General features: G+C 40.7%; 1 protein-coding gene across 1 annotated transcript; it reads right to left on the bottom strand.

The window, feature by feature from the left end:
* Window positions 1–2653: 2653 nt before the first annotated feature.
* C3H18orf21 (chromosome 3 C18orf21 homolog) lies at window positions 2654–8158 on the bottom strand. Its single transcript, XM_055798333.1, has 5 exons — window positions 7843–8158; window positions 7540–7562; window positions 6594–6793; window positions 3264–3472; window positions 2654–2846 (listed from the first exon to the last, which is right to left on the bottom strand). The coding sequence occupies exons 1-5, from the start codon at window positions 7920–7922 to the stop codon at window positions 2693–2695; spliced, it is 666 nt and encodes a 221-aa protein (XP_055654308.1). The 5' UTR covers window positions 7923–8158; the 3' UTR covers window positions 2654–2692.
* Window positions 8159–60948: the final 52790 nt, after the last annotated feature.

Genomic DNA, 60948 nt, shown 5'->3' with positions numbered 1-60948 from the left:
AGTGAAATTCTGGCCTCGCTGAAATCAGCTGGCTGTTTCTTCTCCGTACAGTTGTTCTTCCAGCTCTTCAAACGCAAACCAGTAATGCTGCACAGCAGAGGTTTGGCGGGGAGGCTTAGCAATAGTTCGTGTTCCATCGAGTTCAGGAATGTAATATATTCTGAAGGGAGGAGTGCATCACATGCATATATGTATGTGCATATATATATATATGGATCTGCTGTGTGTATATGTATCTATATAGCTATATGCATAATTATATATAGATATGTATATACTTGTGGGGTTTTATCTATATGTTTTTCAATATACTGATTCTGTGGAAGTCCAGTAACAGAAAAAGATTGTATTAGAGGCTTAAGAATAATGTAAAACCACTTCAGATATAAGACACCAACGGTATTTCTGCCCAGCATTTGGAAGCACAGTTGTAAAAGAAAAGAATGACACATACTTGAATGATTTTTTCCCTTTCTTCCCACAGTAGAGTCTGATAGCTTGCAATACTGATCCCTTATAACAACACACCTGAACATGTCCAGCAGCTCTGGTAGTCACAAAGATGTTGTTTGGAGCGCAACAAGACTCTGTCTACATTTAACAAATTGCACATTGTAACAGGAATACACCTGGAGCACAGGACGCCCGGAGCTCGATGCCTGCCTATACACTTTTTGGAGATGCATACTTCAGTGCGCTCTCCTGTGATCCAGTGGATGGAACGCCCATTAGCAGTCGCAGCACGCTGGTTGTGCCCTGGATCATGTCTTTTATCCATTAGCTGTAGTTTTATCCAAAAGGACGTGACTCGTACTCTGAGCTCACCGAGCATTGCATAAGAAGCACAGTAAACAGGGACAGCTGGAAGCTCTGCTTCAGAAGCATACCCTTGATTTGATCTAACACATTAATGTTGGTGCCCCTTAAAACATAGCAGACGCCTGTGCTGGTTTCATGTAAGCTTCATAGGAAGCACAGCAGGTGAATACCTAATGTGTGTACTTTAAATACAAAGATTTCTTGCTTTTTCTTGTTTTTCAAATACTTCTGTATAATGCACAACTTCCATCAACAAGATGGAAGTATTTTTCCAGAGGACTTGATCATAAATACAGCAACAACAGCTGAAGTAATGCCAAGTTCTGTACTGGAAAAGGTGAGGTCCGTATTTTGATCAAAGAATGACAGTTAATTTGATCCTACACGTAGGTAAGAAACAAATGGCAGTGAACCTTTCAAAGTTATTGTGCAAGTGTACAGGAGATATAAAAAGGTTACATGCCAGTCTTTTGAGACTGTAAGTAGAATTTGCAAGAAGCTATTCTTCCCTGCCCTGGATTGTTATAAAGTCTGCCAGCTTACTTGGTGGTTCTATTTCTTAAGCGGTGTTCAGAGTCTGAATATACTTAAAGGAAACCATTCATTAGAATACAGAAGAAAAGGGAAATACCTTTAAATCCAAGAATTTAAATGTTTTTAACCGATTCTCTTTTCAGAGGGGAAATCTGAAGCACGATTTGCAGAACTCACTGCAGCCTATATGCAGGGCAGGCTACCAACTCAGTCCTGAATGGTGACTTTCTACTGTTCTTTCTCACCTCTGTGCTGAATTGAACACATAAAATTTGACAGTGGAGACTGCTTTAACCTTTGCAATCTTCTGTTCACATCAAAACACATCGGTGCAACAAGTTCACTACTGCCCAGGGTAAACCTGGTTTTCCAGACTGAAGTCCAGGAAGGAAGGAACTCTGAAACCTTATAAAACCAAAACATTTAATAAAGAGGTTCTCTCCTTAGTAATTTCTGAACAAGACAGAAGTGACCCCTTTTGGTAGCACCCGAGCAACTGGAAATGAACCATCCCCTATTTACGACCCTGCCACTCATAGCAGTAACAAATCAGGGTGCTATTAGCAGGCAGGCATGGAGCTGTCAGTCCATATTGAGGGCATCCCACATCAGAGTACAGTTGTATAAGGTTCTGCATTATCCTCGGACCGGTATCATCTGCAGTCCAAATCACAGAGAGCATTCTTAAGAAAATGAAGCAACTTAATCTGTGATTAAACAGTGATACGCTGTTTACTCTCTCTTGGTACATGAGCACTATTACTTTGTACAAAGGTTACTTCGGAATCTTTGTAAAGGCTGTGCTTAAATTACCACACGTATCAGAAGACAGCAACACCACAGGACACTACATTAGACCCTTGAAAATACCATACCTGCAGAAACTGCTAGTGGAAATGTCTTTGTTTTACTCAAATATGCAAAGTGGGGATGAAATCTTTTAAATTCTGCTGTGATGCATTACCTTAAAAATATGGGAGAGTAAGATGGAACAAACTGTAACCTCCCCTCCCCCAAACTGCTTTCAGGGGTCCTGCGGGACCCACTGATGGATCCAGTATTGCCAGTCTCCTCAAAGGACAGAACCTGTCTTTTAATTCTTGGGCCACTAGAGACTGCAAAACATGTCACGATTCCCAAGCATATCAGACTGGCTATTTTCTCACCTCCCTCTTGTGGACAGTCGGTCCCCTTAGAAACAGAAATTCCTTCTAAAAAATATGGTCTATGCTTTCACACAGTACATGCTGTTAGCTTGAGCTTTAATCACTTTGTAGATTTACTAAAACTGAAGCAATACTTATTGCTGCAATCTTTATTACTTTGAAATAATGTGTAACTAAAGTAAAGTCAAGAAGGTTTTCAAATCTGCCTTCTGGCTTTTCTCTTTTTCTTCTAGGTTAAGCATCCGTTTTAGCTTAGAAAAGTGAAATTTGGAGTTTCGGGGAGTCTTGGAAGCAGAGTTGGTTGTCGCCTGTCCAGATGCATGTGTTCTGAAAAACAAAAGACTCAAATGTCTTAAAGGTGAGGAATAGAATTAACATGACGTAACTATGAAAGTGCACATAAATGTAATTTGAGTGAAAAATTCTAAAAGCAGTATATTTTCAGGTGAAAGTGAGCCGTCAGAAGTATAACTTTGTTATGCAAATTTTAAGCCAGCCATCTCACATTAATGACAAAAATATAATTGGGCATTCTTTGCACACAGTCGCTTTTCATTAGAATCTTTTGATTTTAAGGGTGGCAAAGTTAACACTGATCTCCTTCAGACCACTGAAGAAAAAACCTCCAGTTATCAATTTTAAGTTTATTAAGTGACTGATCCGAAATCCGTACCTGAAGCCCTTGCCCAGCAAGACATAATATACTCAGCAAAATGCCTCTTTAAATAGGACAGAAACAGGTACCTGGGAATTGATGAAGGGCTGTTCCCTTTCGATCCCCACCTACTGCAGCTTACAGGTGTTACTTTATTTGCAGACTGAATTTTTACACCTGGTGTCCTCAGGCTAGATTTAACACTTGGAGTGCCAAAACGTCGTGTCTTTGTAGCCAGAAAATTCCTGTTTTCACCATAATGTCTTGTTGTTTTGTTGCATGAGTTGCAAGTAACCAGCTATGGAGAGAAGAAAGGAAATACCGACCATTCTTTCATTCTTTTCATCCTTATGTGATAAAGCCACCATAAGAATTATCCAAATTATTCTCTAAGTGCCATGACACAAATTAAATATTTGATGAAGAGAAATACGAGATATTAAAAAGCAACATATACTTTACACCTAATATTTGCACTCAGACGTCTTAAGCCAAACACATCCTATGGGTTTCTCTAGAAATTACTCCAGTCCCCTAGAAACTAATTTCAGGAGACCTGTAACACTGAAAGTAACGTTGTACAGTGAAATACAGAAAACAACCCTGTCGAAACAGAAAGATGAAACAGCACCTGAACTGGATATATGATATTCTTGAGTATACGTTAGCAGTATTTCTATTTTGCTAAAAACCATGACATACAGTGTGATCTAAATTCATTAGCATATTCTACCCCCAATTAAGTTATATTACACGCTTTCCAGGGAGCCTTGAAATAAAATATTTAAATCACCAAGCTCTCAAAAACAGTCATCCATAACTAATAACAGCAAGTCTTAGGGAACAAAGAAAAGGCTTTCATTAGTGCGAAAACACTACAATATGAAGGAGGTTCAAAACAAAGCACATTTTCTCTTCTGTTTACTTCAAGGCTGCAGGGAACTTCCAGCAGCACAGTAAGTTGCAGAGGTGCATCAGAACAAATAACGTCAGTCACAGACACCATCAGATATTCCTAATATCCCTACTGCCATGGCAACTACGCTTATTAAGAGACAACTTTTTGAGGCACACAATTACACTGACTGGAAAACACAAGTTATATGCTGTTTCAAGTTAAAAAAACATACTCAAAGAATGTCACAAAAATGTCTAAGCAGGTTTGAAAACATTATACCAAATAATTCTTCATTTCAAAGTGTGTAAAATTACCTAAATTCAGATTGCTTAGAAGTAATTACATTTAGAAATGCCAAAATGAAATATTTTCAGTTGTTTTTACGGTTCTTGACATTATTTTGTCAGCCTAACAAACTAAAAAAGAGAAAGATCATTAACTTATACATCTCATGTATTGATGTATTTTTAGTTTACGTAAATTAAATTCAGATGGGGGAAAAAAAAACAGCATCACATGACAATTTAGCACTCCACGGAATATAAATGGGGGTGAACGCCTCACAATGCAGGAGTTAGTGGATTAATCATAGCACTGCACAGATAGTTTCCATTCCCTGAACTGCACATGCAGGGAACTCCAAAAATTTTAAAAAAGCCCTGAAACAGTTCCTATATGTCTCTTCATAGCACAAGCATTCTCAAATCAAGTTCTACTTGCTAAGAAAGGTATCAAAGGCACAATCTGTCACATTGTTCCTTGGTTTAATTTTCAACCACCCTCAGATTTTCATTTTCAGAAGTGTCTGGTACTAGATTACAGGGATCTACATTGTTAATTTTGAAAGCTGCCAGTACTTAAAATACTTAAGACCAGAAATACTTAAATCATAATCCACAGCACAAATGCAAACAGAACTGAGCGGAACACAAGTGCAGCAAACTGAAATTACATCTCAAGATTAGAATATTGCCCAGAGTTTAAACTGGACCTATTTAAAACTGACTTTTAAACTACTCGTGACTGCACAGTGCATCCTACAAACCTATCCAGCTACACAATAAATCTAAGAACCATCATAATTCTGTAAGACACTGTACCTCAGTTGTCTCAAGAGACAGTTCTTACTGTACACTGAACATTCGTGACCCCAGGAAAATAAAGATTCCAGCTTCTCAGATGCCCTTTCTGCTGCTCAACTATGACGTACAGTTTGGAAAGAGCAATAGCAAAGCCGTCTTTCTGGAGCACCTTATTTTGCCCTGACAGCTGAGAACCTCTGTGGTATTTCCTCAGGTTAACTTTGTATTATGGACTCTAATATTTGATTTCATAAATTTTACTCCCCAAAGCAGCAGACTCTCATCTGAGAAAATGCCAAGTGTGCTAGCAACTGCTGGGCCCAACAGGGTGCAGTCTCATTTATTAAAACATCCATTCACATAACCTGTTTTAATAGTAATGCATGCCTTGGCAACACTAGATTAAATGTATACTATATTCTTCAAATAACAGTAATTAGTATAAAATATAGTAATTAAATCTTACATTCCTCAGTAATTTTAGGAAAAACAACCGAAGCCCCAAGAGCAACATTAACTTGTTTAAATCACCTACGTGGTTTAGTTTTGAAAGACTTCCTATAAACAGTAATGTTCAGAGAAATGTAAAAAATCCAATTCATACAGAAGGTAACAATAATCTGATGTAGCCATGACAGTCTACTGAGAGAAATGAAGTAAAGCTTGTTCAGTTGAGCAAATATATTTTTACACAACTGATAAAACTGAAAAATCCTGACAATCTCTCAATCACTCAAGCTATTCTTCAGAGCTGAAAGGAGCACTACATGTCAAGCTACGCATACTGGCAAAATCAGCCTGACTTCAGCCAACACCACGTTTTGCTTCTTAGGTATGTTTTGCGGTATTCGTAGCAATGGATTTCCAAGGATTCTAATGCGTTTTAGGATCTACCTGGCTGTATTAAGGCTCTGCATCGAGTAGTTGCCTGGCTTTAGCCACATCCATAGGGAAAAAAGGAACAGGCAAAAATCTATCATGCCTGTCATTTTTTGCAAAGCTATGCAAATGATACAGCAGCTGACGGCGGAAATGCCAGAGCTTTGTGGCAGGAAGAACTTATTTAATTTTCAGCAAGATCTTAAGACATCTGCAGAGTCTACCCGGACTGCTGCTAAAGAGATCACAGGGAGGGCAGTGCTGTTTGTGTGGCTTCTCTGACACGTTACGTTGTTCTTTTTGGGGGAAGCTTACCGTTCTCGTCATTGCGGTTATGATCTCTCATAGCAGATTAGGATAGATTTTAAATTTAAATTTAAAAATTTTGGTTGTGAACAGAAATTATTCCAGAAGAAAGGAAAAGCTATATGCTCATGAAAAATGAAATGTGTAGGTGTGAGCTCCTCTTCCAAAAGAAAGATTTCCGTATCTTTTTTTATGCCACTGAAAGGTTTCAGGGAATTATCAGGTATTTGGCAGTTCCAAGCAAACATCCTTACCAGAACACTTCTTGACTCTCTGTACTTTTTCAAAAGCTTTGTCTGTTTCATACTAAGTTTATGGTTCTTCGCCTCCTGTTTAAGAATCTTCTCTATCTGTGGAGTCACTTTCATCTTTGGTTTGAGACGCACCCGGCAGCTATCAGGAACCAGGAACTGGAAGCAGTAAGGACATATCCTTTCTAATCCAGATTCCTTATCTACAGGTTAATAAAGGTAAAAGAGTAAAACTTAAATGAAATAATTATGTTTTATAGGCAAACATTAAAAAGATACATTTCTATTTTAACATCGTCTAGGTACATGTTTCAGACAGAACTAGAACACAAGAGGAAGCTGAGCACCAGTATGTGCTCAGCACTCAGCTGAGCACAATTCACGTTAAGTTTATGCACAGCATAAATTCACACACTATGCAATTGTAGGTTTTCCTGAAAGAATGCAATTCCTTCCTAAAAATCTTTAATGATGGAGGCCGACAATTCTGCAAGGAGCTTCGTGCAGGCACACTCTTGTGCCAGATCAGTGACACCAAATCCTTGTGAAGCTCTTTGTCCATTTTAAGTGCAAGAAAATGACAGCATGGGATGAAGAAATGCTCTGAGTTTAATTTCAGCCCTAATAAGAGAGGGATGCTCTGCAGCTGCCGTTATCACCTCCTGCAGCCAGAGCTGGGCTAGAGCATCTCAGCCCCCCGAGGAAACACCTGGACGCTGCTGCTTAGCAAGTGCGTCACCTCTGCCAGCAGCCCCCGAAGCCCACCCTGGCACTATTCTGTGGGGGCTGGGGAAAATGGAGAAAAAGGGAAAGCCTGCGTCCTTGGGGTTCTCCCCGCAGCCGCCCAGGCCGCCGCTGCGCGCTGCTCCCCGGCCGCAGGAGCCCCGCGGGGCAGCCCCCTCCTCCGCCGCTGCCTCCTGCCGCGGGCAGCGCCCGGGCCCTCACTCGCCTCGGGAGGTGCGGAGCGTCCACCTGCGCGGGAGAAGGGCACAGTGTCACGGCGCGGTGTCACGGCGCGGCTGTGGCACGGCGCGGCACGGCACGGTGTCACGGCGCGACACCCCGCACCGGCCACGCGGCGGCGCGCGGGCAGGGGGCGTGGCCACCCACGCGCGTCACCGCCTCGCTCCCTTCCCCCCCCCCCTCCTCCAGCCAGCGCGCGCCGTCCCTCGCCGCTCCGCTTCCCCCCCCCCCCATCCCCATCCCCATCCCCGCCCCGAGGGCCGCCGCCGCCCCGCCGCGGGGCGCTTACAGCAGGAACCGTGCCTGGCCCGGGCAGGCGCCCAGCAGCCCCTCCGCCGCCACCTCCAGAAACCGCCTCTGCCACCCCATGGCCCTCAACGCCCGCCCCGCCGGAAGCCGCAGCCAGCCAGGTCCGGCGGCCGGGGGCGGGGAGGGGAAGGGAGGATGTGCAGTGTTTCGCCGAGGCCCGGCGGCTCCCCGCGGTCGCAGCACGATGGTTCCGGGGTCGGACGGGCCCGCGGCGAAGGGCGCTGGCGGCGAGCGCGGAGGGAACCGGTGGCGTAGCCCTCGTGCCTGGTGGCCTTGCTGTGACCTCCGCGGGCCTGGGGTCCGCTGGGGCTGGCGCCGTTGGGGCGGCAGCAGCGGCCCTGCCCGGCGCCCGGCGCCCCGTGTCCGCCGACACCGACCGCCAGACCCCTCGGGGCGGCCCCGGTCTGGCGGTCGGTGTCGGTGGACACGGGGCGCCGGGCGCCGGGCAGGGCCGCAGGCGTGTCCCGGGGCACCGGCCGCCGTGCGAAAAGAGTGGTTCTCCAAAGCAGCACGCTCCCACCTTACGGGGAAAATGACATTTCTCGGTCGAGTTGTCACCTGGAAAATGCCACCAGCGCTCCGGCATGCCGCTTGGTGTTCGCCAGCGCGGAACTTCAGCGATCCCCCCCGCTCCATTTAGATGCCTTTTTAATGAATTTTGGCCACGACAGTTTGCTTTATTACCCTGCAAATGTGCTGCTGTTAAAAAGGAAAAGGAAAAAAAAAACCACCAACCCTCGGCTTTTCAACGTTTGATGTGTGTTTTATTAATTCCCTCGGCCCCCTTCATTTGCTAGACATTCTTCTTCTTTGATCTGTCGGTAATGGTGTTCATTTAGGAGAGGTATTCATCTGAGCAGGCTTCAATATTCTATCACAGAATTTGAATAAATATAATTATTTCTTATTTTCTAACATGGACTAGCTGAGGGGTTTAGAAGTAGAAAAGCATGAGAAAAATTGAATTTCTAGGCTTCCTTTAATAGGAGAGCTTTACAGTGCAGTCAATAAATCTGGGCTTTTTAATGAAACGTTCATAAAGCTACAATTAGAGCCTCTGCTGACTTTATTTTTGAATTAAAAATCAATTTTTCGGTGGACCTTCCAATGTTACATTTTTCGTTGCCATGTTGCTGGCTTTGTTGATGATTAATTTTTGTGTGAACTCTACCTTTCCTGAGTGGATACATAATACCTATTTAAAACACAGCCTGTGTCCATCAGTCAACAGATTTTTGGCAATGAGATATTCCCATTTTTTAGTAGCAGTGAAAAACCCCAAAAGTATTTTTTAAACACAAATAAGCAAAAATAATGCCAACACTTCTTGGGGGAGGGGGTGTGGGGGCCTGTTTTTATGATTTTTAGCCATGTTTACCCCCGAGGGGACCTGGTGGCAGAGGAGGAATGGCGCGGCCGGATAGTGCCATGTTCTCTCCCAGGCTCTGCCTAGCAAAAGGGGGGTACGCTGAGGGGTGGGGGGGTGTCTGCTGCCTGGAGCTGGGACCTGAGTCCTCCCTGTCCCTGGAGCGGTGCAGGTGGGCCAGAGCCCTTGCACTAACACCTCGGGATAATTTTTTCTTTGTGAGAACAAGTGCCTGAGTGATTTTGTTAACAAGCAGCGTACTGTACTAATTAAGCAGTGATTAATACAATGCAAAGGATTCATTTTTACTTCTCTCCCTTCCCCCCACCCTACTCTTACACTCGTCTTACCCCTGCTTTTTTTTCCCTTCTGTCTTTTCCAGTTTGTCTGAAATGCTTATACTTTCTTTTTCTTCTACTCCTGAAACTGCATTGGGCCATTCACAGTTTTAAGTTCACTGGTTTCTCTTTGCATTACAGATCTCCTTGTCCCAACAGCAATGGGGAAAGCACCTCCCAGTGCCATTCATATACAGTGTATCACGTGTCTTGTCCCAGTATCCTCCCATGAGGCAGAAACTATGTTTCTCATGTTAGGTGTGGTGCTGCATGTACTAAACAAGTCACGCTCTAGAGGCAGGGAAAATGACCAAGAAATCACGGCCTCTAGTTCACGGTTCTCTACCACCCCCTTAACTGCAGAACTCCCATCAAAAGTCAGTATTTCTGTGCATCCAGAACTGACAGGACCAGATCGTCAAAACCAGATAACCCCCAGCTCCCTGGTACGGTATTTATGGCATCAGTGGAGTGAACTCACCCACATTTCAAGGCAGAATGCATTTGTCGCTACTTTTTCCTGGATTTTGTTCACCCAAAAAAACCCCACCCCACCCACATTAGCGGGCCTATGTTACTAACTGCTTCCTGCTTCTGTTGTTTAGTGTTTCGTAGCTACCATGGCTGGCCAACAAACTGTAAATCTTGCCTGGTGTTTTTTAACAAAGGAAAAAATAGAATGATTTGTGTTGACTTCTGGTCATCGTGTATCATTATTGATTTGAGGGAGGGCAGAGAAGGAAAGCGTACTGTCTATCTGTTGCTTGCCAATCCTCCAGGAAGGCAGTGTTAGTTAGCAGTCAGTAGAGGGCAATCGAGAAATACAGTTTGTGATACCTAAAGGATTTGAAGCACTGATTATGTGTTTACAGAAAAGAAAAAGACGAGAAGAGCCAGGAGGATAGGTTGTTCAGTTTACTACTGGAGACCTGACTGTGACAGACCACCAAGAAAACAAAATTTTCAAAGAGAGCAAAGAAGACCTTCTGCAGCATCTGCGAGTCTCTCCTTTTTTCTTCAGAGTTGCATAGGATAACTTAGCCAGAACTTACTGATGACTGCATGTTCAGTGGACTCGGGAATGGGCTGGGAGATGCAGAAAGGCACTCTTTGGAAGGAACGCAAGAGGAGGCATTTCAAAGATCCTGCAGGTGACTGAGGTGAGCAAACTCAGAGTTTCTCTTTCAGGTGAGATAATAGGTGTGCAGTCAGCTGTATAAAAGTGAGCGAACTGAGTGATTGAAATTATATGAGAATTTTGCTTTTTCAGGCATGCTGGTGCAAGACTAATTTTGTTGTGGGGAAAAAAAAAAAGATAGAGATGCTACAAGGATAAGCGTTTCCAAGCATACGTTATTTTGGAGACATGCTAAAACTGGTAACTTGTTTTATGTGTAATATTTTATATTAGAACTGCTTGAAACATGCTCATTATTTCACAAGGCTTGTGTGCTATAGTTCCTAGACTGTAGTTTACAAAGAAATATATAAAGAAGATGTGACTATTGTTCCTTTTAGAGGGGATTTTGCTAAGCTTTAGGACAAATGTGACTTGCAGGTTTGGGGAAACGTATTAAGAGATTTTGGATGCGTGGTGGGAGTGCCCGCAGATTCTTCAAAGGCTTTATTATCAGAAAGATACTGAGAAGTGATAAGAAGGAATACAGCAATAACAAAAGGAGTTAAGCCACAGAAATCAAGGGGCTGACAGAGGGTTGGGAAAGCACAATTAAAACAAGAGACTAAGTTAGGAAATAAGCATATGAAACACTTTTCTGTTGCCAAGATCTCAGCTGGTGTCACCATAACACTTGGAAAATATCCTCAGGACGCTGGGAACCATTAAAGCAGTACAGATTATCAGAGGATAAACTTCCACTTCAGCTGGTACCAGAAGTGACCAATAAGAAACGTTTGGGAAATGAAAGATGAAGAATTGAAGCATTGACATTCTGGGGATATCACAGAGCAAGTGCAAGGGTATCTAGAGGTCAGTCAGACAGTACCCATCTGAAACAAGCCAAGCTGATAAATAAAAGGAATAAATCCTATATTTAAAAATGCATTCAGCTTTGAAAAGCTAATTAAAGGAAAACTTATCTAGCATTCCTCCTGACCCTGGATTTATTTTGTAAGTGGTATGATAGGTAAGGCTACGGCACAGTGATTTTTCTGTTCTTTGAGTGCCAAAATATGTAAAAGATTAATATGATAGTTGTCTGTTATAAACTGTTTAGAACACAGCTTCCTTGCAGTATGTACCTGAGTGAAGTGAAAGATAACATATATAAAGCATGTCACTATTTTCCATGAGTTGCCAACATCCGACAGGGAATCCCCCTGATCTTGAAAGCTACAAGTTCCAGTCTCTAATTTTTTCTTCTTTTCATTCCATTTCCACTGCGCTAGATCTTCTTGTATTCCTGCAAATCCATTCTCTCAAAGGATAATATGAATTAAAGATGATATTAAACAAAAGCCTCAGAGAGAAACATACTTGCAGTTTAAGGAAACACGTACTTGTGTACCAACTCTTCTTTAAGTAGTCTGTAGTCGGAATTATTAGTTCTCTATTTAAAATGTGAAGCTCTAGGGCAATAAACATTCTCTTATAGCCCACACCTATTTTCAGTGAAATTAGCGTGATTGCTTGTTGGTGTTTGCTGAAGAGTTTCCTCTCTTGGTGATGATGATGAGATGGGTCATCTCTCTACAGGTATAATCAAAGGGGTTCTTGTACTGGGCAGCCATGCAGGTCAGTGGCTGAGAGATGGGAGCTACTGCTTGTTCAAGTCCAGGCTTTGCTTTGCCTCTGTGACTTTGTGGTACATTAGGGCTTTTTATGGTCAGCTTATGAAGTGGCCAGCCTGGCATCTTGCCCACACTATAGGCTAGGCTTTGAATGGCAGGCTGCAGATATACAAAGAGGCCCTCCCTGCACAGAAGTTACGGGAAAGGCCATCATCTGGTTGCAGTGTCCTTCCTTCAATACGTAAGACAAATAATACTCCTATGCCAGTTCTGGATATGAGTCCTTGTCACTTTGAGTCACAAGAAACTATTCCTTCATTTTCACTTATGAAACAGTTGTCTAAAAGTGTTTAAATCTCAAGCTGCAGCTCCAGCTCCACCTGTGAAAAAGACACTGCTAATTAACGTGTTAATTGTCATGTAAACCTCTTTGCTTAATGAGATGTGAAATAGCCCCTACTGCTAGATATATCAGTGTGCACAGGAGTTTGTCCCAAGAGCTCAGCGTCATTTATTGCTGTGCTGCAGCACAGCAATATTTAAACCTCTTGCCAAAAAAGGAACGTTTTACTTTCTGATGAGTCATCTGGGTTTCACTCAGATCTCTTAAGGTTCTCCCACCCTGTTCTTTGCTGTATAGTTCAGGCCCTGCCCTAGAGGCCTTGCTTTCACAGCCGAAAGATGGGGTGGAACCCTTTTCAGCATCTGTCGGCTCCTTCACTTGGAAGGGACTGCTAATGAATGATACGGAACATTTTCTCAGTCACCGGAGCTGAACGTGCAGCATTCCTAGGCTTCTCTGGCCTGGAGTGTGGCAAAGCAGTGCTGGCAACTGAGCCGGAGTTTGCCACATGCTGTGCTAAACGTCACCTGCATCAAGAAAGAAAGGGAACTAGGTCAACCAAAGGAGGCAGCTGTAGATTTTTTCCACATTCATCATATTTGCTTATGAACAACACAAAAGAGCTATATGTTTCAGGAAAACATTTCTTGCCTTTTTTTTTTTTTTTTCCTGTTGCCAAATGGGCATAGGGGAAGTCTTAATCTTGTATTTTTTTTGTTTTAGATGATTTTCTTTTCCTTTTAATACCGAGCAACCTGTTCTAAGGTGGCACTGGTCTGAGCATGAGGTTGGACTAGATGACCTCCAGAGGTTTCCAACCTTACCCTGTAATTTTCAACACTATTGCTGTAATTTTGAATTCTTCCTGACTCCAAATTACCTGGGAGAGGAAAAAACCCACAACTATTTTAAGATAATTCTTTTTCCCCACTAAGTTATTATTTTATTTTATTTGAAATGGACCAGAGAGAATAAAAAACCAGGTAATTCCAATAAATAGCTGTGTCATGGAATAGTTCTTTGCAGTTGTTGGGTTTTGTGTTTTTGGATAAAACGCTTTGTCTATCATGTTCAGATAGCCTAACAGAATTGCTATTATGGAGAAATTGAGTCAGCTGAGGACTAAACTGTTTGAGGGCTGTACTCTCTGCTGCAGTCAAAAAGTGGCTTCTCATACCTGTTTATAGTATCAAAAGTTGGTCTCATGTCTGAGAAGGTGGCATCATTGCTGATTCTTCCAGTTTTATGCTTCGTGACTTAGATGGCAAGAAGAGGCGGAATATTTACTGCTAAAGTATGTGAAATAATATGAACTTGAAAGCTTCATATCAGCTTTTCAGTGATCAATTTTGGCTAAATTCATTCAAAAGTTAACTGTTTGCCCAGCTGACATCCTTAATTCATCACCCTTGCTGAGACTGAGATCTTCAAAACCGTTTACAACCGCTAAACAAACGTATCTTCCATTAGCTTTGATTATGAAGCCTGATAAAATGTGCAGAAGATCTGCATCTTTAGAGATGACAGTGATGGATATAATTTAGACTCAAGAGAGGTAACAGAATCAGACTGATGCTTAAAGTGAACTTTCAGCCAGAATTTCAAGGTCAAGTATGGGCGGGTGGTGCAGCGCTTCAAAACTGCTGTTGAGGCACAGTGGTAGCACTGCATATTGTACCTGCATAGGGAGGAGAGCACTTGAGTCTTCATTGCTGGTAATGTGGCATTGTCACCAACATTTATTCCTCTTTTAAAGGAAAAACTGAAATTGAGAGGATGTAACTACTTCGTAAGTGTGAAGCAGATACAGAGTAAAGAGAAAAAACTCTACAAGACAGTACTTTAATTAAACTACAGTATTATTGCCTTCACTAGTGGTGGAAAACAGGAAACTTCTTCAGTGAGGGTTCTATTATAGCTGCATAATTCCCTAATACTGAAAGGAGATAGTCTTTCTAAAGTTTGCCTGCACGCAAGGCCCTCTGCTTTCCTGCACTCCTCAGAGATTTTGTACAGAAAACAAAACAGCAAGGCGTAGATGATTCAACAGAATACTTTTTCTCCAAAACCCCAGAGGTCTCTCTGCTTAAGCATCCCAAGGCAGAAAAAGCTGAAAGTAGTTATATGCACATACGTTAAACAAGCATCATCAGAGTTGCTGGTAACCTGCTACTTATTTGAAGTGTGAGGAGGGGCTGGTGCCATCTCCAGACTTTTTCCAGAAGGCCCATAGCCATATGTTTTTATGTATTCTTTTCATTATTATTAGATAATGCTAACAGTAGTTAGCATCAGTCTCCTGAAAGGTTATTTTGGCCCTCAATGAGGAAAAGACTTGTTTTCCCTCTTCAGAAAAGTAATTTCCAAGTGGTCAGACTGATGGCATGGCAGACATAATGAAGTCTGTCAATTCATAATCAGTTTGTGCAAATGAAAATTATTTTTTTCCTTACTGTGTCCTTAAGCAACGTTTTCCTGATGAAAATATTCGTGGGGGGTTTTTTTGTTGTGGGGTTTGGGGTTTTTTTTGTTAATCTCACCCTTCCTCCTAAGCCAATCTGAGATCTCTGCATCCCTTAGCACTGTTTAGAAGAAAAGATTTGGTTATCATAAGAGCGTGGGTGAAAGACAGGACAGTGGAAAGCTTGAAGGAGTAAAGGTCCAGATAGAGATGTACTGGCAGTTCTATGAAGAGCTTGTCACAGTGCCTGTTGGCTCTCTACCTCTGTTTCATTTGCTCTGCTGGTTAATCATTTGCTTGAGTGCTCAAGTACCATGGTGATGGACACACTACCAGTGCCATGGACCCAGCATGCTGCGTATTCATTAAAACATTATTTTTGAAAGGAAACACAAAATAAATACAACTTTTGAAAATCCTCAGCATACCTAACATTGCTGTTTACCTTCCTTTCTAACAGTACAAATTAGTATGGTAGGATACAGTCTTCTTCCTCCCATTTTAGGTTTTCATTCTGCTGTTGATATCCACAGCTTTCTCATGAAAACATAAGTGGTTTGAAAGGCTTCAGACTTCTTCCATATGTTGAGTATAGCACGTTTGTGCATTGGCCTTTCTGTGCAGCTATTGAGATGTTTGTTCCATTGTCATCAATACTAAAATCAGGGAGAGGGCCCTGGAATATAAGCCAAATGCATCCTTGGTCTACTAAGCCCTAACATTTTGCTAGTGTGATCTTTGTGAAACTAGGGGTATTAAGTGCAACTTTGAAAATCCTGGCTAGCAACTAACTGCTGGAATGCCATCTGGCAAGCTATTCTTCCTTCTCCAAATATGAAGCCTTCTGCCTGAGTAGCTCCAATACAGCATCTCTTCTGCAGCATCACATTTTGAGGTCTGATCCTCACACAGACCTCTGTCGCCCTTTTTAATTTTTATAGTACAGTGCTATTTAAATCTCTGTCTGAACATGTATGGTGGCCGCCAATGGAAAGTTAGCACTGAGCAAGTTTCCCACAGAGGGCATTACTGTGCTAGCATCTCTCCAAGATAACTGCACAGAATGTAGGAACAAACGTTATTACCTCTTCATCATGTGTACCTTACGAGTTTGCTCCTGGTTTTGGTATCTTGGATTGCTTCACAACACTGCTCTCTGAACACCGGTGCCTGGAGCAGATTGAACTAGCATACTGGCAGTCAATGAACCCCCAGCACATGAAGTGCCCAGGAGGCAAACTAAACCACAGAGGAGGGAATCAGACAGAGCTAGATGTAAGGTATGCATCCACTGGAGCTGGGTAATTGTTCCTGAAACTCTGCTGATCATAAAAGCTTGCTTTATCTTTTGCCACAGCCCTCGGGAAAGGGAAAAGACATCCTTTCCCTCTTACATTTCCCTCACATGATAAAAAAAGTACCAAATATTTTTTTCAGGCCTATCTTACCATCTGCTCAGACAGTAATTAGCTCACCAATTGGTGTGGGCTGAGTTCCATTAATATATGGTAAAAGCATGCAGAAAAGCTCAAAGCTGAGACAGTGATGCAGGGATGCTCTTTATGTCTCCCTGGCATGAGGTAGGAAGGGCCTGTGATGCACTGCTTGCCAGAAGCTGGTGACACAAACAATGTGAAGAAAAAGCAATGCCATTTGAATCTCCCATATTACAGATATGCACCCCCACCCCCACCCCCCCACCACTAAAAAAAAAAAAAAGGTGTAGTAAAACCACTAAATATAGCAATCCTGTTAACATTACTGAGCAAAGAGTGAGTGAAATTTCTGGGACTTGTGGGTCAGGACAGTGGTCTCCTCCCTAGCCTGCTTCCTGTAAGATCTCAGCTGATGTTGTTGCAGGGGTGGGAGGAGGGAAGGCAGGACTTACCCTTTAAGGATTTAATTTGGAAGGCATTGGAAGTGGGGTCCCCTCCTCTCTATCCTTCTGCAGTATGGGCCTTTCCACCTTGGCCCCATCTGGTCCTTGAACTCTCTAGAATCCACAGATCCTTGTAAAACATACAGGTACAGCAACTCTGCTCTGCTCTGGTGTTTTGCTGGGGAGAAAGAACAGCCCTTGAGGAAAGGGGTAAATGAGTGCTGCTTGCCTCCTGTGCCTCCCCTAACTCCATGAGCCAAGGCAGGTAGAGTCATACCACTCTCCCAGGTGGAAGTCGGGCCAGACTGCAAGGGAAGGCACCAAACAAGGTGCAGGCTAGTACTGTGGGGTATCAAACCTTAACAGTCCTGGTGCCTGTAGTATAGCTGCAAAACTGGACTGTGGCACCAGAGTATGGACTGCTACTATTGACAGGGCAAACATCTACATGCGGATTCTACAAGTTGTCCCATAAAATGCTTTTGTTTCTGTGTTGTTGCCAGTCATGCAAGCAACCCCTCCTGCCAACCATTTCCCCTTTTTCATTAATCTGCAGTAATCTCTTTGGTGTTCCTTTGCATTAAATCTGAGGGGTATTCATGGGTACAGTTCAATTAACTCTCTCATCCTTCCTTTCCCAAGGGCGTTCTGTTTTTGAGAACCACCCTAGGAACACGTGCGAGTTGAGCATGGATAGAGGCATCTCCTGCCAGCAGATCTGTGGACTTGGTTTTTTCCATGGACTGTTGTCTGGACCTTGGCAAGCCTTTGGAATCTTTCCTGGATGAGCAGTTCTGGATTATTCACCAATTTTTTGTGAGCTGAAGTGAAAATAAACACGAGCTTAGGACTCTGAGCTCAAACTCAAACCCAGGCTTTCCTAATGTGAGCTCAGAACTGAGAGTTTTAAATTAGCCCTTTATGGATTATGAACCAGTGACAGAATTAGATTTTGAATCTGAATGGCATCCAAGTTCTGTGATACTCATGTAAATGTACTAGCTTAGTGCTTGCAGTACGTCTACAGCCTGCTATTCATTTCAAACTGGTGGCATTTTCCTTTTTGGATACGGTGGGAGAAGCTGTCAGGCTTTACTGTTGGTGTTGGGTTTGGTACTTCATGATGGTAACAAAATCTGCAGATGTAGAAGCATGATAAACACATATGAGGGTCAGAAATGAGCCCATTTCTAAACAATCTTAACACCTCTTGGAACAGGCAGAGGAGTCTACGTAGGTTGCACAACTGCAGCCATTGACTGTTCACTTTCAGAAAAGCAGCCTGTCCTCAATCACTTGGTAATTTTGGTTTAAAACAGTAGGCCCAAATCCAAACTGGGTTCAATTTTTCACAGGTATTGGGACACCTGGGATGAAAAGTATGCAAGGAAAGGAAAGCAATCACCTGGTCTAGTGCTGAAAGGATTAATGAGGAATTAAGGAGAGAAAAAAAAGGCTGCTAGAGTCATGTTTCATTTTTCAGTCTCTTCGCTGTCTGCCAGTCCTTCACATTAGTGCTAAAAATTTCATTTAAAAATTAAAAATATATTTTAAAGAATAATTTAAGACACTCAACATGCAGTACTAATGTTGGGAAATTGCAGCTCTGTTTTCTGACACAATCTTACGTTTGTGGCTAAGGGAAAACTTGATTATTTCAGTGGATTGCTGGAGAAGTACATGTGAATATGACTATCCATTCTCACCTTAACAGATTGACTTGGAAACCTTCAGTTTCAAAGAAGGTAAAGGTGTCAGAGTGAGTTCATATAGAATAGATGAGTTTTCTGGAAAAAGTCTCCCATTTGAAAAACTTCCATAAAAAAATCACATGACTGGCACGAGACAAAGTACTTTTGTTTTGAGTGTTTGCTGGTCCCAGTGAAGTTGATGCTACTTTGGGAACTGATTGAAGCTGTTAGGACTTTAGTTACAGACTGGTGTAAGTGTTGAAGATGAAGACACTGATCATGAAAGCTATGTCAGTTTCTCAGCAATGAATTGATCTTCTTTTTGGGTTAAGTTCAATGCTTTTGAGTGAGAACCCTTGATTTACATTAAGTGTTTCTCAACTATTGTTGTGGGGGTATTAAGCTGATGTCTTGCTACGGTTTGTGGAGCCACCAAACAAACAAGCAAAAAGAAAAGAAAAATAGAAAAACAAACAAAAGAAAACCCCACAGAAAATAATTATTTAAGTTTGGTGGCTGCTGTTGAATGCGCTTGTCCTTCCCTCTTGCAGCTGCAGAACCTACCAGCGTTGCAGGTAGATTGTCCGACAGCTCCCTTTCAGACTGTTGCCAATCCTGCTTCATGGATCAGCCAACAACTGCCTCTTCAATTGTGCTTGCACCTGTTTCCTCTTGTTCTGGAATAAACAGTTTTGTCTGAAAAGAGCATTGACAAAGGCCAAAGTTGCACACCCAGCCTGGTCCACTGATATAAAGGAAATCACATTTTCTTGATGCTTGTAGAATGAAAGTAGCAGCTGTTACCATGGAAATAGTCAATTTATGAAAGGAGAAGTTTTGAGGATGCTGAACATCACCACTAATCCAAGAGATTGCAGTCAAGACAAAAGGTTAAAGTTGGAGATGTGCTAATTAGAAGATAGCCATGTTTCTGATAATGTGAGGATGGATACAAAAGAATTCTATTTGATAAAAATGCTGTTGTCCTGGCTAATCCCTTGAACCTATTATTTTGGATACACAATACGGATTAGATTGATCCCTAGTATAAATCCACTGATTTGTGTTCTGATAGGTGTAAACTTGATGGGTATAAATAGGCACTATGTCCTGGAAAGATTCTTTCAAATACTTCCTTAAAATGTGTTTTAAGAGTTGTTTTTTCACATTCCCTTTTTTAAGATATTTTCCTGGGTTTTGTTTTATATTTTACAAGTACTGATGTCCTCTCTGTCCTTTTTCTCTCTGCTCAACACATTTTCTGTGGTGCAGAAATTACTGTGGTTCTTCAGATTTCTCCGTAAATGTGCTAAAAATGTTATCACCAAATAGAGAAAAGGCTCTGTTATTTCCACTGCACTTCCTCTGCTGATTGACTGTGCCAAGACAAAGCAAATAGTACAGTGAAGTCATCATCTGCAAACAGGAATGTTTGGGCCAGATCCTCTCTGCTCATACAAAGAGCCTGATCTTCACTGTCTTCAGGAGAGATGCCTCTCTCTCCACAAGTTCTGAAAATACAGCAACATGCTACGTCCATTAAATTTCTCAACTTTAGAGCACTGAAAACCCATCTGACAAACTTAATCTGAGTGCCTAATAATAATTTTAAAACAATTCCACATCTTACCCTGGATTATTTCACAAAAGTCTTAATTATTCTTAATTAAAGCTCATGTTGATTGTATTTGTGCGAGCCCTAGCTATTCAAATAATCTTGGGCCCTACATTCTTCTTATTTATTTTCACTTAAAAGTAGCCTGCATTATCTCAAAAGCCTTTATCTGTATAATTAGTTTTACATGGATTTTGTAATGAAGACTCTATGTGAAAAATGGAAAATAGAATGGTAAATGTTGTTGGATATGTCTTCCAAAATGACACCAGTAACATCAAAGCAGTAAAAATATCACCACCACACTATTCACGGAAGAGCTAAAGGACATTTTGTGACCAGTAGATGCAAGCAATGGGACTGGGCCATTCTAGAGGGCATTACAGTATGTGATACTTGCACTTGTATCTTGAGCTCCAACTTAAAGGCTGTAATTTTGCCCTAACTCTTCTATTAGGGAGACTGTTTGAGAAACCCATAGGCTTATTGCTAGGTCCCTTCTTTACAGCCTAGGTGAATGTGTGGCATGTATACTGCCTTCCCTCCCCTTCTCCCCCACCACTTTTTGCTCTTTAACTTGAATAACACTTTTACCACCTGGAGGTATTTTTCTCAAGGCATTTCTAGGCAGCAGTTATATCCTTACTTAGCGCTTTTATTGTTAGACTAAACAGCTCTCTTACTATCTTTGGATGGAGGATCTCCATTCCTTCACTCATTTTATAAGCCATTCTTTGTACTTTTCCCCATTGAGTTCATCTTCCTTGAATGTATATAGGACTTCGGGTGAAGCACAACCTACACTTTGGACATGATCACAGAGGACTCCCAGGTTCTACTGAAAATCTCCATCCTTATGTCCTACAGTTTCACTTGACTTTTTCATCATGTTACCCATTTTGTCATCCTGTCATTCACAACTACAGTCCTGACATGTCTCTACCTGGTCATCTCCCAGGTTATATTTGAATTTTCTGCAGATGATCTTGGTGTTTATTGCATTTCTATGGCTCCCATTTTCAAGCTGCTGTATTTGTATGGTTCCATTGTTCTTATGTATTGACAGTACAAGAGTGCACAGGTACTCTTCTACCTGAGTCACAGTGATCAAGAGCTATGAAAGGGTAGCAGAAGCCCAGGATCGATTCTGAAAACCATCACTGCTAATCTCAATTAATTTGATGCATCCCTTGTTAATGACACTTACCTGTTACTACTTCTCCTTTAGCTGTTTTTTAACCACCAAAAAGGTCTTCTCCTTAGTCCTCACATTCCTTAATACTGTATAACATGGTGTCAATTGCATTCCTAAAGTCCTGAAAGATGAGATCTATTACACTTCATCTGTTCAGACAATCACTTACCTCATCTAAGAAAACTATAAGGATAGTTTGTGTGGTGTCCTGTTGGTAAACTGCTCTTGCATGTTATCCCATTTTTCATTTATCTCTGTGTCTATATACTGCCTCCCTCAAAATGTATTTTAAGACCTTTCATACTAATGAGGTCAAATGAAATAGCTTGCAATTTCCTCTTTTCTGCTCTTTTCTTCACAGATATTTTTTTTTTATGTAGAGAAGCCGTATTTCTTAATTTTCAGTTTCACTCCTAACTTGATGGTGCTATTAAAAATATTTGTCACTGTACCAACATTACACATCAGAAATTCTTAGAAGTCAGAGACAGTTATTAACCAGACTTCAAGCTTGATGCATTTAACTTTTTGAGTTGAGCTTTTGTGTTAGCTGTGGTAGTTTCTATTTGCATATCTGAATTCTCATTATTCACCCTGTCTTTGTCTCTAAATTCAACTTAAACCTTCTGATTGAAGATTGTGGCAAAATACTTATTCAAGGACTTTCCTTGTGTTGTCTTTAGTCTCTACTCCATCCTTCCTCCAGTGGCACAGCATTTTTCCTTGTCTTTTTTTATTTATACTACCAAAGAGCCTTTTACTATTTGTTTTCATATTCTTTGCAAGATGTAACTCCGTTGGGTTCTTGGCAATTCAAACTTTATCTTTGTACTTCCTAACTTCTCAGATGTTTTTAGTTTGTTCACAGTACCTTTGGCATTGTGTGGACTCGGCTTAATTCCAGTACCTTATTTTTGACATGGTTATTCATTCAGGTTAGACCTGGGATCTCTTCTTAGAAGGTCCTGTTAGTTGCTGGCTGCAACTTTGTAAAAGCCATTAGTTCAATTTACTGTCCTTTTCCTGTGCTACAGAATAAACATCACTTGAGAGAACGCAAATGCGTTTTCAATTGTTGTTTTACAATGCTTTTCTATGCTAGTGCAACACTAAAGTTCCTGTGCTTACCTTGCTTCTCTCTTACATAAATAATCCTACTCATAATCAAAGTCATAATCAAAGCTATGAAGATAATTTGTGTGAGAAAAGGGTTGCAGATCAGGGTCTACATTCTTTCAAGTACTTTTACTAGGTGCAGCATTTGCTCAGAATAGTGGCTTTTTTAACTGAACTGTAAAAGCTGTTTAAGCGATACATGTGCAGTATCAGAAAAAAGTGCAGGATATTTTGGAAGATGAAACTGCTTGGAAACTGAAGGTTGCAGGGATTTGTCCAGGTGCCCAGTATTTCTCTAATAGCGGTTTTGCCACTTCACTCGGGTTTTATTTCTGTCTTTTTAAGTATTATTAGATTTTCTTTTGGCACCCTGGTGATTTGCAAATGTGTAAATCTTTGTACTGTCCTGAATGCCTAGGGAAAGAGTTTTTCAAAAAACTAAATTCTTGCATGAAGAAAGTTTCTTGGTAACTACTTATTACTTGGAATTTTATCAGGTCTCAAAATATATCATGGCTGTGTTGCATTAACACTGGAAAAGCATATTCAGCAGCATACTCTGCCCCAAAGAGCTTGCAATTAAAATGCATAAAACACATCCAGAGCCAAAAGAAGCAAACATTTTTTTATGGTCACTGTGAAATGTGGGAAATAAGCCAGTGTCATCCATCTAGGGCATGACCAGTAGCTGGACTCAGTCTCCTTGACTTATTAATATGCCTCTCAGTTGCAGAAAGGTTTTTCCTATTTTCATCCACTACAGACATTAATAGAAGTAGGAAATTTCAGTAGGATACTGGGAATGAAAAGAGACAAAATGTCATTTATTTTCCTACTGTTGCACTTACTGTAATAATCTGTCACTGTATGACAAAGTAGTTGGTAGAAGGAGAAAGCGTGTTCTCTTGTTCTCGACTGGTACCATTGCATTTTTTAGCCAGTCCGGTAGGTGGGTGTAGATTAGCTATTGATCTGTTGCAGGGAGAAGGCAGCGGATGGGTCAAAACCTTACTTGGCTGTTAATTCACAAATTTTGAGCAACAGTGGTGAAATGACTGAACGAAGTAGATGACAATGCGGAAAATATATTTTGGTATATAAAAGGCTTCCTTTTAGATTAAACCTATTCATAAGTAAAATTACACACAATTCTGAAAAGATATTAGTAAATCTCAGTACATTCAGATTTCCAGATTAGCTGGTGAGTTGCACAAATGTGACCTGAATATGACTCTCCCGTGTTTTCTAATTATAGATCCTTTTCCACTACAAATAAATTATGAAATACATTTAAAATAGTGAGTTAATGAAAAAAAGTGGGGTTTGGTTTTGCTTTTTAGTCTAATGAATACAGCTGCTTTGGATGGTGTCATTTTTTTGCTGTGGGAATGGAAAAAAACCCACACCTCCAAATCTCTTCTGTGTATAAATACATCCATTTACTTCAGCAGCATATCAATGAATCTAAGTTTGACCAACAAAACCTAGCTGGAATGTCACTCCTGTGTGTTCCAGAAAGATTCAGGAGCATTAGTGAGGAATCTGTATCTGATTCAGTACTTACTGCTGTGTCAGTGTTGCAGATGGAGTGATGCACTTCACTCCTAAGAAAGAAGCAACAATATAGTTTATTCCTATAAAGTAGTGAGTTAAAAAAGTTCAGTAGTAAATGTGACTGGTTTAACAAGGTTCAGTTGATAGGTACAGTTGATTATTTACTGCATAGAGGACAGGGTGAGACAGGAACTGTCAGGGAGACCCTCCCATGGAACCATGAGGTTCAGAAAGGACCCCCTTGCATTCTGAACTTCTCAGAGGGGAGCTGAGATGCAGCTGGATCCAGACATAGTCCCAGACTTGGTCAACAGTTTATGTCTAAAGGATTGTAGTGCATGGTTAATCCTTTATATCACTTAGCTAAGATTTCAAAGGTTCAGCTTGTTTATTCCTAATTCACTTACCGAGTATCTGACATAATAAGGAGTCTCTCAGCCTCAAGGAGTAACCTTGAAGGGCATCCCTACTCAAGGGGAAATCCTGTCATTCAGCCCACTGTTGTGCTGGAGCTCAACAGGCCCCCTGGGGTGTTCACTATTTAAAGAGCAAGGCGATTGACTTATAGTCTTATTTGCATACCAGCAAGACATCTGGGTCACCATTCCAGACACCTCTTGACTACCATGTTGCCATCCATCTGTCAAAGTTTAGAGTAAGCTGGATGCAGTCTTCACAACCCCCACTGGTGGTTATGGCGTAAGTCAGGGAGTGGGCACACAGCCACAGTCGGCTTCACAGCAAGGCAGGATGCTGGGTCATAGGAAAGAAGAGGAAACGGAATTCTGTTCTGAAGAGTGTCACCTCATGTATGTACAAAGCTATTACTTCTCTCTCTGGCAGTGAAACGGCATACTGTATTTACCAAAAGAACAGCAACAAATCTCAAAGAAGTGCTCACATAACTTTATATTAAGGAATTTCAAAGAAATTCTGATCAAGATGGTACTCAGGCTATGAATACCTACAGAATTGTCAGGTACCAGCAAAGTGTTGTAAAGAGCACTAAAAGAGGGTTTGGACTGGTACCAGTGTTGCATTTATTCACCCAACACATCTCGTGCTCAGTAATTAATCTCAAGAAAAAAAAAGTTCTAAGGAATTTTACCACTGGTAATGTTTTTTCCCCAGTCTCAGTTCTGAAAGAGCCAACACAAATCTTTGCTTTGTTCTTTTGTTCTGGTAGGTTTTTTTAAGGGAAGATGTAGGCTTTCAAACAATTAGAAACTTTGGCATCAAGAATGTGGAGGGAATAGGTAAACCAGGGATAATAGATAATGGTTATGGAAAGCTTCCCTTTCCAGTATATGTGCTGGCTTTCTGAACAAGATTTTCAGGGAACAGGATCTTAAGCCTTAAGATTTGAACTCCTGCATGAACTTTTCAAAAAAACAGTTCTTCTACAGCAAGGACACTCCCTCTGTTACCAGCCTATTAGTGTGATGGTGTTGATTTCAAATCCAGAGGGACAAAAATAACAAGTTTAATTTTCAGATGTGTAAAATGTACAGATCACTAGTTGAAAAAGCATATCATTTCTTTTAATGCATATTTGTTAAAAATAGTGCATATTTTTTACTTGGCTACATTGATTTTTCTTAGCTGTGGAGAAAAAGCTGCAATACAAATAATATGGCATAGGTATTTACTCAGCAGTCTGTCCAAACAAACTGACCTGATTAAGGTGAAAATTTTTCATTGCAGCAGTTTTCCATTGGTGCATTAGGAGATTTGTAGTGAAAGGCATGGGGTTTTTTGCAGGTTTATTGTATTAAAAACAAAACCACCAAAAGATCTGAATATTCACCACAAAATCATATTATTTTTAATTCCAAAAAGGCTCCATAATACCTTCTGAGTATTACAATTTAGATGTTTCTTGCTTCTGTTCTACTTGGGGGCCTGTTTTCCTGTCTGGATTTAACCTTCCGTGACGTGCCACTATCTCTGCTTCATGGCTATGGACATAGCCTATTCTCTGATGAATTGAGGGAAATACAATCTAATAATGTAGCTACACAAGGGAATGAGAATATGAGTCACTCAAACTTTAATATCTGTGAGGGCCAAAAGCTTGTATTTAAAGCTTCCTTGGAAAATTGAATTCTTCACTGCAAAGGAAAAAAACACGAATATTTTTAATTATCTCTAGACACCTAGTTCTCATTTACTATTGGATACATATGGTGACTTCAGTAAAATTAGTTCATAGGAAATGAGCTTAGAAATTGAGTTGTGCCGAAAACTAGTGTTGCATGTGAAAGGCTCAGTCTGAATTTATATACAAATGCCCTTATCTGGTAGGCAGAAGAGAGGGGTGTTCGTGAGTTAAGAGCGTGCTGGGCTATTGGTATTCTTCAGCCATACTCTATTTGTATGGAGAACGTTTTTGTCGATGCCTCTATTAATCCTTTCCCTCATTTTGTAGCAGTTGAGACAAAAAGCATTTTTTACACAAGTGTTGTGCATGTGGCGTGGCCCGCACAACTGAAATCCATCTGTGAACTATAGTGTCAAAGTGACATCAATTTCTGTCTAGAATAGGTATCTTTAAGCACTGAACAACAACGAGAACTTGTATTTCAAAGCCTTGAAACCAGCTGCCAGTCTGAAAGTTCTCTAGTTTGGATAGAATACTCTCAGCTTGGATTGCTTAATCAATGCTCTATTTTCACTTCATTGGTAAAAAATGATATAAAAGTAAAACTTCTTTATTAACAAATTGTCATTTCTAAGCTGGCTGCAGAGGTCTGTGCAGTCATGTCTACTGAGTTGCTAAATCTTTATGCCTCCTCCTCTTTAGAGAGTCATTAAGCTTAGAAGCATTAGCCTCTACAGGGCTGATCAGGATGGCTTGTTTTAAAACATGTCAAAACTGTTGGGCAGCAGCTTGTTAAAAACTTCCACATTACAGATCTTTCTGATTGACTGGGCATAAATTAGTCCCAGTTCTGTTATTATTTTTAACACGAGTTGCAAAGATACTTGCACATCTTAATTGAGCCTTTAGGCTGGCGTCAGCACAGGTATTTAGTTCATATGGTCTCTTCCAGTTTTTATAAACTCAAAATCTTTTATATGGTCTGTCTATTAATTAGAAATCTGAGTAACTGATATTCAGTGCAGCTACAAGACTGTCAAGACACTGATTTTCAGTTCATTGGCTTTAGCTCAAGTCAACAGTGTAACCGTTCCTAAAGCTTGGATTTGTACAGGGTACACCACAGCTCTGCAGTTAACCTATAGCTCTGCAAGGTACTGTTAACTACAAGCCACCTCTGCAGACCAACACTTCAGATCAAACAGGTTTGCCAGTGGTTCATGTCCACACACAGAGCAAATGGCGAGTGTGCACATGCTTATGCCCACCATGGCTTCCATCAGGTGACCTTCAGTGCATCCCATTTGCACCCTGATGTTTGATCTGCTTTAAGATAGTGACCTGTGACCTGGAGGGGGAACGGAGCTGATGCACGTTTCAGCTGACATAGCCTCTGCCAAAGGTGCAGGTCAGGGATAGCCTATTGAAAACCTCTGTGCCAGAATTCACTTGAGCTTGTCCCTTTGCTGAGTACAAGTGAGGTGGGAGATGGAGGAGAGTGGAGCAACCATCCTCCTTCCCCCTCCTTGTATTTCAGAGGGATTAGTTCCTGTCAGGGAGAAAGGAGGGAACAGTCTCTGCCCACAGGAAGAGCTTTTTGCTTTTTTTCCTTTGTATGCACCATGTGCGGGTGTGAGCTATGTCTTTCCTCTCATCCCCTCCATTATACCACAAAGACAGACTCTCCTCTTTTCCTGTAATTTGGTTTTCAGAGCTCAACAGCAAAGGTGCAGGCCCACATTCTGCCAGAATATGACTTGACATTTTGTTAGTGCCAGAAAGAATTGGACTCCAGCATGCAAAAACAGATTTTAGGTCTTTTTCTGAAGACTACGCTCCAAGTTAAATCATTTTGTTGTCTGACCAGTTCATAGGGAAGAATTACACCTCTTGTCTTGTATGCTATAAATGTAATTTGAGCATATTATATTGATTATACTTTGAACTTAAAGTATTTCCTGCAATTTTCAGGAAAACTTCCTTTAAAAAAGCAATAAGCTACTTGACCATTATGTAGAAATGATTTAGCAATTTATTTTTACTAATGGAGAAAGTCCAAAGAAAAAAAATCATGGCCTACTGGAACAATTTATAAGGAAGAAAAATTAGGAGGAAAATCATCAGATTAATTACATCACATAATTCACCCCATTCTACTTTGAGACTTTCAGATTTTGAGCATTTTTTAATTTGATTTGCAGGTCATGATCTGCTGCCAGAATAAATAAATCTTAGAAAGTGCCAAGACTGCTCAGCCATTTGCTGTGATATCACTCCCACATGAGGAACCTGTATCATCATCTTTCTTCAAGTAGCTTCTGTCTTGTGGTAAGTTTTCCAGAGATACAATCTTCTTCTGCGCCAGAAGTTTTAAGAAAAGGGAGTGAGATGAGTTCTGAGAAATCCAGCTCTGGTCCTAGATTTTGTTGGCAAAACTGGAAGCTATAGTCAGTAAACCTAGTTGTACTCATGTTGAACACACGTGAGGTTTGGTAAGGCTGTGGAGTATGGTAAATACCACAGAACTAAATTACAGGTGTTGCTAAGGGTAGTTTACATTTCCTTCATCCCCATGAATGCACAATGTATAAAATTTCTTTATTTGTCTCATTATCTGAAATTATTTTTTTAAACACTGACTGACATCTGTATTTGCAATTTATGACTTTGCCAGTACCTCTAAATAATTAAAAAAAAAGAGCCTCTCATCCAATATTAAACCAAAAAAAACCCTAAAATCCATTTATAATTCTGACAACTAACCTTTGGAATGGAGACCTAATTAGTTCTTATTGAGCTTGGTCCAAAGATCATTGAAGTAATTTGGAGTCTTTCCATTAAAGTTAATTGACTTTAAAGCAAAGTTCTTTCTCAGATACACTGGTTTAGCCATATAGGGTAGCAGTCACCCTGTCACCCCCATCAGCAACATCACCCACAGACCGGGTGTTAGGTGCCCTATTTGATATTGTGTCTGGTAAAGATGTCACCAAAGTTGATGATGCCCCTGTGGGCATGTAAAGGACGTGGAAGAAAATTTATGCCCTGAGTCCTGTTTATTTGGCAGTTACCAAAGCCTGCAGGTTTTACTCATTCCAGCTTCACTGTGGAGCTTTCATCAGAAGTGTCAACATTAACAAGATTTTAAACTGCAGGCAAATATAGAACATCATTTGATCCTGGCAAAGAACTGTTTGCCTCAGCACTTGTGGGATAATGTAGAGTAAGCAGCAAATCATTGATGAATCTGTAATGCAACACCAGTCCCAGGAGGGCTCAGGCAAAATTGCTGCAAAGAAGAAGGAAAGATACCAAAAATGATTAAACACAGCGATAGCTTCAGACTTTGGGAGACATCTAGGGAGACTCCTCTTTGACAAAGAAAGAAAAACAGAAAGGAAAAAAGAAAAAAGGGTACAGAATTATGTGCTTAACCCTTTCATTCTGTCTCAATAAAAACCATAAGGAACCCACAGATGCTAAATGTTTACTGAACTTTAATTGGCCTGGAATCATCCTTGTAGCTACTGTAGTTTATGCTTGTGGTAATGTAGACTGCTGGCCATTATCCACAAGTTTGTTGTGCAACTTTTGCACGTCCTGCCAGGCCATTAATTCTTATTACTGTTAAACACCTTATTTGCTTTTGCTGTCCATAGAGATAATTAAAAAACATAGGATAAAATTTGCATAACATTAATAGAGCAAGTTATTTAACCTTTTTTGTGTCTTTAAAACGTGGCAAATTTACTAACAATATCCAGCAGTACTCATATGGTGATTAGAAAACCTCAGTGGAATTGCATTGTCAAAATGGTACAACACATCTGTCAACACAGAGTTGGTCCTTAGACTAGTATCGCAGTGGATGCTTGCTTACTTCCCATCTCTGTTTTGTCTTGTATCTGGCTGCCATAGTTCAAATATAGATCCTGTGGAGTCAGTGCAGGTTCTTCCGTAGTGATATTTGGGACTTAAGACATTGGCACTTGGGAGACACCTGCAAAGTTTCCATCCCTGTTATGTATTTGCTCTGGGAATATAGGTGAGTTGCCCTTGGGCCAGTCATAATAGGACTGACAGAACTTTTTTCTTACACCCTGACTGCTTGGGTAGTGTGCTTTGTGACAGGGCTTTGTTTCCTACTATATTTCTGTACCAAGAAAGTAGGGGTCCTATTCCATTTGGTGCCCCAGGTTACTTAACAAATTTAATTTAGTCAGTTTCAAATAATGACATTAAGATAAAGAAAACTCCCTATCACATTAATTATCTTCAGAGTATTCCACTCCCTTTGCAAAAGTATTTTGGAGACTAAGAAAGGTTGTACTGCAGTATTAGATACAGTCATCTGTTTGGATGAAAGTAGTTGCAAAGCTTCGGCTAATACTCACATGAAGTTTAGATTGGAGTGTACATTCCACCTACTGATACCAAAAATACTGAGCTAATGTACCAAAAATAAACATTCATTTAAAGAAAACAAAGAAGCTTTTAAGTGATCATTCTGAAAATTTCAGTGGCATTTTGCAGTCATTTGCATTGCATGATTCATGCTTGAAATATTGTTTCGTACTTAATCTCTTAAGTATACTTCTCTGTTGTTTAAAATTAAGACAACTTTTACTTTGCACTGGCTGTTGGTTTTGGAAGTAGGTGGGTTGTTAGTCTTTTATTATTTGCAGCAGTGAGGATGTCACTTCAGACTGTGTTGGCCTAAGATGATGTAAGGATCTTCAGCTTCATATTTATATCCAGGCCAGTGGACATCCAAAGGAATGTTAGTCTCCAAGGTACCATCAGAAAAGTCACGGGCAGCGTAGATGGGTAGAGAAGCCCATAGTGGGCAATGAAGCCCTGCCTGTTCAGTGACAAAAGGGTCCCACAAGGCTTTTCAAGTCTGTGACAATGCACATGCTCAAGGGATTATGTAGGAACGGAGAAGAGAATCTACTCTTCTTTTTTTCTGAACTCAAAAAGTAAAGTTCTCTGTCAGGCATAACCAAGATGGAAGACAATGCCCTACTCACAGACAAACATATATTTAGCACCACGATTTGTTGGGAGTGCTTGTACTTGTTTCCTGAGAAATATATGGAGCCTCTTGATAAAGCTAGATGATAGTAATCTGCCCTCTGGGTCATATTAGCCCACATTAGGTGAAATCTCCTTTTGTTTATGTCCCTATATGGTTTGGGTTACTGTTAGAATAGTATCTTCTTAATGTCAGAAATCAATACCTTATTTATAAGTTGCAGATTTTAATAATGCAGTAACAGTAATGATTTTTTTCCTAAGTGTATGGTAAAAATAGTGTGTCACTATTTTCCTGTGGTTGAAGATACTTCAAAAGTGGTGGACTGGTCATACTGATTTTGAAATAATCTATTTTTGCTGTTGCTCCAGGTGATGTAAAATCATGGAAAATGGCCTCAGAATCTGGCTAGACAATGTTTTTGTTTGTTTGAGAGTCTATGCACTATGTTTAAGAGTCCTGCTTTATGCTCTCAGTTGAGACTGAGATGAGGTCATTTTCCTTGGAAGTTCTGTTGTTAAAGTTCCAGATCAATATAGGACTTAGTTTGCATGTATGCAAGTACACAAGTAGTCCTGAAATCAGTGAATAAAGTGCTGACTTTATTGATGTCAATGCCAAAACTTCCACTCACTTCAGTGAGGCCAGAACTAATCACGTCTTCCAGTGGAATAGTCTGGGGGCAGGGAAAGGGAGGATTGTTTTGGTTTTGACCAGTAAATGAAAGGTAGTCAATATTATAAGATTTTATAACAGATACGGTGCAGATATACATGGAGAAATGTCAGAAATAATCACTTCATTTTGTAAAAATCTTTTGGTGTAGTAATGCCAGTTCTTCATTCCGTCCTGAGTTTTACATTTTATATTAATGTTAACCATATTACTATGGTGACATGAAATGTTATCTGAAGTAGTTTAGATAACACTTAGATACAGTTGATGTAAAGCTTCTTACTAAATCAAACTAAAACCATTCAATCGTATAAAAATAAATTGTTTTGTCATTACCAAACTGCATTTGTTTTAGATCCCCAAATCTCTTTTCTTCAAGACATTTGTTTAATGGGAAAATCTGAAGTAGTGACATTCTTTCTGATTTAGAGTATAATCAGATTCTGAAAGGTCAGGATTTCCTTCAGAACAGAAATTTCAATTTTGACCATCTCTCAGTGCAGCAAATATTTAATTCACCGTGACTGTTTACTAACTCAATGACAGTGCTGTGCAAATTTGGAGCTTAGCAAGCTCTCATTCCTGATCAAAATGATATGAACATATGATCATACTGCTGGTCAAATACATTGTAGTGCCTTGATTTTTCAGAAGATAATGACTGTTGTTGTGGTTGCTCTTACTCAGACACTCCTCCCCATTTCTGGTTGACAACATTTTTTAAATAGAACTCAAGCTTTTGTAGAAAATAACGTGTTTCTTTTACTTTCCTTCTGCACTCAGAAAACAACTTCATGACCTACAGTCAGAAATAAGTCATAGTCATAAATAAGCTGTAATTTTACTATTAAAAGTTTTTTCAATAGATCGATGTGCAATATAGCCTTTTTGTTGAGCCTTGCATATGTTTCTACTTATTTTTTAATTTTTGGTAGCCTTAATTTCTTGGCAGAGTATAATACACTAAGAACAATTCTTTATCCACTTATCTGGTAACTTTACCTTCAAAACCAGTGTTGTTTTTATTTGATTGGCTGGGATTGACTCTGTCTTTACACTACTTCATACAAATATGATGCCCTCAGTTTAAGTGGAATGCATCCCAATTTATACACGTGACAGCAAAAAAAAGGACTTTTGGACATTTCAACACATACTGAAAGTGCTGAACTCTAGAGTAATACAAATGCTTGGTTGGTGGTAATATCCTTGAAAAGTTTCTGCTTGTTTCCTAAAATATCTGCATTATCAAAACTTTTGTTCACACAGAGTCATTGGAGTCTTTTGTTCAAACAGGGCTGGCTATGGTGCAATAGCTATCCCCAGCTGTTTGATGGGAACCTTTCACATACAGGCTGAGTGAAAAGTAGCCACATACACCTTCCTCCACTGTTGTAATGGACCTTGAAAATCTGCTAAGCTCAGGAGGACAAGGGAGGTCAAGGAGAAGCAGGATGTAAAAAATAATATTAACACATCATAAGCGGAAGCAAATATAGAGTTTTGCATTTAAATTAAATTTTATATACACACAGGAAGCATCATCTGGTGGTTAAAGTATAGAATTGGGAGCTGAGTGATGCTGTTTCTATTCTTGGCCATGCTGGTTCAGGTTTTGTTCCAAATAGAGAAGAGCAGAAGTCAAAAATATACCTGCATAAAAGAGATTTCCATTTTTAATAATAACATGAGATAAAGCCATGTCCCAGAGCATTAAACAGAATCAGAACTTTGATTGTAGATAAGATTTTTATGAAAACCAGCTCAGAATTTCAGAAAAGGGACAGATCAGAGTTAAATGAAAATGGGTATGAGAGGAAAGTAATATTCAGTCTGAAATCATGTGAAGTATGTAAGTATAGTCTGGGGTCAGCAAATGTAGAAAGCACTAAGAGTAGTAATGTCACAACAATTAGTTAAGAGGTCATAAACTGTGTCCATCTCATACATCCATGAAATTTCCATAGCTGCCTAGCATAGGATATTAAAAGCCTCCTGTTGTATGAGTGTAAAATTAATTACACAGAGAGACTTGTACCAAATTCATGATAGAATTCATGGTCTCCACAGGGTTTGTGCCTGCAGTTGAATGGGAATGGATTCAGACAAATTCATGCCCAGCTGTTCTTAGCTGCACAGATAAAGTGCATGTGTGTAACTGCTGTAAGAAAAAACCCCAGAACTTCCACTGAGACAGCTTGGCAAATTTGATCCCAGGTATGCAGAGTTTTGTCCTCATTTTCTTTCTCCTAGCACACCTTCATGCCATCACCAGGTTCTCCATGTTATCCATAGTATCCAGAACTTAAGGAGCAGTTTAACTACTAATTTACAAAGCCTGAATTAATGTACCCCAGACTCCTCTTCTATTCACAGCATGGTGCTCTGTGTTCTAGATTTGGAAGCTAGTGGTGCCTGGACATGCTGAAAGTGTGAAAATATTTATTTCCAAGATAAGAAAATGTATGTATTTTCAGTAACACATGTGCAGAACCACTTGTCTCTGAGTATCAGGCGTAGTCTAACGTTAAGATGTTCCTAGTGTGCCTTAAGTCTTGCTCCCCTACATGCCTGGAATGTCTCCATCCTTGACACTGCTGAGCAGTTCAACATCTGTCTTGCACCTCAGACCTGTCACAATTTCAAACTTACAAATGAGTGGCTCAACTGCAGGATCAAGTGTTATAGCTGTTCTTTGAGCATGGTGTTGACACCCTCAGTCTGGTCTAGTGGCATTCATCCAGTACTTGGGAGATCCCACTTCAAATCCCACCTCTACCTGAGTAGGTAGGAATTTGCACTTTCTGCCTCATGGGGGAAGCAGCTTAAACACCAGGATGTAGAGTAAGCTTTGAGAAAGGGTGATGGGACATGGAGTCAAGATTGTCCTTCACTCAGTTGAAGCTCTTCCAATTTCTAAGATGTGATTAAATGTTCATTGGATTGGGGGACCAGAGGGAGAATGAATGAACTGTACCAAGGAATAAAGGAGAAGAGGACAAAGACATTCAGACATTTGAAGGCTATGAAGCTGGGATTTGAGACTCAAGTGAGGGCTTCAAGGAGGCTGGAGAGGATCTTGTCTGTATTTTGTGAGAAAGATGGCTTAAATGTTCATCTTCAGGAGAGAGTTCATAACTGTGAATTGCAGAAGTGCCAGCTGCAGCTCAGGGTAGCAGCTATGTTGGGGAGGAAGGGGAGAAGAGAGGGGCCCTTCCAACTCTAGCAGTGCCACTTGGCCAGCCTCACCAGGTTGGCCTTCCATATGTCCCATGCTGAGGCACCTAATTGTCCCCATGCACTATCTAATAGCACATCAGTTTCTAAGTCAGGATATGGATTATAAAGTGTTGAAGTATCAAGGAATATTTGTCTTTCTGAGGATATAGTCCATTGTAATTTATATATCAGGAATCCCAGTGATATCTGTAAACCTCTTTGTAAAGCTCTTTAAAATCTCCAGATGAAAAATGAAATGGCAGTAGTTTTTCTATTCACAATGGATTAAAAAATCTGAGAGGCAAGGTTTTAGAGGAGAGATTATCTTTTATTACATCATCTGCTACACTTGGAAGAAGCAGGCCAGCTTTCAGGCATAAACCTCCTCATTTTTTCTTGACCACCGCTCATTACCACAAGGTGTTGCAAAGTCAACCTCCTAGTTTGTCTCTATCTTTGTATCTCTTTCTCATTTTATTGCAGGAAGTTATTTTTCCTTTCTGTTGCTGATATTTTGAGATTGTTCTAGTTAGTCATCTTGCCTGAAATGTAATTTTCAGAAGCTGGACTGTGTTACCTTTCACAGCTCCAGGGACTTCTTTGCAACAGCAGAATACCCATCTGCCGTGTTCCATCTGGTTTCCACTTCTGCCTCTGCCACCTGAATGCAGAGAGCCGGAGAAGTGGGCCCAGCGTTTTGCATTTTAGCATGCACACATGCAGGAACTATATTTAATGATTAAATATTGAAGTTAAATAATAAATTTTTAAAAATTGAGCTCTAAAAAGAACAGCTGGTGCTTAATTTATTGAAATTAAGTTACCCTGATGCACTTGGGTTCATGGTTAAAAAAAAATTAGTTCTTTGGGGGTTAAAAAGAAGAGAGAAGCTGGGGACAGAGGGGGAAAAATAATGACATTCTTTTTTTCTGCATTTCCAAAATGACTGTCAGCTTTCTGTGGAAAGTCAATCTGCAGTGTCAGTCTTTGTGTCTATTCACCTGCCCATCTTTGACTTCAAAGATTCTAGTCCGGCATTCACTGGTTTCTGCAAATGTTCTGCAGAGGTGACTGACCTGTCTGTTTTCTGTTTTCTCTTTACAATCTTCATTAAGCTTTCAGAATTTATACATGGATATGCATTAATAAGAAGGCAGAAGCTGGGTGAAAAAAATGAAGTAGCCTTTCAATGAAGTTTGTCTGTAGCATTTGTCCCCAGTAAACTGAACACTTTGTTGTGCTCTATTTAAAGATGTTCCCAGGACCCAGTTCAGTTTTGCATCTGTCCAAATTCAAGAGGTTCTGAGAGGAGCTTTTCTCCCAGAGTGAGTCATCAGGCTGGGGTTCAGCTACCAAACACTAATCTACCTGTGTATTTTTTTCCTTATAATTTCTTTTTTCCTAAAATTTTGTTTGATTTTTGTTCTTTCCAGCTTCAGAAGACAAGCAAGTCTTCTCCCAGTCCCCAAGGACTGATGAATATACTGATTATATCCATGTGAGGCCGAACTGTGACAAGCTAACGTACCTCATGCTATGACTTCAGTGAATTATTTATGGAGCAAAGCATTATTCATAGATGTGAACAAGGGTGATAACACCCTGCCCTTTTGTTTTCCCCTTTTCTCCCTGGTTCTTCTGATAAACATACAAAATGTTAGGAGGACTTCAGGAAACTTTATGGGAGGAGTCAAAATTAAGAATGTGATGATACAATCTGAAAACTGCCTGTGAGAATAACAAGGCATAAAAAGTCAATTACTTGCAAGGCATTGGGATCTTGGGAAGAAAGTATCATAACAATATCACATAATGGCTCCATTATAAGACTATAGATGCTTTGTGGAGCAACATTAATGAGCTCCTCTAAAACTTTGGAGAAGGTTAAACCAGTCTAAACTCACTTGCTGCCTTGTTCTAATTTAGGCATACGTTAACGTCTCTACAGTCACTTGATGCTGAGTAGTGGAAGGAAACCTGCTATAATCCACTAAATATGTTGTCATGTCATGTTAACAAAACTATCAGAATTAAAAAGACACTTTAAATATATGACAAAATGAGTTAAAATTGCAAAATAAATCATAATCCTAGTAAACCAAAATTATAGCAAATACAAATAAGTAAACATTTAAGATTAAAAGATACTGAAACATTAACATTTTACATTGGTTTGCTTTTTAGAAATTATTAAAATGATTATTTAGGAGTTGATGCAAAATTTATTGGCAAGACGTGTTTCTGGAGGAAGGCACCACTGTTCTAACATCAGTAAAATCATTACAAAGAAACATGAGTGTACAAAATTTCTTGGTATTACTGAGTACTCTGAGCTCTGATAGTATAATCAGCAGAGTCCTCTGCACCAATTCTTCCATTTCCACTCCTTTCAGCATTGTAGAAATTCTTCTGCATGTCACCAGGACATATTAAAATGTAGCACATTTCTTAAAAGCTATTCAGTTCCTTCTCTTTTATGCATGTGCACAAAAAATACTTTTGTTGGCTCAGGCATTGATAAAGTAATAGCAATTTCTGCAAGCTTAACTATTCAATTTCATTATTTATTGGGAGAAATTTTATGGAATGGGGCAGGGGGTGAAATTGAGGTAAATCTATTGCAATTTATAGTTGAAAGAATTTGGTAATTAGCATGAAGTAAGAAAGGGGAAACAGAAAATTTCTGTATTTTGTTACTGTTAAGGTTTGGGGTTTTTTTATATGAATGCCTTTTTCTTCCCCTTAAGCAGAGGTTTTCACTGTAAGACCCACACCTATCTGAGAGAGCAAGCACTACTCCTAAGATGTCTGTAGAATTTTACCAAGAAAATCAAGTCTATTGAGTAAATTTTAAGGAGCTGCAAGCAAAAAAGTTTGAAAACTAATGCTACATGACAGTACCAGTAGAGTTAGATAATTTTTTTCTAATATCATTATTAAGCTCTTAAGGTCTTAAACTAAAAGTCAACAGGAAAACTTTTACTGACTTCCAGGGATTTAGGATCAGCATCTCAGTTTATTGGATTTTGTCTTTGATGTCTAAAATGTATGTTAGAAGATGCTTGAAGGCAGTGATTGGAATTTCTTAACTTGGTCATTCAGCAGACAAGGGTAGGATGCTGGAGATTGGCACTACTGAGTGTGTATTGCTGCTTTTCCATCGACTGGCTGTATGACCGTTGCACACTGACTTGCCCCTTCAGCCCACAGTTAATTTATTGTGAAGAGTCAGAAAATATGAAGAACCCATTTTTTTTCCCTTTCAGAATCCAGCAGCTGTGAAATTTAAAAGGATTTTAGGGATTCTTGGACATGGAAGGAGACAGGATGCTTGAAGGCAGCAAAGCAGAGGTTTCTAGGCCTGCAGAGCAGATCCGTGGTGGCTGGTAGCCAAAAAGAGAAGAAAAAATTCCACATGAAGATACCTGCACAAAAAGATTTTTCCTCATAATAATTATATATTCTTCCAGGTACAATGGAGTATAGAATAACTCCATTGAAGATGATGCTGTAACTGCAAGAACAGAGCTGAATTTGGCCCATGAGGAGCAGAGAACTTTTCTCTTGTGGAAACTACCATTCACAGGAAGATACAGGAAGGAAAGAAGAATGATGTTAAGGAAAAACGAAGTTATGGGAGTGGGAGGCTGCCATGCTGATGACCAGCCTTCCACTGCTTTAAGTCCTGATGTCCTTACATTGTGTGTTCTGGGTTTAATTATAATGCTGCAGTGTAGTGTTAACAAGGCTGCAGAGTTTTGTCTTCTCCCTCTCTCTGAGGCACAGCTAATTAAAATAGGCATTAATTAATATGCTCTTTGAGGTCCCTGAACTTTAGGTGATTAAAATATTATAAATAATATATTATAACTTATAGCACATGGATCACTATGAAAGAGTTTAATGTCACTGACTGTAAAATGTGGCTAATCTTTAATGCCCAGCATGGCAGTTTGAAGTGACCGCCTACATCTCCATGTCCCTGGAAGAGGTCAGTTTAGCTCAGTCCCTGGGCTCCCTTCTCAAGCTAGCCATGGGGGACATTAATGTCAGAAACTTTCCAACTTTGATCTCACTATCTTTTCCTAGATCTCACTATCTTTGCCTTTCTAAAAGGCAAAAAGACTTTGCCTTTTAGTCAGGTGCTTAACAGGCTATTGCTGGTTTTATATCTTCTCTAGATAAGTTGTGGGTTTTGAGTAAGGCCTTTTTTTTATGGCTTCGTGCTTTTAGTTCTCTAATTATCCCACAACATCTTGTCCTCTTGTTGTGGGTGATACATAAGAGATAATTAATTAAATATTGAAAACATTTTTACTAGCTGTACAATGGCTTTTCTAAGCTTTCTCTTTGCATCCATGGCTGACTTTTTATGATGGTTATGATCAAGCATGTGCACTGTCAGCAAACTAGACCTCTTGATCTAGAATACTTATTTAGAATATAAATTCATCAGGCAGTAAATGTGGCAGTGAATGTTAAGAAACTCTGTTAGTACTTGGTATATGCAATAGTCAAGACTACTTTAGTGCTCCGTAGGGAAGGTCCTGGTCAAACAGGACAGTTTTTGAAAGATCAGCACAGTGGTGCCACCCTTACAGCCACCACAGGGATGACTGCCTTCTACTCCACAGCCCTGCTGAGAGGAGGACGTTCACCTTCCTGCTCAAGTGAACTCCTTCAGATCTCCTACAGACAAATTAGTAAGTTAGACAGTCCTCTTGCTTTCAGGAAAAGGGTTAAAGATCTGCTTTTCAAAATTACTTCTGCTCCAGCCTTCTACCCCCACCCCCTCTGTACACACAGTAAAAGCCTCCTGCTAGAAAGGACTCAAATCAAATACCCTGATTACTGAGAATTTTGAATCTGTATCCAGATTTCTAGGCTACTGTTTGGTGCTGATTTCTTCTCATAATCACCATGGCAGCAATACTTAACTCATTCTGTTAAAAAAAGAAGCTTTTTAGACACTTTGTCTATGAAGCACCATGCCAAAAAATAAAAAATAAAAAAAGAAAGATAACTTTTGTAATTTATTACATGACAACACAAAATTGGAAGCCTGCAATCAGTGGGAAGTAAAAGCTTTCAAAAATAAAGCTCCAAGGTGATAAGTTAAAATTACTGGTTGTCACATCTATCCTACCGCTTTTATCCATAGCTGCTCTGTTCCTTGTATAAAAGCTTGGCTTTATTAGCATCCACTGGAGGCCTTCAGACACCATAAGCTCTTATAGCTCTCAGGTTAATGACTGGTATTAATTACTACCAATGTACAAATTTCGAAGGTGCATACTGGTTGCAATGTTTTGTCTCAGGTGCATGTAAAAATCCAGTCTCCAACTTGATTTAATGTCACTGGCTTCAGCATTGAGCATTGCTCTAAGGCAAGGCCATTTACAGGTGCCACGAATAGATGTATTTGTATTTGACTGTAAAAAGTGTCCAAGTTTATTGCAGAAACACAGGTTTAAATGGGAAAGAGGGAGCTGGTGCTTTGGTCTAACCCTCTCTGCATGCACAGTCATTCTAGGTCTTGAAGGTATGGAAGGAACAGGATGATTGATCACTTATATAAAGGATAAGGAACAAAGATACCACTTTCCCGACTTCTTCCTGGCCTAGTGATATGTGTCTTGTCTTGTATTTGAAATGCGGCCTGACTATGTTGCTCTTCCTGAGACTGTCTTCAGTGTTGTATTCACAGAACCACCCATTCTGGGAAGGTCTGAGGCAGCCGTGGGTACCACCTCCCTGCAGGTCACCCAGCAGGTTGGTCCAGCTTACAGGCCATCATCTATGGTCTCTAAGGTTTGCAAACAGACACTTCCATACTTTCTCCTCTGATGTGCCTCATGCTGAGTAACTACTCTCTGCAAGTATCCATCAGCACCTACATCATCATCACCTTCAAAACTATTTTCCTCTGTAGTTCCATGTATGAGTTACCAACAGAGTACATGACAACACTGGCAGCCAGTGGGATGACACCGTAACTTCCCACTGGCTAGGCCTGCTTCATTCTGTTCTTCCCACAACAGGTAGATGACTTGTGAAACTCCTTGCCAAAGGATATGGTAGATAGTAAAAATTTACAAGGAATGACTGAAGCTCATGAAAACAAATCCACTGAGCATTGCAAAATACATAAAGCGCACATTCAGAGAAATAGGTCCTGAGCTGAATTCATTAACGACAGAGTATTAGCCAGAAGTTTCATATATAGTTCTCCTGTTCTTATTGTTCCATAACCATCCACTTATGGCCATACTTTGGGTTTTTTTTAATCAAGACACCAGAACAAGAAATTGTCAACAGTCCCAGGAGCAAAAACTGTGTTTAGAGATCTCTTAATGTTAGTTTTGTAAAAAACAGAGTGTTTCTCCTGGAGTGGACAGACCTTTGGTCTAGGCCACTGTGGTCATTCTTAGGTTTTGCTTTTAACTATCTAAAAAGGGAATCAAAATCGGAGTATTTAACTTTCTGTTACCCTTTTAATTTTTTTCCCTGGAGCACAACTAAATTAATTACACACATACACACACACAATATTAAAACAGTGGCACCCAGGGCAAAAAACCCAAACCTTAAGCTTTACCCTCATATTTCAATGGCAACAGAGATGCTCTGATAAGATGTGAGAGCTGAAGAAGGTCAGTGATATCTCAAGCCACAACCTTGTCTTGGAGAGCTGTTGTTTCAATCAAAAGAGGATGAAGCAGGCCCTAGTGCATCTTTTAAAAAGAATTTTATAATAGTTTCCCTGTGATTTATTCAGTGGCACAGTGTGAGAGGCTGAAACCCACTATGGGTTTTAGGTATTTTGTCCAGTGCATTTTCTACCAGTAGAAATTTAATAGAATCCTTTTCTGCCTTTGAAATACCAGATGCCATATTGATCTTTCTCTCATAGATGCTGTTATTATGGATTTTGATGCCTCTCTGCTTATAACAAGACACAGAGAATTGTTGTAAAGCATGTTTCTGTATATGTTTTGTAAATGAGCATAATGTTGAGTGATGGAGATTGCTTTTCTTTTTAACTTAGGTTTGAGCTAGAAAAACAGTATTTACAGGAGGAAGATTTTTTGAACATTTGAACCCCAGCTAAGGTTTTTATTCAATAGTTAATTTCTCCTTTATCTGCATTCTTTTATGTGGGACTACAAAGGCAATCTGTCTGTCTGAATACTAGAACAGCTACAGGGGCTAATTTTGCCTGTCTATGGCATCTTATGGAGAAATACATGTCCTCATTTGCTGAATACTAGTATTTCCTTTATTGTAATTTTTTTTGTTGTTGCTTATACAAATATATCATTTTACAAATCTCCCAGACTGCCACCTTCTCTCACCTCTATAAGTAGTATTTCCCAAGCTGGAGATGAAGACTTCCCTGGGTGGATTGACAGATGATGGCAGTAATACCATTTCATACAGAAATCCTCCATGATAATTTAAGTACATACTCTTCTGTTGAAGCTGACAGGATGTTGGTGCCTGGTGGATTTTAGCCTAGCCCTGCTGCACCGGAGCACTGGCAAAAACAGAAGCAGTATAGCTCAGCACCAGCTCCATCACAAGGGTCCGCTCTCAGCACCATATTCCTCTGCTGTATCATACGCACCCACAATCTGCACTGATTGCCTTGTGCTATGTCTTACACACAGACAGTCCAGACTACTGCAGATGTGTCGCTGAAAACTACTAGTTACTCTTGCTGTCTCTCATATATGCATAGCTGTAAACCTTTTCCAGCAATGTCCTCTCATCTGACTGTAGGAAGTGTACAGAGCTCCAAGTTAATGTCACATCCCACCAAAAACTTCTCTGCTGTCCCTTGGCATCCAACTGAACTGTATTTGCTATCACTGGATAGCCTCTGCTCTGGAGCTTGGCCCACACTAAGCATTATTAGCATGTTCTGGTCACCGTTTACTGTCTTTAAATTAATTTACAGCCAGTTCACTTGAATTAAAATTGGACCACAAGCTCTAATCAAGGTTTACTCAGAAACACTTTACACAGATGGTACACGTATTCTGTGTAAATGCATGATGCTGATTAATCTAAGCCATTTTAATTAACTTAAATACAAAGTCCAACCAAATTAGTTTTTGCTGCTACTGTTTTTTATTAACAATGTTGCAGAAAAGCTAGTGACACCTGTAGCAAACAAAGACTGTACTGCTGAATGATTCCCATAAGGAATGTATAGAGACTTGATTCCTTTGTTTTGTTTCTCCTTTCCCTTTTTCGCTCCCACAGCTATCTTTGGGAACCTTCTGTTCTGTTATCTGTTCGTTTGATTCCCAGTATTGAACATGATGCCCCTGAAGTTGCCCAAAATTTGAGGTTTTCCACCTGAAGCACCTTTGACCCTGAGAAATGGGGAAAGCATTAAATTACATTCAAGAGAACCAGTTCAGTGTCTTCAATCTATCTACAGAACTTTGAAAGGGTTGTCTCCAGACAAGGTGCTATCCTTCGCCTCCTCTTCATCTCCTTCCATGTGGCTGCCTTGGAGGCAGGCAGTGGACAATGTGTGTGAGCAGGCTGTGAAAGCCATGCACTAATGTGCTGGTCTGGCTAGGGCACATGCTCTGGAGGGTACTTCCAAGCTCTACCAGCAAACGTGCTTTCAGGCTCACCCCTGTACAGCAGGCATGTTTAGTTTTGAGAATACCTAAGCTTTGATGCTGCCCTTGCAAGACATTGTAGCCACAGTCTGTGTGACCTCGGACTAGTTAGTTACTATTTTTGCATGTCTGTTCTTGTTTTGCAGCTAGCTGGAGTAGTCATTGAAGTATATGAAGTGCTCAAATACTGTACTTCAATAGCCTGAACTTCAAAAAATGCCTTGTATGTTATTCCTTCCTTAAGTGAATGCGTTTGTTCTCTGAAAGGGCTGGGTAACAGAAGGGTGTCTATGGACAGGATGTAGAATAGTCTTTTATGTTCTTAAGAACTGGAATGGACATACTTGTGCTTATTCAGAGCCAGAAGGACTTTGCACAAAAATTTCACTGAATTAAAGAATAATCAAAGCCATGCAGATTACAGCAGGATGATTCTCTGGTAGCCAGTTCATCAGGCTGTATTTGCCTACATCCTTCACTACCAAGCAAATGCACTGAAACAGGAGCTCTGTGCTGAGCAGACAGGTGTGAGACATGTCCAGTGCAAACAGTTTCTTACTGACTTTGCCTCTTTTCCAGCATGGAACAGTAGGACCCATTCAAAAGCAAATACTGTAGTCAACTGGAGTGTAGACGCTTTAGTAAATGGCTGTACCTGAGTGCATGACTTTGTACACTCCAGTTACAAACGTGCCTAAGCAGGAATTAAGCTTGAACTAGCAAGTGCCTGGTGGGTAGGGTTCTAGGTGCAATACTTGTATGGTATAATAGCATGGCACAATTTTGTATGTTCCCACACAGTTCAGCATAGCTGGCACTATTGGAAAAGAGGGACATAAGCTAGTGGTGTTAGAAGCTTTTGCACGAAATTTGGTAGCAGGTATCCACATGGGTTTGCCATAGCATAGCTGGGAAGACATTGTGTAAGCAAAATTTACCAGCAGGGGTGTCATTCTTAAACGTATCAATCAGTACATGGATAAACACACTGCCACAGTCTGAGATGTAGCTGTACTACTGCAGTGGAAGAAGAGACTGGGAACGGGAATGCAGCTGACCCTCATCTTGGTGGGACATTTCCAGCTGATAACATTTCACAGTGCTAATCACACTTTCCAGACTGGTGAACGAAGCAGAGCTTAGAGAATGAAAGAAGCTTGCTTGCTTTTTTTTTTTTTTTTTTTTTAATCTTATCTTTTTCCCTTATTTGTGAATTTTTGCAAGAAAAGTGACTGCAGTCCCAGGTTTTGGAATAGATCCAGCTATCAAAGTTCAATGGTGTAGTGGCAACTAACTACTTTAATTCAGTTTGAAGTCAGAGCAATTTAGCAAGAAGGGAATGTGTCGCAAAGAGCTATTCAATCCCACACATACATTAGACAGCAAATGGACTGTACATTATTATTATATCATTTCAAATTTCTGTCAGTTGTGCTGTGGGAACAATTTTTTCATAGAGTATTTAATTCTGGAAGCAATAGTCAGTGCTTAGTACTGGAAGGAATTAACAGTGGACAAAACCACCTACAGACTGGCAAATTTAGAACATCCCTAAATCCATCATGGGCTCCATTATTCACCATGTTTCAGTAACGTATAACAGACAACACTGACAGGGGCTTAACAGTAAATGTGGAAATCAGTTTCTGGGGAGGTGAAGTTTACAGGCTTTATTTGCACTTTGGATCCAGAGGCTGCCTGGGAGGAGCTGCGCGGGCAAGTGCTGCACACAGCTGATGGCACCTGGGAGGCTTGTTTCTGTACGTCAGTGTGGCACAGCAGACACCCTGTCTCCAACCCTGTTTTCTGGTGCCCTCTGCACACCAGCTCAAAATCTGCACAGGATTTTCACATACAACAGATGCCTGTTCAATCCCAGCTTTAAAATCTTATTTTCACTGCTGATTCTGCCCCACACTTTCCCTATAACTGTAGATAAGCTAGTAAGTGGCAGCACTACCAGACATAAAATGTCTGTAATAGCTGCTCAGTTCTCAAGGAAGCAATCTTCAGTGGCCTGTCTCCAGCTCGTGGAGACCTTTGGCTGAGGGTCACATGAGGGTCACATGACCCCTAGATGAGACTTTTATATCAGTCCATGGGTATAGCCACATGCCTTCCCTTGGTACTATTTCATTTCATTATTTAGGTCAATTTTAATAACTAACTGTCTAACTCTGCTTGGTAAATTGGTACCCAGAAAGCAGTGGAAAGACGGTGTTGAGTGCACACAAGCAGGACACAGATCCTGTTACACACGTGCATTTCTGTGGGAGAAGGACAGCTCAAGTCACAGCTGAATAAGAAGCGGGGAAAAAATGTACAACCTGTCATAATGGCAATGACAGTCTTCTCATGTGTCCTCACCCCGCAGGAACAGGGAGGCAAAGGAGCCTGAACTGTGCAAGCTGCACCATCCCCATCGGAGGGTGCGCACACGTGGCAGCAGGCACGTGCTGGTAGCTTCCCAGGGAGCACAGGGAGCACAGCCATGCAGAGCAAAGCCCACAGGAGGACAGCACTGCCAGACAAGACAGAGCTTGCATTGACAGCCTTTCTCCCAAACTGATGCCAATGCTGGTTTGCAAGTGGCAGTATTGTGGGATTTCTTCCGCAGTGAGCAGAAATACTGGGCCAGCTTCCCACCTCTTTTCCTTGATTTAGGAAAGAGACAGGGTTTTTTTTGTTTAGGGATTAACGCATGTCTCAGTTTTGGTTTTGTCTGTGAAGATGGGCTTTCTCAGTGCTACCCAAGCTGTTGGATAATGAACTGCAGCCCCCTCAGAGCATAAACCAGCTCTGCTTAGAGAGAGAATACTTGCACAGAAATGAGTTTGCTAAATACTGATGCTAAAGAATCCTAGCACAGGCATTTTCACCTTGACCCAATGCTCCACTCTTCTGGGCTCCTGGAATAGCTGTGATCTCAATTCATGCATTTTATGCATTTTTGCTGTACAAAGCAAGCAAGCAAGCAAGCAACAAGAGCTTTTGACTTTCAGACTTCCTTTGGAGGCTGATGCAGAATTTGGGCAGCAGAGCGACCAGAGTGATTGAATCCATCAAGCATAACAACAGGAAGAGATATCATGGGGGTATGATGCAAACTTCCTCAGTTCAGTGATGAGGGCTGTCAGCAGAAGCCTCAAAATAAACACTCATTTTGTTGGGACTGTGGGCTTTTTTGGGGCCTCTTTCCAGAATTGAACATAGACAATGGAAACAGTCAAGGAACCTCCAAATCTTTGCAAAGTTGCGATGTATGAACTGATGGTAGAAAATGTGAAGGCTGACTTAATAGGCAAATTAAAATGTTTGGAAAAATCATAATGGATACAGGAAACAACAAATCTTTCCCAGAAGGGAATACATCTAAATCAGCATAAAGCCAACAATAGCCTTTAGTATTTTGTCTGGTGATGCAACACCAGCTCAAGGGAGTGTGAAGCATAGCATGAAGCATAGCAACCCATCCATGGCGACTGCCGGCCATCTCCATACCACAGTTTGTATGCTCTGGTAGGAACAAGACTCGATATCTCCCAAGTTACCATTAGACGACAACTCTAGAGTAATCTCAGTGTTCAACAAGAGACGTCAAGTATGAAGCATGAAGGGAAGCTCCTTAAAATAAAGTCCAGATGAGACACTTACCCTAAAGCTGCAAGAGCCATTGAAATAATTGCTAGCTCCTTAACCTTTCAAGAAAAAATTAGCTGAACTATAAAAAATGAAGGATTAAAAAGTGAGATAGGGAAGGAGAGAAAGCTAAGAAGAGAAAGATGCTTTTAATTTGCAACCTACTCTTCATCAGAATTATTTTAGGATAATCAGGCAGATGCGGATGTTTCCTGGAAGGTAACGCTTGAGTGGTGAAGGTAGAATGTGATGGTTGGATAAAACATGCTTGAAAATGTGACAGGTTACATTATCTTTTATTGACATCCGAACAGAACTGCCAGACTCTGGAGGCTTTATTTTTGCATCAGCCTCTTTTTTTATGACATCTGCCATCTTTAGAAATTAAACAAACTTTTTATTGCTGAGTTTTAGCAGATTATCTCAAGCAGACTTGACTGTTTCTTGGTAAATTGTGTGATATGTGATGTGCTTTTGACTTTAACCTGCATTTTTTTCTCATTCCTTTTTTTTTCTGTAAAATCATTCAAAATAATTTATGAAATTCACTCTGTGTTGTAATCTAACTTTGATCTGGGGAGACAATACCAAGGCAAAATAGAAAAAGATGGATTATAGTTCCTACATTAATAGACCTGCACAAAAAAACCCCTTACACTTTATGAAATGAGAAAGATAAGAACATGAATTAATAATGCTTTAGCAGCAGTGGCACAAAATCCTTGAACGATAATGCTCCAAAACTACTCATATTGATTTAAAATCTATATTTAAGACAGTTAGGTCTAGAAGTCCCCCTTCAGCCACATCAGATATAGATTTTCAATTTACAGGATTATTTTAAATCACAGTCTTTAATTCAGAAAATATCATATAAAGGTTTCCATGTTTAAAAGTAAATGTTCCCTTCATGCTCTCAAATTATGCTACTTAAAGTTTAACAGTCACCAATGATAAATGTTTGTGCGTGACCATGTCAAAGCAGGACTGCCACGTGTCCCGCAGGGGCCTTGTCCCAGGGTGTATGGTTATAAGGCTTTGGAGTCTGGAATGAGGGAAAGCCCACAGTGAATACAGATTAGAAGAAGACTGGGCTCATGGAGAGCTTAAGGTCACTGAGGGCCACATTCTGCCTGAGGTGATGTGTACCTATTGGGTTCAAAAAGGTTTTGTGTTCATGCAAGGGCAGAGTCTGTCAAAAATGTTTTACTAATAATAAACAGAGACTGATGTTCTTAAAAATAAAGTTAGACAATCCTTTGCTTTATATTGAAATAGAATCAACAAGAGAATTGATTATTGCTTTCTTGCATTCCAAAACAGTTCTTGAGGACTTTGCTGGAATTGTGCACTGTTCATTCAAAGGGAAATGGTTACAGCCTGCATTAATGTTCTAATATGTAATTAGTACAGTGTCACCTTAAACACCAAATTAATTCACAGTGGTTAAGTAAATTGTAACACATACTCACATTTATTTTTCTATAAAATGAAAATTTTAGTGTTCCCCAGCAACTGTCCTCTCCAAAGAATAAGGTGAACTGGTGTGGAACAGATGTGAAATTTAATTAGAAGAACAAAAGGGTATTTGTCACAAGCTAAAAAATTGTAACAAAGAATAGGGGCTGGGAAAGAAAACTGATTCCAGCAAGAGCGAGAAATGCCTCCCGTAACTAATAATAGTAATGGGCAAAGAGCGCAGTATCCAGATCCCAAGCAAAGTGCTAGTTTACATTTAATGGCTTGACAATGAAGACAAATCACACTGGCTCAAGTTCATATTCTGTGGCTTCAGTATCCCTGTGATGTGTTTCTGGAACTCCAGAATAACCCCCTTCTCATTTTGGGTCCAGCCACACCACCACATTTTAAGGGTGGTGGAAGTCAGAATTCCTCTTCGATCTCCAGTTTAGAGGTTTGATTTGATGGCTGGGTCTGGAATGGCAGCTCCTCACTCTGGGGAAGGACCCCCTGGACATCTCTGTAGTCCTATGAGCCTCCATTCCTGCTCCTTTTGCAAACCATAGAAGTAATGACTGTCTGGCTAATGATACCACTGCTCACTGTTCTGGAATGGCTCGCTTTGAAGATGATGCTGACCAGCTCATCCGAGAGGCCAAATTTCAACGACTGTTCCCCTGCAGCTTGCTGTGCCAGCTTCCCACTCACACTGGGGCAGAGGGGAGTGAAATATCACATGAGAGGTGATTTGCAAAACTCTCCCTCGCCCTTCATCCCATCAGTATTCACCATGAGTCAAAGTTTATAGCCATGGAGTGAGAGATGATTGTGCTGTCAGACTAGGGAAATGAATTCTGAGGAATGAGCAGGCTTCCCATTTATCCATAAATTGACTTACCCCTGTTGGTAGTATAGAGCAGGTAAAAGTATGCGTTGTACAGGGCAGGCTGCCGTGCTAATGCATCCTGCTTCCTATCTGAGATCTCACACAGAGCTAACAAGGAAACCATTCCAGAGGGGCTTATGAACTCCAAGTAACTTCTCTTGGAAATGCCTTCAGTGAACAAGACTGAGGAGACACAAAAGAAGGAAATACAGACTAATTAAGCAGAATCTTCTCTAACCCAAATGATTTTCATGCTTTTTCCACAGGGCATCAGCAAATCTTTAAGGATGCAATTTCAGCTCTAACCTTGAATTTCCTTGCTGTAATAGGGATGAAGTGAATCTTTTAGTTTTATCTGAACATAATTTTTCTGTAAAAAGCAGATTAATTCTTGGTCCCAAGTTTCTAGTACTCTGTGTTTTGAATTCCTTTAGTGCCTATATAGGCACAGTTTAGGGAATTGGTAAGACAGATGGAGCTTGGCATGATTTTTTTTTCACACTGAATGTAAAAATGGTTGGGGTTTTTTTTGTTGTTTTTTTTTTTTACTATGCAGCTGAGATAAGAAAGGCAGGTGGCTGGAAATAACTAAGTTCTAGATAAACTGTATAATTCATAGCAAAAATCTCAGAATACACACAGAAAAAGATCCGGGGGTTCTTCAAGTTGCAGACTAATGGCTGAAAACTGTTGTCATTAGTCAGCCTTAAAAGCCATGTTATTATCAAAAATGCTGACAGCATTCCTTTTGATGTGCTCATAAGGAAAGATCTTTTAATTCATAGCTTTGTCCTTTGCCTAATATGAGCTGTGACTGGTTGAACTATACTTTATTCCGTGTAAGATAAGTCTGGAAATGAACAAAGAGCTGATAGCTGTGAGTTTATTTGAAGTAGATAGGAAAGTTTTAAAAGAAATAGTAAACATCTTTCTAACAGAAGTTTGACATTTTAGAGCAAACAGTCTATGTAATTTACTAAATTCTATTAAAGTGAGTACTTACCATCAGAGTGCCTGAACAGGCATCCAGTGGGTCATCTTCATAAAAATAGCAGCTAAGTACACTTCCTTTCCTCTCCCACTTCCTCGAGTTTGTTTGGAGAAGCAAAAGTACTAAACAAAGTAGCAACAGCATAAAAGTGATATGTAGAGAATCAGGACAAAAAAGCAATAAATCTGCCAAAGATATTTTGAACAGAGATAGCAATAATCTTGTCTTGTATGCCTGGCTCCAAATTGCTGATCTTTATTGTAATGCACAGCAATGTACTCTACTGGATTGACATTTTTTTAAAAAAAAAAAAAAAAAAAAGAAAAAAAAAAGAATGAGTCTTTTCAAGCTCTGCCTCTCAAAGCATTTCAGTTGGGAATGAATTGTAAGTCCACAAGGAAAAGAACACATGCAAGTAAATACTATACTCATAAGAAATTCAACAACGGTTCTGAATGTTTTCGTTAGCATTAATTTATGACTTGAGCAAGCAGTAAAAAACATGCTGTCCTGTGAATATCCACTTAGACTCATAAGTGAATTTCAGTTTAACTCTTTGAACCATTTCTAAGGGTTGTTTTCGGTGGATCTTGGGCACAGAGCTTTATTATCAGAAACTATTCCCAGCAGTACCCATTTTAAATTCAAAAGTTTGAATGTGTACCAAAAGTGAATTTTTGAGCTGTGTATCCACAGTGTCAGTTAATTAGACAGCTAACCTCATCAAGAATAAGTTTTTATGACTTATATAATTAAGAAATGCAGTGTGAATTGCAAATGTTCACAACTCTTTATAAGTGATCTGCAGACCTGGGATTATTAATTATTAAGGCATTCATATATAATTGTGCATAACAGATTTGGAAATGTTGTGATCTGTGTAAGGGCATTTGCAAACAAGAAACAAAAGGTACAATTTGTGTATACATGATCAGTTGCTTATTATTTGCTTAGCTTTATTTGCCATTGAAAGAATAGGTGCTTGGCAAAGTTGCCGAAGGAATGCTATCAGTCTTCAAGTTCTGGAGATCACGCTGGAAAGGCAGTAGAGCTAATTGAAACGGCTGTGAGCTGATGTGTCTTTGCTGAGGTCAACTGAATGGCGGCTTTTAGCTCTGGGTCTGAACTTGACCTTTCTGCCCTAGGTTGGTAGCTACTTGGGTTGTTTTTCCATTAGCAGTGTTGACAGTAGCCATAGCACACAGTGTTATCTGCCTGCCGCCCACAAGTACCTGATTTCCATTCTTCTCCACTTCTCTTTCGCAGATTGACACATAGGTTGAATTCAAAAAGTGCAGGAAAAGAGCTCTGCCTGCAAAAGGAGCCTGCACTCCAGAGGTTTTGCACTAAACTATTGTGAGACCTCCGGCTACAACACAGGACATGGGAGCTTTTCTGAACCCTCGTGTCTTGTGTTGCAGCCAGAGGGGCACATCTTTTCAACTGAGTCTGAGACAAGTAGAAGAAATGAACATGAAAGAGGTGTAAAGAGAGAGTGAGAGACGGGTACAGGCGTGGGACTTCACTGAACATCTGAGAGAAGCAGACTCAGGAATGTGATCCTTGGCATTAGCCTTTGAAGCTTTCTCCTAGGTCCAGAGGAGATGTCAGTTTTCTGCCTGTTCTTGAATGCAGATTGAAAGATCTAAATCAGGTAGTAAAAGTTACTGTGCTTACAATGCCACTGGCACTGGTCTCCTTGTTTCTTGCTGCAAATTTGACTAGAATCACTGAATTAAACACTAAACGCTTTGCAAGTATCTCGTGATCTGCCCTTTTGTAACTAAGCAGGTGTTGTTTTCTGTACTTGAGCAGATGTAGGTGTGAGATTTCAGTTGAAATAGAATTAAGTAGCCTCACATGTTTTGAGCAGAGAACATGCCTATGATTAGCATTGAATTTTTTTGTTTCCCACTGGGACAAATTTTTCACTTCTTCAGCAACTGACTTCAGGGTAAGCCTCAGCTTTAGTAGGAGCTGCAGCACAACTTCTTTGTTTTGGCTTAACTTTGCCACTTGTTTAAAACATTGCATGCCACTGTGTCCCATCTAATAAAGTATTAAAGCATATCCAGCTGAAATCTTCCTTTTTAATACTGCATTAGACTGGATATGCTGGGATATAATGGTTTAAATTTCTGCATTAAAAAACTGTGTATGCCACTAAAATACCCAGAAGATGGCTCTGAATTTGTATTTTGAGTTGTTAAAATAACATAGATGTTGTCATGGCGATCCTTCCATTTTGACATCTTTTAGGAAGCTACAAAGACATGTCATCTCATGTGGCAATAAACATGGTTAAATTCTGGGGTAAGATCTAAGTGACTGTGATCATTAAGACCTTGCCCTATTCTGTATTCATTGATTTCAGTGGCGATGGACACAAAACGAAACTCTGCTGAAGGGGTTAAGAATAGCAGGAGCCAGTCTTTTAATCATCCCAACGCAGATTTTATTGAAGATTCCCTTACCTGATAAATCTGGTGGTTTTGTAGTCCATTTTAGATTGTTATTTCCTGTGGGAGAAATAAAAAGGTAGTTATAAGAAAGGTAAATAAGTATTCTCCCTTCGCTTCTCTGACCAGGCTTAGTGTTTCCTGCACACTTTGTGTAGTTACCATTTAAATGAGAGAGATTCCTTTAATTCAGAAAGTGGCTTTCTGGGTCAGTACTCCTGGCTTAGTTTTCAATGCCATTTACACTATTCTGTTTGTCCTCCTGATCTTTGGTGCAAGTCTGTGGAAAGAATTAGCAAAATAACCCAAGGAGGACCGATGCTCCAGTGCCATCCATTGCCCCGTTAATGCCCATTGGATTGAATAGCCCAGCTGTTGCATCTCTGTGTATGCATGTCTCTGCCTCCAGCATCTCGTTCAATCCCAGGAGCATAAAACTTGATAATTTGAAAATGCTTGCTAGAGAAGCTGTGTCTCAATATTCTCAAATACAAGTTATGTTCAGACATTTGCTGAGGGAAAAGGGAGTGAGAAAAACTTCCCAGTCCCAGTGGAAGACCTTGGAGGAGACAACAGGAGAAAACAGGGACACATGCACTTAAGTGGAAGAGTATAAATCTCTGCAGTTGCACCAGTTTACTTCAGCCTAAGCATTATACCTAGTGATTTTCTCCTTTCTAAAGTATCCCATATGAGCTAACAAAAATTCCAAGAGCATTCTAAAATACTCAAGGTGAAGGATGTACTTTGGGTTTTTTTCAGTTATCTTTATTCAAATTCTTTGCTTCCTATTGCATATATTAAGTGTTGCACTAGAAATACAAAGCAAGTGGTTCGACAGAAGAATATGTCTATACTGTGGGAGAGGGGCATTTTTTTGCTCTGGAATCTACCAGCTAGACTGTACCAGTTGAGAAAATTTTTGCAAGTAGTTAGCCATCAAACTGTAGCCAAACCCCCAGTTTAAAGAAGAAAACCCAGCAGTTAAGTATAGTTTGTTGTGTTTTTTTCCCCCCAGGAAGTATTGTTCGTATAAACTATAATTAGTGGTTTTAACTCAGCGTATTTCATTTCTCTTATAGGAGAAAAAGCTTCCTAGCTGAGCATCTTTGTTAGAGCTGTCAGTGTCTGCATTCATAAAAGAACAGTGATCAAAAATGGGTAATTTCTTTGCAGTTTAGATGCACCCCCCACCAATCACGAAAGCCAAGGCCTCCTAATGATCTTAAAATAATAGAAAATGGAATTTTGTCAAACATTCAGGTATTTTTCAGTGAACCTATTTGCTCAAGTGAGAAGTTTATTTGTTGGCGATGGCTGAATACTTAATTACAGTAGCTGTGCTAAATATCACTGCTGGCGCTTGAGATATATTTAGATTCAGCTCCCTCTGTCTCAGAAAACACAGAAATTAAAATGCAACACTGTAGCATAACGTAACTGATAATAGGTATAGGGCTGAGGAGGGTTTGAGATGTTGCCAGATCTGCTGTGGAAACCACAGATGAAGCATGAAAATGGTGGGACCTTTTTCTTCCTGTACTAGTCCAAGCCTTCGCTCTGCTCCATCAGTGCAACATGCAGCAGTACAGGGGTTTTCAAGGAGTTAAATGCCTTTGACGGTAATAATCATTACAGCATTAGTCTTACCGTCTATAGTTTAACGGCTTCACTAGATTTGGTTCAAATAATGAACCAAAGCTTAGTCCTGAACAAACTTAAAGCGTTCGTTTAAAGGGCTCTTTTCTCTCTCCTCTCCTTTCACATGAGGTATGCAGATCCTTTGGGTCCTGAGGCAGAGCATGTGATTCCTACCTGGTCTGGCCTCTTGCACAGATCAGTACAAGCCAACACAATCAACCTAGCTCTCTCCATGGGGGCTCTGATTTTATCTTGTGTTCCCAGAGGATGATAGAGAAGGAGACTTGACTGCGGGACACGAAATACAAACATTTATCCCAAGCATGCCTGAACCTTTAGTGATTTCACTTGTTCTCTGCTTCTGCATTCTCATCCTTCCCTTTCTCTGAGCATCCTCAGCCCCGCTCTGATTTAATGAGTACTGACATCGTCAAGCCGTATTAAGACTCAGACCCTCAGTCATCCCAGCAGAGAGCATGTAGTAGAATGCGAGCTCTAATATGTAATTCCTGACTGTTTTTAACACTCTCATGTGATGTTCAGGCAGTCGGGCACAGCACATCTTGAAGGGCAAAGTGGGAAAGCACTGTCTGCTTGGCTTATAGCTTGACTTTGCTGGAGGAAACCTGCTTTGCAACACGGATGGAAAAAACCTGCACTCTTACAGGCTCTGAAGTTTCCAGGAGTTGCATTAACTTTGAAAAAGAGATATAATAAAGAAGTATCTTTGTCCTCATTTAAACTCTATTTATGCTTTGAAAGTCCCACACAGTTCACTGAAAGATTTTCTCCATCCCTCTTCAAAACATGAGCTTAATGATTGTCAGAACTCCATATTGACAGGATGAGGAACTGACTTAGCTTGTTTATCCATAAAACAGTGGTACTATATAAGTTACTTTAGCCAGTGAGTTGCTTGGAAAACAAAGGGGCTGTTTGTATTTGCAGGCTGATTCAGTCTGTGATCACTATGTAGAGCATATGAACAAAGGTGGCAATTGCGCTCAAGCCACAAAAGAAATTCTTATCTGTCATTTACAGCTCCATTCTTAAGAGCTCCTTTCTTTCAGTATGTTTTTTTAATTTGAATTATTATACTTATGGTGTACATGTCTTTGTTTCACTGAGAACTTAATTGACAAAAACCTCATTTTCAACTGAAAAAGACAGCTTTGCTGGAAGCATAATAAACCATGCACCATTAGCCTTGGTTATAGTCAAACAAAACCAGTAAAAATGCCACCTTCTAGCTTAGGTCAGCTTTCTGAGTGGATCACAGGTGGTGTTTGTTCACTTTACTGACTAAAATAAATCTCTTTTCTCTTGGCTGCAAGAACAATGCAGTTAATGGGAGATTGAGGTGGGCTTCAGGCTGTATTGCATATATTCAGCAGAGAATAATTTAGTATTTGAATGAAGAATGTTTATAAGTAGTCATGATGCAGGGGAAATGTCCATTAAGAGCCTTGGGTGAACTTCCAGTAGTCAGGAAGGAGTGTGTCCCTGCAAATTAAGCTGAGCCAAGGAGGCATGGCCAACATGGAGGTCCCCATAGCACTCCTTGAATGGGGCCAGGCTGGGCTAAGGAGGCCAGTCAGGGGAGATCCCTCCTCCCTGCAGGTGAAGAAAGGGAGCAAGGCAAGATCTGGCAGAGCAATCTGGTAACTCTGACACAGAGTCGACTCAAAATCCCAGTGCGAATGACAGGGTGAGTCAGATCTGTGCCTGTGACTGTAGGAAAGCAGGGAGGAGATTTCTTTCCTCTTCACACTGGTCTGCAAAGCTAACTAGCTGTGGGAGGACTTCTGTCAAAGTTGGCTACCTTTTTTAAGCCAGGGTGGCTGCTGTGGCAGTACAAGCCCTGTCTTGAACACTCCTGCATCCTGCTGCTAGCTGACATGCGGACACCACAGCAGCATTGCTGGGCTTCGTGCATGCAGTACCAAACCACACCAGAGTCACTGGGTGCCCTCGCCTCAACTGTGAGCTCCTGTCTGGCCCCACTGTACTTTTGACACTTTTCTACTCTGCTCTCCAAAGATGAGGGGGAGCCAGCAGCAGCAGGGAGATGGGTGGGATTTCCTACGTGATGCCATTGGTACATCTTTTCTTCACCGTCACCATGCCAGAGAAAAGCTCTGAGATATACAGGGCTGAGGGTGTCTGTAGGTCGCGCAGTGCAGCTGGAGCAGGAGGGAATCATGTTGGGATTAGGGCATCCAAAGCATGGGAGTGGGTAAAGGCCCTCAGCTCAGGTCATACTGCTCTAAAGGGGCTGGGAGGGAGCAAGGAAGAGCCGGGGGCTGAGCAAGGGAGAGGGGAAGAGGAGGGGACCCACAGCCTCCAGGACTGCACTGCCTCCTCCTCCAAGAGTAGCAAGCTACTATTTCAGTATCCACTTCATGGTTTGTTTGTAATGCCATTGGCCCTCGACATTTGACACAAATGCAAAACCACGATCTCTGCTTTAATTAGAGAAGGAGGCTGGCACTGTTTTGAATTCTAAATCCATGACAGTCAAAAAAGGTTTGGAGAGGAGAATGATGCAGAAAAGGAGACAAAAACAGTGCCTGTGTGGGTGTGTGCAGGTGTATTCTCTGGATTACAGGCTGAGGAGGAAAGAGGTGCAAACATTTGGGAGCTGATGCTGTAGACGCCTGTTACCCTCGTATTCATCCAGAGCAGCTCCATCAACTTCTGCTGAGCCACCTGGCTTCCCATTACAGTGATGGGTCATGAAAATTTGCTCCCAGTCTTTGCTGCATGAACCATTTCAATTTTTCAGAAGAGTTGCAAACCTGCAAGCTGAACTTGAATGTCATTCACAAAAGCTGTCACCTCCACCTCTCCCTCCTCTGTGGACATACCACACCAGGTTCCTCGGGCAGCGCTGCAGTTCAGCATTCTCCGTTTGAGTTCAATAACAAACACCACAAAAATCAAACACGTTTCCTTCCACCCTGCTAGCAGGGAAATAGCAAGCAGTAGAAAAGGCACTGAGATGAAGGACAGCCATAGGTGGAACGCATACACCAGGTGACAAACAAATGATACCCAGAATAGACAGAAAAGACTTTCCACAGCAAGGCCCACACAACATGTGGTTATAACTATGGCTCTCATGGACATCCTGAAAAAACATCAAATCCAGCTGGCAGAAGGTTCCAAACATTCCATGGTGTCAGCCTCCCCAGAATGACTCCACTGTATGCACTGGGGCGGCGCCGGGCAGGGAGCCGCAGGGTGCCTGTGGCAGCCCTCCAGCTGCACGCCTGCCGGAATCGAGCGGAGCATCCACGAGGCACAGGTTCGCTGCAGCGTGCTGCCCGGCAAGGGAGCAGATTTCAAGGCCCAGTCGGTGGTAACGATGTCCTCCCTACTCACTCATGGCTGGGAGAAGCCCCTGTGTGCCGGGGACCGTGGCTCAGTCACCCGGCAGCCTGCATCCCTCTTCCTGCTGGGGCGAGGCAGCGAGAGGTGAAAGGAGGAGAAGCCAGTTTTCCTGCCAGTGGGTTGTAGCTCCCAGAGCGCTGCCCTCCTGTGCAGGTGCCTCTGCCTTCTCTCAGGAGTCAGGATCACAGACACGGGGAAACCGGGTGGAGCGGGAGCAGCTACCTTTGAAGGGTTTGTGGAACATTTAAATGCTGAGTGTCTCCACTCAGCTGTCTCCAAAACCTTCTCTCCAGGCTTTTTAACTGGTGCATTACCCTGCCCTGAAAGCATATGGGTTCATGTGAGAGAAATTAACGTTAATGTGGCCATTGTTAATCTGCTCTCTTCCTTTTGCTTGGGTTTGTTGATGCTGTAAAAAGAAAACCGAATTGTCTTTCTTCTTGGGCCTTGTATGGGCTCTGTCCGTGGGAGGAGGCCGACGCTGAGTGCCTGGAGCATGACAGGGCTTTTGCTCTTTCTTCAGCGGTAGGCTCCAACATAACCAAGTTAACTGGCCAAACCATTGCAACAGCAGCGTACACTGTTGCACAGGCTGGGTAATACAGTAAGGGCTAAGGAAGGGCTTGCAGACTATTTGAAGGGAGAGCTGGTAATTCTTATTCCGTGCTGCCTCCTTCTCTGCAACAGATCCATCCCTACGTTACAAGAAGAGCTGAATCACTGCATTATAAATAGACTCACTACTTATTTTTTCTGCCTGAAAATAATTTCAAACCAAACATGCCTACTCTATTCACTTTGAATTACTGCTCCTAAGAAAAGAAAAGACCACTACATTTTCTAACTCTTTCTAGTTTCCCTATTAGTAATCTGAATGTTAAAAGCCTTGACTGTTAGCCTTTGGGATGCAAACCTGCTCCCATTTAAGTCAATGTGAGTTTTATCATTGACTTAATTGGAAGTGAGATTGAGCCATTGGGCATATGAGTGGCTTTGTGTAGAGCTTGAAAAAAAATAATAAAGGAGACTGAGGCAAAATGTAGTGCCAGTTTTTTCATCAAAACAATAACCCAGCTTTGCCCAGCCTGCCCATAGTCATGCTAAAAGCAAAGCCTAGCCTGAAAGGAAGCGCTCATAATATTATAGCTTAATTAGTTTATGGGAGAAAAATGCTGAAGGGGAGAGGAGCTCCCCGTTGTTAAATATTTTACCATTGCAACACTGACAAATGTTGTCTGCTCGACACCAAGTTAGCCAGAGTCCTTGCCCTATTCCTCTGCAGCCTGCCCAGGTTTCTGTGCTCCCTCCTCAAGCCTCGGTTTTGATTTAAAGACAGTCATGCTGGGTGCCTCTGAAAGCACAGAAAACATTTCTGTGTATCTAATTTGCCCATTATTAACATTATCCCCAATCTTTTAAGTAGCTGATTATTAAGCAAAGAAATAGCAATGAAGCAAGGAAAGAATGTGATAGGGAGATTTACTGTGTGGGAGGCAGAGATAAAATTAGATTTCTTTAAGCTATGTAGTACAGTTATTAGGAAGTTAGGCTAATTTTTCAAGGAGCTGTCACTTAAATAACCTCATCTTATTATTCATGCTGAGGTATTTACTACAGAATTTTTTTCCCCCGGGTCATCATCTTTTTTCAGCAGCAGAAGTTGGGAACTCAACAATTGTTTGCAGGCCCGAATAATGCAATGGCATGTTATGGTAATGCAAATAGTAGATTATTAAAGGATATGATTTAAAAACACTCTGATAGTTCTAGTGGAATTTGTTTGTTTGGCCTCTTTTAGTATTTTCACTATCTCTCTCCAGATTTTCCAACCACAGTCTCAGTGAAGAAAGCAGTAAATTTTCTCCACCTTGATTTGTTCTTAATGCTGTTTCTTATTATCTGCTGCCTTTTCTAAAGGTGCCCCAGCATCAATCCCACTGACTTCTAATAGCACCCAGTATCTCTACTACCACAGAGCTCCGAAGCGTATTTTCTCTTGATCGCTTTCTTTATTACCCAGCTGTATTCTGTCGCTCCCAGTCCTGGCCTGTGTATGAATTAATCAGACTGGCTTTTAGGCTAAACTATGTGCTCTTAGCAGCATGGGTAGCTCTTAACACATAATACATTTTCCAAGCCACGAACTGGGAGGTAATCTCAAACCATCTGTGGGTTTCGTAGCCCCACACTGCTTGGCAAAAGCTTCCACTTATGCTCCTTTCAACAATGTGTCTCCAGCTCTACTCCTCGGCTTTGCTTTACAGGACTACCTAAGCATGTAGCTCTCAGCTCCCGTTTGCTGGCACACCAGTAAGCGCTCCTCCTGGCCTGCCCAGTGAGCCAGGAGATGCCTGCATAAACCCATGCGGCTCTTTACTGCAGAGGCAACCTCTCAAACCTCAAGAGGACTCTAAGTCTTCCATAAATGAGGAAACCAGTGGACAACAGAAGGTTATTGATTTTATACCAGGAAACATAGTAAAGGGGATGAGGAGGGAAAAAAACATATACTTTTATCATGTTTTCATTATTTACAGTCTTAGCATAATCTCTTGCTGCTGGTGGTTTGCCAATAAAATCGGTCCTTCTCTTTTTAGAGAGGAAACTTTTTAATCATTGCCCTCTGCTGTGTAGTTGG

This window comes from Falco peregrinus, chromosome 3, assembly GCF_023634155.1.
Source record: "Falco peregrinus isolate bFalPer1 chromosome 3, bFalPer1.pri, whole genome shotgun sequence".
Taxonomy (NCBI): Eukaryota; Metazoa; Chordata; class Aves; order Falconiformes; family Falconidae; genus Falco; species Falco peregrinus.
This window is presented reverse-complemented; position numbering and strand designations above follow the sequence as displayed.

Coding starts and splice junctions, on each gene's coding strand:
- C3H18orf21 (XM_055798333.1), bottom strand. CDS start 7,922: ATGGGGTGGCAGAGGCGGTTTCTGGAGGTGGCGGCGGAGGGGCTGCTG. Junction 7,563..7,842: donor GGCCAGGCACGGTTCCTGCT/GTAAGCGCCCCG, acceptor TCTCCCGCGCAG/GTGGACGCTCCGCACCTCCC. Junction 6,794..7,539: donor GACGCTCCGCACCTCCCGAG/GCGAGTGAGGGC, acceptor ATTAACCTGTAG/ATAAGGAATCTGGATTAGAA.